The following is a 70,318-nucleotide window of genomic DNA, read 5'->3' as shown; positions in this document are numbered from 1 at the left end:
AAGCACAAGGTACAACACAACTTAAAGATTGACTAGTCAAATACTAGTCATTGAGTATTAAAAATCAGGATTTTAGGAATCAATTCCTCAAGAGAAATAGAATTAATTACCCAATTAATTCATGGATTGGAGTGTGGATTTTTGGGGTGTCACAGGGGTACAACGGGACACAACAGGACACGGGGAAACATTAAACGGGGGAAAACATCACGATACTTGACCGATTTCCAGCGGGTAGGTGGCGGGTGGAAAACCACCCGCCGCCGGCCACACGCTATTCCACCGGGTGGCCGGCGGGCAGACCACCGCCCGCCGGTTGCCCGCTGGAACAGTGACACGGGCAGTGGGTAGGTGCGGGTGGCCAGTCCCCCCACCTACCCCCCACTGATACATAGGCAACTTCGATCACGGGATCCCTCGTGGAACCCGAAACAATGTCCAAACACATTCAAACACATAATGACAACACCACGTATTCAATTAACGGGATTAAATCAAGAATCACACCAAATACGTCCTAACATGATTCCTAAACATACCAAGACCGAACATAAATTATATAACGGTTCAGGAACATCCGGAACCACAGGAATACCAAGAAATCTATATGCAAAGTCCAAAACACAAGTCCTAGGCTAAACTCAACACCCAATCATGCATAATCCCACCCAAATATACCAAGAACATCATAATACGAAATCCACGACATAAACCCTAGGGCTCTAGACATAATCAAAATACAAGATTGTTCATATAATCAATCATAATATCAAGAACATCAAGAATATCACATAAACACAATATAAACCCTAGGCAAAGCTCTATCAAGACTCAAACACAGAATCATATATCAAAGGAGCCAATGAATAAGATATAACAAGGAAAATATGTTTTGCCGAGACATGGGTTACCTCTTAGCCCTAATCGATATCCTTGGCTACTAAGGTTCTTCTTTCTAAGATTTCCCTCCAGTGGATTCCTCTACGTTTGGTGGCAGGGGATCCCTTTGTAGGTTTCCCTTCGGGAATATCTTGTGTGGTAGAATTAATTGTGGTAGTGTTTCTAAATGCTTCCTGCGTCTCTATATATAGGTTTAGGAGTCCCAACTAGAGTCTGAATGGTAAGGGTCCACTTATCCTATTTCTTATAGGATTAAGGATTTGGTTTAAGGATAAGGGTCCATGGTCCATTGTGGACCACACTAATTAATTGAAGGGAATCCTAACCAATTTTAAGCCCTTTTTAATTATTATTAACGGGATTGATTAAATGATAAGTCCGGGATTAAAGGCCGTAACACGGAGTGTTACAATTACAGTGAAAATTAGACAAGCGGTAGTTGAATTCATGATAGAATGTTAGAATGATTAAAGACTAAGTCTAGTAGTAATAAACCTAATGGATTAGTTCAATCGTTGAACTTCTTGAATAAGAATGAGACTTTGCATAGAAGAATTTTGAAGGGATGTATCGTTGGTTAAGGGGAGGAAGAAAATATTGCCAAGAGTTTCGTTTGAAGGAAAACGATGAAGATCAGTAAGAAGAACAAATCAAAACTCGGAGTGTTTGAAACACAAGAAATCTTGGAAAGATATGAGAAAATAAGAGACTTGTAGGTTTGCAATGCCAACTAAAGTGGGCAATTATTTCAAAGTGTACTGAAGGAGTATGAACATAATTATAGTGAGTGAATCCTCTTTAAGTAGAGAAAGTAAACAAAGATTATTAAGAAGTAAGCAACAAATTGGTAAAGTAGCAAGGATAGTTAAGACCTTACGTTAATGGAAGCACGAGACAGTATCATGAATCACTTGACGAGCGAAGTAACTGACAGTTTGTATTATCAAGAATTATTAGATAAAGTACTTGTTATATGTTCATAGAGTTAGCAAGGAAAACATAAAAGGAATAAACCCGTTCGGATGGAATGGGAGTTACTATGATTAACCTATGGTAAAAGAGAACTAAGATTGAGATGGACCATAATAAGTGGACAAATGATTGACCTACCTATAAGATGAGTATTCATGTATAGTGGGAAAGATGGAACTATGACATTATGTCTAGTGTGTTGATAGAGACCGAATGAAGAATATGATGAGCAAAGCAATAATGAGGGTTGATTTTGTCTATTATTGACAGTTAGAGGATTAAGCAACGATGAGAAGTTAATGACACTAAAATGTAAGGATTATAGTGGTTTAAGATTATTAACTATGATTGAAGTGAACTTGATAGTGTCATGAAAATTGGACCTTGATACATGTATCAGACCAATGATAAGTGAGAAAGGTAATTTGTCAATAAGAAAGTGCTTAGTACTTCAAGCAAGAGATGTTATGATCTGTACTAGGTTGAATTGAGGGTATCGAACCCTAGAGAAGAATAGCAAGATACTACTAAGTAAGAAAAAAGTGTTTACGAAATACTCTAAAGATTTCACGCAAGAAGCGTAGAAGTTCAAAGTGTTGGGATTGAAGGAGTGGTAAGACCGGTAAGAATAAGAGAAGTGACAAAGAAACTTTGAGTTAGTGAATTCTAGTAGTTATATTAAGCTTAGCGCCGTAGTTGTTTGGGTGCATGTTTGGAACTCAGAGATTCCATTTCTTCTTAGTATTCCAAGAAAACCTCCTAAGCCAATTCTTGAAATTCTTACCATCTTTTCGAAAGCTTCCGTTCTGAGAAAATCCGTCCGTTCCTTCTAAGTTTCGGGACGAAACTTCTTTTAAGGAGGGTAGAATGTGACAACCCAAAATTCTATTTTATAAATTCGGTTTTAAGAAATTCCAAAATAGCCATTTTTCACTCTATGAAAAATTTTTCGATGAAATCGGTGTTTGAATAAATTATTTTGAATCACTTTTAAATAAATTCAACACTGGGACTTCTTTTGAATCTAAAATCCTAAAATCTCGGGTACATTGCATACCTAGTTTTTTATACGAAAGTCAATCTGAGTGAAACCGGGAGAAATCTGAGACACATAAACTAAGTGGTTGTCTAGAAAGTATTTTTGAAAAAAATGTATTTTTGACCCCAAACTATTTAAAATCTCATTCCTAGACTATGGTCCATGTTGTAAGATAGACCACAAGCTTGCCTGATATTTTGTAGAACTCAACCAAATTACTATTTTGCCATCAACCAATCATTGGTGATCTACCTAGGGTTTTGCACCCATATAAATAGAACCATCTCATCTTGTTTCTCCTGATCCTCTTCATTTGCCTCTCCATTTTCTGAGCTCTGTAGAAGAAAGAAAGCAAAGGCAGTAAGATTTCATCTCATCCCTTCATCTCTCTTTCCTTAAGATTTCCATCCTAGCTTTCAATCTCTGAGATCTTTTCTTAGGCTTTGTGTGTTGTTTGTATTGGTTTGAGGTGTTTAAGAGGTGAAGGAAGTGGTGTTTAAGTAGAGTGGAGGCTGAGATCCACACAAGAAATTAAAAAGAAAAAGAAGAGGAAACAACAAAAGTATAACCCCATGAATTCCCAATCTCTTTTTGACTCTGTGAAGTCACTGCAATGTAGTTAGAAATGAGTAGAAATGCTAGAACATTATGTGTTTGAGCTATTAGATGACTTGTTGATATTGTATAATGTGTTGATTATGTTTTGGAAGTGGAAAATTGTCTGAAAATGCTTTACAGGTGAAGAAGAAGCCTCTGGGGCACAACACAGTGTCCACCAGATAGAAGTCACGGGCCTAGCCAACGGCCCACGAGGGGAGCCGCTGGCTAGAGCTTATATGAACCTAGTCCAAGGTTCAAATAAAGATGGAATATTGTCCCAAGAATACTCTAAGTTTCTAGGGGGGGTGTTGCTCGTCTACATCTATCCCAATGAGCCGTCTATCGAATCGTTGCAATTGATGTTCGATCCCGAAGAGAAGGAAAAGATCTTCGGAAATTGGGTTTTTATGATCCGATAAGGAATCAAACTTATTTAAATGTTCCGGCTATTCTATATTTCCTCGAAAAAGGTGCTCAACCTACAGGAAGGGGAAAAACCGAAGATTTCACATAGTACTTTTAGTACTTTTCTGATTTTTTTCGTACCTTTCGTTCAATGAGAAAATGGGTCAAATTCTACAGGATCAAACCTATGGGGCTTAAGGAATGATATAAAAAAAGAGAGGTGAAAGTATGAACACCAAAGCTACTTTGCCACCCACTGCTACAAAATCACCACCCCCCCAAGTTAAACTGGTGCTTGCTGTTGCACCAGGAGCTGTTGCACCTTCAATGCAAAGATAGAGATGGATCAAAATACCTTAAATCTCACGAGAAACCCTTTGTCTCGAATCCTCAAAGGCTTGGAAGAATCCCATTGTAGCTTCAAGTACCTCGATGATGCAATCTTCAATCAACTAGAGTCGGATCTAGTTTCCTTCGATTCAAGAACGAGTCCACGAACCTAAATCTAAAGTTGAAGAAAGTAAGATTGATTCGAGTCCACGAATCAATTTGCTAGTCGAGTCCACGACTAGCCACTAATTGAGTCCACAATTAGCGATAAGGTTTCTTACACAAGTGTAAAGAAAAACTTAAGAATTTTATTGAATTAAAGCCTGTGTCAAACTGATATGGATGTGCCGTATTTATAGGTATAGGGCAGCATTGTAATCTAAATACAATGGGAAAAAGAGTCCTAAACCTAATCTAGAAAACAACTAAATAAAGTTTTATTTAGAAAAGGATTTATGGAATCCTTTCTAAATACAACTAGTGTTTTCTCTTTTATGCCAAACAATTTAAATTAATGATGACCAAAAATAATAGGGCTGATTTGGGCCTAATTTAATCACCAAAATCAGCACTTAAACAATTACAAAAAGCGTTGAAATCTTCTTCATCTTTTGCAACTGGGCTTGACTTGGATTTCCACCATCTTTGAATATCACCAATGAAGAGTTGTCTTAATCGTTTGGACTTGGGCCTTGTGATTGGCCCAATTGGTACTCTTGATGGATCTTTATTATGTTGGGCCGCATCATCCTCACCTTCTTGAAAATGATTCGACCTCGAATCTTGTAAGCATTGTCTTCGATCCATGATATCACTTGAAATGGGCCACTATAATACTTTCCTCTATCGAATGGAATTATTATTGGACTTTCTTGTTTTTTCCACCAATGATTCTTTAAGGATGTAGTTATGGGCCTTGTGATGAGCCCACAATAGACCCTTATTGGATTCCATGTGTACTGGTTCTTATTAAGAGCCGTGACGGGATGGCCCTAAGGCACGGCCCTAGGTCGCCGCCGGGCGGTCCCAGGTGGCGAGGCTCCTCTAGTCCCGCCGCAAACTCCGTTGGTTTTTATCTGTGTAGTGGCCGGGCCCTTGTGGCTTGGTACCTTGGGGCCGTCATGACGCACGTTTGGACTTTGATTTCGTTTAGTTTGGATTAGAAATGAGCATTCTGTGATAGATTTTCTAAACAAATTGTGTTACAATAATGTTATTTGAGAACCATCAAACTTGGCTTTCCCTATGTGAACTGTAAGATGCTATTTGATTGTTAAATTGAGAAGCAGATCACTAATTGTTTAGGTTTTGTTAGACGAGCATGGAGATTATAGTCAGATTTCAATTGATGAAGTGTACAGCGCATGTTGTTTTGATTTCCAAGCATGATTAAGTGTTCTTTGAGAAATTCACAGTAATGTAGAATTGAAGTATGTTGTACAGTAAATTGCATTTCAAGCATGTCATGTTTTAAAAATGCATAAGTGGCCATCGTGAGCCTAAGTATTATTTTTCAAAACTCATGAGCATGTGGAAAGTCATTGAGAATTTGTTGAGAAGTGACATGCATAAGTGTGCTTAAGTAAAAGAGTTGCATGAGATATATATGCTATCTATATAAGTGAGGATTTGGAGGACCCGTTGGGACTATGTCCTTTCAGAGTAAAAGTGAAAGTAACAGACATTGCGATCCGGCAGATTTATCATGTAACGCGGTGTATTCCCACGTTACGAGGTTGGAGACTGCCCGCCAGGCTTGGAATCCCGCTTAGGGGGTGTGCACACTAAAAGTACGATACCTGATTCCACAGAGAAAGCAAGCAAAAAAGAAAGATAAAGAACCAAGAGAGTGGCTCTGTGGGCGAGTTGAGTATGTGGCCAGCTAGATTGCCGAGCCGGTTAGGTCCATTCACGATTCGTGAAGGCCTACCTCCCCATGAGTTAGAGGTTCCGTAGCTACGGATGTGGCGGAGGCACGAGATTGCACCGTACGCTAGGGCTTCGCTGCGGTGGAGTACCTGCCTCGCACAAGAAGAGAAACCAGAAGTATGAGAAAGTTTGAGCAAGAAAGAAATCGAGTCAAGAGACTCAAGAGAAAGAAAGTGAGTCATTGCGACTCTAAGAAAGTGAGTCATTGCGACTCTAAGAAAGAAAAAGCAAGCGAGTCCTTGTGGCTCAAAGAAACCTCCACAGAAAAGTATTCTATTTACAAACGAGTGTATAAGTATACTTATCCTTTAGCATCTTATTGCATTTGAGTATAGTATTGCACGAGATTGCATAATGAGAATGTTTGCATGAGATTGCATTTGAGTATAGTATTGCACGAGATTGCATAATGAGAATGTTTGCACGAGATTGTATTCGAGTATAGTATTGCACGAGATTGCATAATGAGAATGTTTGCACGAGATTGCATATCGAGAATGTTTGCACTAGATTGCATATTGAGAATGATTACCCGAGATTGTATATTGAGTATGATTGCTTTAGTTGCATATTGATGTATGATATTTCTAGTTTGCATGATGAGAACTTGAAAGCATGAGAATAATTTCTTATTGATTGATAGCACGAGATTGCTTGATAAGTTTATGTGTTAGCATGAGATTGTTATTGAAATGTTATACAGGATTGATATTTGCTATGTTAAGTATGCGATTGTATGAGCATGTTGTTAGGTTTGATATCATTGAAGTATGCCTGTTTGATATTTTAGGTTGTGAGCATATAGAAAACTTTGTGGTTTATATCAAGGTTTTGTCTAAGTGATTGAGATTGCTTGAATTGGAATGTGAGCAAAGGTTTTTCAAAGTATATACTGTAATATTTTACAGGGTTGAGTGGAGTTATACTTAGCTTTGTGCTAATGGGTGTTTTCTATTTGTCTATTTGCAAAACCCCTTTCAGGTGAGCCCAGCTCTTGAGAGTGCTCGAGTTAGACTAATGTAGTTAGTTGCCATGTAGTCTAAACTCTTGATCTATTATCGTTGTTTTAAGTTCATGGATGTAGACATCTTTCGTTTTGTTGGTGATAAACACCAGGGTATTTTTCCCCAAGTTACTTTAATATAGTAAGTTATGAATGGTTAGTTCCTTTTGAGCCTGTGTAGTCACCGTGTATGGTGATTGTGGCGGTAACACTCCTTATTCGATGATTAGTAAATTAATGTTAATGATTAGTTGCTTCATTTAAGTTAAGTATTTAATTATAAGGTTTTAGAAATTTGGGGTGTTACCTAGTGTCAGTGTCATGCCTCTTTCACTTTGTAAGAAGCCAAATTTGGGAGATCCTAAACCAATCAAACTCATATTGTTCATGGCGGATCAGTCTACTTCAATCGTTGTTGGTATACTTGAAGATGTTGCAGTTCGTGTGGACAAATATTGTCCCTGTTGATTTCATTGTAATAGATGCTCAAGAAAATCCAGATATTCCACTCATATTGGGGAGACCTTTCTTGGCCACAACTGGAGCATTAATTGATGAAAGGAAGGGAACAATGATTTTTGACTTTGGAGAAGAAAAAGTGCAATTCAATGCCTTCAAAGAGAAAAGTTCATGCAACATGGTTCGTCTAATGAAGTGGGATGAGGACAACCTCGCGAATCAACCATGATGAACATTAGGAAAATCTATTCGTTGTAATTCCAGTTTATGTTCAGCCTGTCAATTGGAAAAATCTGCACGTTCCCCTTTAGCACGTGTTGAGTCTAATAGTTCCGATGTTCTTGATTTGATATACACTAATATTTGGGGACCAGCTCATTTGCTATCCTCCAATAGTTATCGTTATTTCGCCATCTTTGTTGAAGATTATTCTCGTTACACCTGGTATTTCCCTATTAAGCAGAAATCTGATCTTTATGTCATATTTGATCAATTTCGTGCTTTAGTTGAGCGTTCATTTATTCGTAAAATCAAGTCCAATCAATCTAATCTAGGAGCTGAATATAAGAAATTACATTCTTTGTTTGTGCAACTAGGCATTAATCATAGGCAGTCATGTGCCTACACTCATGAACAAACCGGTCGTGTCGAACGAAAGCATAGACACATAGTTGAAACGGGTTTAGCTCTCCTAGCCCGTGCCTCTGTTCCATATAAATTCTGGGATTTTGCCTTTGAAATTGCAGTTTATTTAATCAACAAAATGTCATCTGTTGTATGAAATAACTCCAGTCCTCATTTAAAATTGCATAACTCCCACCCCTCATACTCTTTTCTTCGTGTCTTTGGGTGTCTCTGTTATCCATATCTCAGACTATACAATCGTCACAAAATGCCATATCGTTCCTCTTCATGTGTCTTCTTAGAATATCCTGAGTCATTCCGGGGGTATAGGTGCATGGACTTATAGACTAACAAGATTTATGTGTGCAGCCATGTGAGGTTTGATAAGACAGTCTATCCCTTTGCTACTAAAAAATATTTGCAGGCATCTCCTCCAGTATAGATCACTCCGTGGGCTGAATCAGTTTTTTACCCGGCCGCGATCATCACTGCCCTGCCTGGGCAGCCCCACGGCAGCATTGACACCGCCTCCAGCGACGATATCGCCGCATTGCCGTCGCAGCAACCACCCGCCACCCAGTCAGCCGGCCTATCCGAACACGAGCCTACGAATCACACCGTACCGCCGGCTGCCAGGCCCCGTGGTCGGCCTCGGGGTAAGACCATGAAATCCATCGTTTGGACTCACGTAATGAGTACTCGGAGTCGGTCTCAGGCTCCACCATCAGCTTTAACGGTTCAGGTTTCTCCTTCAGATCCCACTTGTTACACTTAGGCGGTGAAATACCCAAAATGGCGTGCAGCCATGGATCAAGAATTTATTGCCCTTCTTCAGAATCAAACATGGTCTCTCGTACCATCACAGGCAAGTATGAATATTATTGGGTGTAAGTGGGTCATTCGTACAAAAGGGAAGGCAGATGGCTCCATTGAGAGGCATAAGGCAAGATTAATAGCAAAAGGGTTCCATCAGGTGCCTGGAGAAGATTTTTTTGATACTTTCAGTCTAGTGGTCAAGCCAACTACAGTCAGGTTACTTCTTTCTTTGGCTTTATCATCAGGTATACTGTTAGGCAACTTGATGCTCATAATGCCTTTTTAAATTAAAATCTATCTCAGGTTGTGTACATGAAACAACCACCTGGTTATATTGATGCTCAGTACCCAAATCATATTTGCTTACTGAAAATGTCTCTTTATGGATTAAAATAAGCACCTAGGGCTTGGTTTAATCATTTGCACACCTTTTTACTATCCATTGGTTTTGAGGCATCAAAAACGGATGTATCCTTGTTTTACTACTCATAGGGATCTGCTTGTGTATATCTGTTAGTTTATGTGGATGATATACTTATGATGGGGAGTGATCAGGATCTAGTTACTCAGTTAGTGTCAAAACTTTCTACTATTTTTAAAATTAGAGATCTTGGTGAACCTGAATTTTTTCTTGGAATTGAGACAATTAAATACGATGATGGAATTTTGCTTTCACAACAAAGATACATGAATGACATTTTAAAACGTGCTGGAATGGCAGAGTATAAAGAAATATCTACTCCTATGTCCACTTCAAAAACCGTGGTCATTGATACAACCTTGTATGATGATCCTACACAGTACAAGAGTTTGGTTGGTGCATTACAGTATTTAACTATCACTCATCCTGATCTTTCCTTTGCAGTCAATTAACTATGTTAACACACACATGCTCCTACAGTTTCTCACTGGGAGCAATTAAAAAGAGTTTTGAGGCATGTTAAAGGAATTGTTACTTTTGGTTTACGAGTTAGGAAGTGATCTTCCAAGGAAATTCATGCCTTCTCTGATTCTGATTGGGCTGGCTGTCCGGAGGATAGAAAATTTACAAGTGGCTTTGCTGTGTTTCTTGGATCTAATCTCGTGTCCTGGTTCTGCAAGAAACAAAGAACTATTGCTATATCTTCTACTGAGGCTGAATATAAAGCTTTAGCAAATGTATGTGCTGAGGTAGTTTGGATTTTGTCACTTCTGCGAGAAATCAAGGTTACATGTATCTCTATCCCTAAATTATGGTGTGACATTCTTGGAGCTACGTATATGTGTGTTAATCCCATCTTTCATGCACGCACCAAGCACTTAGAGATAGATTATCATTTTGTGAGAGATAGAGTTACTGCTGGAGATATTCAAGACAATTTCATCTCAACAAAAGATCAACTTGCAGACATATTTATTAAAGCTTTGCCTAGTCCTAGGTTTTCTTTTCTTAGAGACAAGCTACAAGTTACTAGTATACCATGTGCTTGAGTGGGAGTATTAGGACTAGTATTATGACTTCCAGTCCTAGACTTCCTATAATTCCTCTTATATATATTCCCCCAGTCTGTATAGTTGTTATCACATTCATTCAATACAATTCTATTAGTTCTCATCCCCTTCATTTCCTGCCATAATATAAGCATACCTTGACTGCTTATTGTTCCATTCATGTAATAATATGTCAACTACAACAAAGGTCATGATTGGTAACATAGTTAGCTTATTAGTTAATTTTGACTTATTTGACCACTATTAGCTGTTTGATTTGGTTAAATAATTATTAATTATCTTTTTGTAACAACATATTATTCCAAAATGTTGAAATTTAAAAAGATTTTCAAATTAACTTTTTTAATTAGCTTTTTGAGAAGTCATTTTACATGTAATCAGTTATCAGTTAACAACTAATTTACCAAATATTTTTCTACAATCAGCTAATGATATCAACTTAGGGATGGCAATTTTCCCCATCCCCGACGGACAACCCTTATCCCTTATGCATACACGGGTTGCTTCTCACAACAAGTGCACACCCATGGAATCACTCCAGAACCTTTCGTGCCCTATATAGGATCTTACCTTGTAGACTCTTGGATTTTGAGATCCCGAATTCTACAATTGCCTCACCTAACTAACCAATGATCTTCTCAACCCTTAGATGATTAAGCAAGGCTAAGAACTAGACTCAGGAATCTAGCACTTGAGATAAGAAATAAGAACAAACTTAACTATGTAATATAAGTAGTAGTTCTATTCTTTTTGGGATTTGTGGGTATGTGTGAATATAAAGAACAAGATAGTGGGGTATGCCTTCTCAGCTTGTAAACTAGCTTCTCACTAGCTTACTTAGATTGAATGCTCCTCACAGACAACCTAAACACTCAATGCAATTCTCATACAAGGAAAAAGAAATAAAATCTCATTTCATTTCAAAAATTACAAGCTGCAAAATAAACTTCCCCTCCCCCTTTTTGCGTATGAAATCTGATTTTTGTAGGCTGATTTTTCTTTAAAACTTTGCTATCTTTCACATGGGTTTGTCATAAGCATTTAATGCTTTGTCTCCTTGAGTAAGCTAGTTGCTTGAGGTGCTTGCTTGAGGTACTTGCTTGATGACAAGCAAAGAGGTGAGTGAGCAGCTAGGTAGTAAAGAAGTTACACAAACAAGTAAGTGATTCATCAAGCTAGTAGGTGAAGCACACTCCTTAAGCTAGTAGCTCTCTTCAAAAAGTCTTGATGTGAAGGAAATTGAATAGAATTGTTTCTCTAGATTGATCTCCTTCTTCATAAATAGCTGTTGTACTCCAATTTGCTTGCACAAAAGTGTTAAAAGTCTCTTGAATCTTTTTTGACATGGATCTTGTTGTTAGGCCACTAGAGACTTTCATGGGATCATTTGCTCGTTATCTTTGGGTCTCATCATCCTCCCCCTCTTGAAAAAGATTCGTCCCCAAATCTGAAAATTCAAATGGAGATAAATCAGCAACATTGAAGGTAGAAGAAACATTATTCTCACCTAAAAGATCTAATTTGTATGCATTGTCATTGATTCTTTCAAGCACTTGGAAAGGTCCATCTCCTTGAGGCATCAACTTGGACTTGCGCTAGTTTGGAAACCTATTTTTTTTGTAGTGTATTCAAACCCAATCTCCGAGTTTAAAATTGTAGACTTGCGTCCTTTGTTGGCCTTTTGAGCGTATTGCTCATTTTTCTTTTCAATTTGAGCTCGAACCTTGGAGTGAAAGTCACGAACCCCTTGAGCTCTCTTAGCAACATCCACACATTCCCTATCATTCACATGTAAGGGAATCAAATCTAAGGGAGTTAATGGATTAAAACCATAAGCAACCTCAAATGGTGACATGTTTGTAGTGGAATGTATAGCTCGGTTATAAGCAAACTCCACATATGGTAAGCTTTCTTCCCATGACTTGAGGTTCTTTTTAATGACTACCCTTAGAAGTTGTGTTAGCGTTTTATTCACAACTTCGGTTTGGCCATCTGTCTGTGGATGACAAGCAGTAGAGTACAGAAGTTTTGTACCAAGCTTTCCCCAAAGTATTCGCCAAAATGGCTTAGAAACTTGGAATCGCGATCAGATACGATGGTACGCTGAATCCCATGTAAACACACTACCTCCTTGAAGAATAAATCTACAATATGAGAGGCATCGTTAGTTTTGTGACAACCAATAAAATGAGCCATTTTACTAAATCGATCAACAACAGCATAGATTGAGTCAAGGTCCCTTCTGCTTCTAGGTAACCCTGATATAAAACCCATAGATATATCAGTCCATGGTTCCTTCAGAACAGGTAATGATGTGTATAACCCTTGTGGCAGAGATCGTGATTTAGCTTGTTTGCAAGTAACACATTTGCTAACAAACATTTCCACATCCCTTCTCAGCTTGGGCCAAAAGAAGTGTTCACTTAGGATTACATAAGTTTTAGTCACACCAAAGTGACCCATTAATCCACCACTATGTGCTTGCTTAATGAACATTTCCCTTAAAGAACAATTTTGCACACACAATCTGTTTTCTGTGAACAAATATCCATCAAGTAGATAGTATTTGCCAATTGGACTTGTAGAGCATGCTGTGTATTTTTCTGCAAAATCAACATCATTACTATACAATCCTTTGAGATATTCAAAACTAAAGTAATTTGGCTTGTAATGATGAAAGTAAAACATACCTTCGAGGTAGAGCATCAGCCACTTGGTTTTCCTTACCTTTCTTATACTTGATAACATAGGGGAATGCTTCAATAAACTCAAGCCATTTTGCATGTCGCTTGTTTAACTTACCTTGCCCCCTAAGGTGTTTGAGTGCCTTCATGGTCGGAGTGTATAACAAACTCTTTAAACCACAGATAATGCTCCCAAGTTTCAAGAGTTCTTACAAGTGCATATAACTCCTTGTCATAAGTAGAGTAATTAAGTGTAGGACCACCTAATTTCTCACTAAAGTAGGCAATAGGGCGCCCTTCTTGCATAAGAACGGCTCCAATACCTATCCCAGATGCATCACACTCAATTTCAAAAGTTTTATCAATGTTAGGTAATGCAAGTACCTGAGCAGAACACAATTTTTCCTTAAGACTTTGAATGGTTTGTTCTTGTTTAGGACCCCATTCAAATTTAACATCATTTTTTACAAGTTCATTCAACGGGGCTGCAATTGAACTATAGTCCTTAACAAATCTTTGATAGAAACTAGCAAGGCCATAGAAACTACGGACTTCAGTTGCTGTTTTTGGTGTTGGCCAATCTCGAATTGCTTGTATCTTGGTCTCGTCCACTTCAATGCCTTTAGAACTTACTATAAAACCAAGAAAAACAACACATTCCACACCAAAATAGCATTTCTCAATGTTAGCATACAATTTTTCTCTTCTTAAAACAAGAAAGACTTCTTTAAGATGTATTATATACTCTTGAGGACCTCTACTTTTGATAATACTAATTGCCACGTAATGCGGTAATTAAATAAACACAAGACCAAATAAAGCAATTAAATGTCTTTTATTGATCGAGGTGAAGGCCCTAAGTACAATCTAAGTGGTTGCTCTGAGTACCGACTGACTGCGGTCGGGATTCTCTAACAACAACCTATCGATCGTCCAAAACTCCCCCACACTGTTGCTATCGCGGGTATTTATAGCCGCGGGGCCGGAGACACAAATCCGACCGTCCGGCATGTCGCTCACGTAGCAACCACGTGTCGTCCTCCCGGGTGCCCTGCCTGTCAACACATAGCGCTGCCACGTGTATCTTCTCAAATCTCTCGCTAAGGGCTACTGCTCGGTGGTCGACAACGCCGGTCGGGTGATGCCCGGTCAGGAACCGACCAGGTTCTTCGTGAGAAATCTGACCTGTAACCTACATAAACAAGAAGAAAAGGACGAAGGCACACCGGTCGGGGTATTCCCTACCAAGAGCCCCCCAACCCGTGCCTCTTTGACCGTCAGGGAAAAAACGGGACGGGATGAAGAAGCCCAACCATCCGCCGCCAAACCGACCGGCCAGCTGTCATTCCCACCCTTGCCACGTGTCAATGACTGCTGGCCTTTGCGACCGCAATGGTCACCTCGGAATCAGGAGCGGTCGCGTCACGCAAGTGGATTGGTTTCCCGCCCAAATGCTCTCCTATAAATAGGCCCTTGAGGCCCTCATTTGAACTTTCCTCAACCTTCTGAATCGATCGGCATACTCAGAGAGTCCCGAGCGAAGCACTTCAGCAGATCAGTCGAGCAAGCAACTCTCAAGCTTCTCAAAGTCTCCTCACTCGGTAAGTTCTTTAATCTTCAGCTTTACTATTTGCTTTACGTTTTCATATAGCGGTTGGTAGGGCAAAACTGACCTCGACCCAAATGTCCCGAATCCCACACTAATCCCGACCGGCCTTTAGGTAGAATGAATGTCAGATTCGGATAGCCAGAATGTGTCAGTCACGGACTACGATGATAAGGTCAAGCAAATCAGCGACAAAGTGGACATAATGTCCTACTCGCCGGAGGTCGTTCAACGACCACAGAAGACTCCCGAGCGAGCCCCCGAGCGACAAAGGTCATCGAGCTCGTCTGGGACGTCGGGGTCGAGCTCCAGCGGATCGGGTAGCTCGAGCGGTGAAAGTGGGGAAACGTCCACGAGCTGGCGAAATTCCCCGGCCGAAGGCATTCGGGAAAACCCTAAACCCTCAGGCCGAGCCCCAAGAAGTCGACCGGGAAAACGCTACGGAACCGAACGAGGAAGACCCGACCGAGCCGGCAGCACCGGCCGTGGACGGGTTCGAGTTCCTGAATAGCGAGAGCGTCGAAGGCCAGATGAGCAAGCTGACCCGATCTAACAGTCTTCCTTTTTCTTGCAGAGATGGCAGGTTTTGGTGATAATGACGCCCCTTTGCCCCCGGTGGCTAAGATTGTTCTTGGGAAGAAGAAGCCCAAGACTAAACCAACCGGGGAGAAGGAGATCCCGATCGCCCGACCAATGGGCGCCTCGACCGTCACTACGCCGGAAGGCTATGTAGTTGACGCGGTCGATGTCCTGGTTGCCCGGGTGGCTGTTGCCAAGGGCAAGGAGAAGGTGCCCGAGAAGGGCGTGGCTGAGAGTGGCGCCCTGAAGCGCCGACGGGAGCAACGCAGCCCGAGCCCCTCGGACGGGGGTAGCAAGGGCGGCTCGTCCATTCTTGCTCGGATCGGCAACGCCGGGCCAGCTAAGGAAGACCTGAGTAAGCTGACCCCGACTCAGGTGGCCCAGAAGATCGGCTACGACTTGGCCGAGGTAAAGCGCTTTTTTCCTCTGTTCTTTATATGAAGTAACCCCACTCGGGCTAACCCCGATCGTATGTTTGCATTTGCAGATTTCCCGAGCAGCCCAACTTCTACAGCGACGGGCTCTGCAAGCCAATGAGGCCGCCGCCCTGAAGAAGGTCGCCGACCGGCGACTACAAGACGTCAAGGACCTCCAGGCGGAGCTGACGAAAGCCCAGGAGGACCTGAAGAAAAGCCGGGAGGACCGGGACCTATCCGAGACGGTCGCTCAACAGGCGATCGGAGAGGTCGCCGAACTGAAGATGGTCGCTAAACAGGGGAGGTTGCCGAACTGAAGGCCCGATTGAACAATCTGGGCGAGCTAGCCCGGTTCCTCTTTCGGGACAATGAATCGGGCACGCAGTTCCTCTGCGCGGTCCGAGATACGACAGTTGGGGACGAACTGATCTGGTCGTTCGGGCGGTGGGCCTTTAAAACCGGCCAGAGGAAGATGCGCGAGAAGACCCAGAAGATCATGGAGCAAGCGCTCGAAGGAAAAGATCTTCAACTGGTCCTGACCACACTTCCTCCGGATCTTCCCGACCCCGGGCCAGCACCGTTCGATCCAAAGGAGAAGACGGTCGAGCCAAGTGGGACTGCTGCAGCCACCCCGAGCGAGGCGGAGCCTTCGAAGAAGTAGATTTAACTTCTTCGTTTTTGTAATGAACTTGATCGGGAGCCCGGTCCCGAGTTTGTACCGGGCATCTTTTGGATTAATAAAAAATTTTTTTGCTCAACTTGTGTGGCTCGTATTTGCACTCTACTTTTACTTGCATGCATATTAATAGTCTAATGCCTGACCTCGTGGCCTTATGGCCTGATCGTGCACCTTCTGACCAGAACATCGACGTTCTTAATGGCCTACCCGTTCGGGGTTTACCCGACCTTCTGGCCTTGTCGATTTTTGAAAACTATTAAGCCTCTTCGCTCGGGGTATTCCCGAGTGACGGACCTATAGCACTTCCTTCATCCTAGCCCCCACACTATTGTGCGCCCAAGGCACGAGTGGGTGCAATAGTGGAAAGAAGTTGGACGGATCGGGCATCTTTTGGCGATTGAGTTAAGTTTAGCTATTGGAGCCAAAATATTGACGGCTATTAGAGCCTGATTGCACACCCCTATCGATAAGAACCGATGGAGAGGTGTTTGTGGAGCGTAATGTTGAGCCTCGATCGAGTAGGTTTCGAGCGAGGTCTAGATTACCCTACTATTAATCAAGGTAATGAAAAAACCGATCGGGCCACCGTGTGCAAACGGTTGAGCAATCACCGATCGTATATACATTAAATATTCCCGCTCGCAGGCGGTTAAGCAAATATTTACAACAATAATGTACAATTAGACGACGAACGAAGCCGACTCGCAGGTCGAGCCCCCACTTCGCCTAATATTACAAAAAATAGGCTAATGCCTAAACATAACGAGGTGCTCAGAATTCCAAGTCCCCTCGATCACCCGACCGGTTGTCGTCTCCAGTCAGTACGTTCCCGGCCGCACTACAGCGTTGATGATGTACGGCCCTTCCCAATTCTGAGCTAGCTTCCCGTGTTCCAAAGGTTTACTGGCTTCCCGTCGACGTAGAACGTAATCTCCCACCTGAAAATATCGAGGGTTGACCCGAACATCCTTTGAACTCTTGACTCTGTTTTGATACTCGGCCATCCGCCGAGCGGCTAGCTCTCGCTTTTCCTCGACGCCATCGAGATCCACGACCATCGAGTGTTCGTTCTCCTCCGCATTGTACGTTCGTTCTCGGGTGGTCGGGATCCATGCCTCGATCGGGAGTCGGGCTTCAGCTCCGTAGACAAGGGCAAACGGGGTCTCCAAAGTCGCTTCTCTCGGGGTCGTCCGATAAGTCCACAAAACATAGGGCAACTCATTGGCCCAACTACGACCAGCCGAGTGCAGCTTCTTTTTCAGACCTTCGAGAATGGTCCGATTGGCATTTTCCACTTGTCCATTTCCTTGCGGGTAAGCCACCGACGACCGGACGTGGGTTGTCCCGATCGTGGCCAAGAAATTCTGGAAGTACTGGCTTACAAATTGGCGACCGTTGTCGCTGATGAGATGCACGGGCACACCAAAACGGGAAATCACATTGCGCCACAAAAACCGAGCACATTGTTGAGATGTGATCGTAGCCAGCGGCTCGGCTTCGATCCATTTGGAGAAGTAATCGATGGCGACAATGACGAACTTTCTCCGGCCCGCAAGCTGAGGGAACGGTCCCAAAATGTCCACCCCCCACCTTGCGAAGGGAATTATAGTCGTGACCGGCTGGTAGAAGGTGGCCAGTCGTCCGGGCATCCGAGCAAATAACTGGCACGTCTCACATTCCCGAGCGAGCTTCTCACAGTCCAGCTGGAGGGACGGCTAATAATACCCGACCAGCATGATTCGACGAGCTAACGATCGGCCTCCTTGATGTGACGAACAGATGCCCGAGTGCAATTCCTTCATTACGAGATCGGCCTCAAATGTGGTCAAGCAACGCATAAGAGGACCTCTATACGATCGTCTATAGAGACGACGACCATCCAAGACTTGGAACCTCGGGGCTCTAAGCTTGGCCTTTCGAGCACGCTGAGGGTCGTCTGGGAGTCGACCGTGCTCGAGGTACTCTTTCAGATTGGTGATCCAATTGTCTTCTGCCGGTTGGATAGGATTGACCGGCAACCGGTGGATACTGTGTCTCGGAATCACCAAAATCCGAGCGATCTTTGACATATGTTCCGGGGCGTCTTGGGCCAATTTGGACAAGATGTCCGCATCGGCATTATCCAATCGGGATATGTGCCGAACGGTGTACCCCCGGAACGACGCAAGCTTCTCCATTGCAAGGTCTCGGTATAGCTGCAATCGTTCTCCATTAGCTGCGGAGTCCGTTTGAGCCCGAATATATTCAGTCCCCAAGTCCCGAGCACACTGCAAGCCATTGACAAAGGCTTCGTACTCGGCTTCATTGTTGGTCGGATGAAACTGATACATAAGGGCGAAGTAAACCTTAAATCCCTCCGGGCTCGTGACTACCACTCCTCCTCCTGCCCCTTTCTTACTGCTCGACCAATCAGTAGCCAACGTCCACCACTCGGCCTCAGGGTCCGCGACCTCAGGGGGGTCGGGTATCCCGAGCGGTGCATTCGACCAAGAAATCTGCAAGGGCTTGACCTTTGATGGCTGGTCTTGGTCAGTATTCAATCGCATATTGGGTCAGCATCAACGCCCACTTGACTAGGCGACCAGATGATGAAGCGGTTCGGAGGACTGGCCCGATCGGTTGATCGGTCAAAACGCGAATTGCTCGACCTTGGAAGTAGGGAGCCAATTTCTTCGTAGCGATATACAATGCATAGACGACCTTCTCAAGCCAGGAGTACTGGAGCTCGAGACCATGTAGCGCGTGGCTTACATAGTACACCGGTCGCTGGACCCCTTCCGGATCGGTTCGGCACAATACTGCGCTTACTGCTCGATCGGACACGGCGAGGTACACGTCTAGCTCTTCCCCGAGCTCAGGCTTTGACAACACAATTGGTGACATGAGATACTCCTTTAGCTCGTCGAAAGCCGCTCGGCACTCGTCGTCCCAGACGAACCCATTGACTTTACGCAATACCTTGAAGAAAGGTAAAGCGCGCTCGGCTAATTTGAAGAGGAACCTGCTGAGTGCAGCCAACCGACCGGTCAATTGCTGGACCTCCCGAACGGTTGAAGGTGGTTGCATGTCCAAAATTGCCTTAACTTTGGCCGGGTTGGGCTCGATTTCCCTCTTGGTCATCATGTAGCCGAGGAATTTTCCTGTCTGAACCGCAAATGTGCACTTGGTTGGGTTCAGCCTCAACTGGTACTTCCTCATGATTTGGAAGCATTCTCAGAGGTCCCGAGTGTGGTCGGATCGGTCCCGACTCTTGACAGCATATCGTCAATATACGCCTCCATCGTTCGGCCTATCAGGTCGGCGAAAAGCATATTGACCATCCTCTGATAGGTCGCTCCCGCGTTGCGGAGGCCGAACGGCATCACTCGGTAGCAATACAGCCCGTCCGGGGTTACGAAGGCTGTTTTGCTCTCGTCTTCATGGTGCATCATTATTTGATGATATCCTTTGAATGCATCCATGAAGCTCATCAACTCGGCCCCGACCGTCTCGTCGACCATCTGGTGGATACTCGGCAGCGGATATGGGTCGAGCGGACAGGCCTTGTTGAGTTCGGTAAAATCAATACACATCCTCCAAGCTGGGGGCTTAGGGACAAGAACAATATTGGCCACCCATTCGGGATAGATCACCGGTCGGATGTGCTCGATCGCCGCCATTTTCTTGACCTCTTCTCTGACGAACTCGCGGCGATCGGATGAAAGGTGCCGGGTCTTCTGCACGACCGGCTTAGCTGCGGGATCGACGGCTAGCTTGTGACAAATGACCATCTGGTCGATCCCGGGCATGTCTTCGGGCCCCCATGCAAAGATATCGGCAAACTCTCGGAGTATTGCCAAGACTTCCGCTCGGAGCTCGGGGGTGAGGGCCCGGCCAATCTTTATCTTCCTGTCCGGTCGGTCCTCAGACAGGGCAACTTCCTCTACTTCCTCGAAAGGCTCGGGTTGTTCCTTCCGGTCTTTGGATTCCTCCTTGGCGATCGTGTTCACCTGGGAAGACGGACCGGAGTCACGCCTATTGACCGCTCGGGTGTAACACTTCCGGGCGAATTGGACATCGCCACGGACCACTCCGACCCCATTGGGGGTGGGGAATTTCATGCACAGGTGGGGCATCGAAATTATCCCACCGATCTTCATGATTGCGGGTCGGCCCAAGATGATGTTGTGGAGACAATGCAAGTTAACCACAACGAACTCCATCTCGGTCTTGATCGACTTCAGTGGTGTGCCGATCTCAACTGGAAGCGTTATTTTTCCCTCGGGGTAGATGAGAGCCCTGGTGAATCCCGACAAGGGTACGCCGACCGGAGTCAGTTTGCGCTTGTCAAGGTTGAGCTTTTCGAACACGTCCAAATAAAGGACGTTGACACTGCTCCCAGTGTCCACCATAACCCTTTGGACATCCGTCCCTTTCACGTCGATAGTGACCACGAGAGCCTCCATGCCGTGGTCACCACTGCTGGGCTGATCTTCAAGGGAGAAGGTTATGGGTTCCACTTTCTGCCTCTTCCCGGTGTCCCGGGAATCTACAATGGCGACCGGGCAGTTATCCCTCGGTCGGGAAGCATCATCCAATCCACCAAAAATCACGTGGATGGTCGGCTACTTGATCGGGGGTCAGAATCTCGTCGGTCGTCTCGACGATCGTCTCTTCGGTCATCTCTACGGTTCTGACCCGACCGATCGGAACGTCCATCACGATCAGAACGATCGGAGCGGTGGTGGGATCGCCGATGATCTCTCCGATCGGTATTCTTTTTTGTTTCTGCTCTCTTCCCCACACACTTGTCCAACTTCCCACGGTTGAGAAGATCTTCCAAGAGTTGGCGCAAGTGGGTACACTCCTCAGTGTCATGCCCGGCACATCGATGGTAAGCACAGTGCTTACTCTTGTCAGGGCCATCTTGGTCGGGATGGGGGAGTTTGATGAGATTGCAGGACTGTGCGTACTGCATGGCCTCCGCCGCGGATCGGTTCAGGGCCGTAAACTCACCAGGCCTGGTGCGGGATCGGGGATGGTCGTCACCCGATCGATGTTCTGCCCGGCCGACCGGTTTACGGGACGAGGACCCGACCTCCTGCGAGCATTTCACAGCGTTCGCCTCGCCGGCATTGGCATAATCTGTGACCCTTCGAAGGGCCTCTTCATACGTGGCCAAGGGGTGGAGGATGAAATCCTAATAGAGGTAACCCGCCCGGAGAGAAATGTGGAGCATGTGGGGGGTGGTGGCGTCGTCCATTGGCTCGACTTCCCCGACCGCTGCCTTCCACTTGATAAGGAAATCGGTCAAGCTCTCCCCTTCGAGCTGCTTGGCCTTTTCCAGCTACATGTACGGCTTCCTCACCACCTTGGAGGTGATGAACTTCCTCACGAACTTGATCACCAGGACGTTGAAATCAACAATGGAGCCCGGCTGCAACGTTCGGAACCATCCCGCCGCCCGACCGGTGAGCGTGGAATAGAAGGCCCTACACATCACGGCGTCTAACACGCCCTTCATCATCATGTTGCCGTAAAAGTCATTGACGTGGACCTCAGGGTCCGTACGGCCATCATAACTCTTCTCCCTGAAGACCTTCAAGTCGAGCGGGTATGGCTGAGCCATTACCTCCGCTGTGAAGGGCGTTCTCAGTAAGGATGATTGGTCGATCGGGGGTGTCACGGGGTGCTCGTTCCGGAACCGAGCGAATTCCGCCTGGAGGTTGTAAAGCAATCCTCGGGTCTCGTTGAGCTCGGTCGTCTGGGCTTGGGTTGACTCCCGAGCGCGTCGTCGACGGTGAGATCTCGACCCACTATGCCCGGATGAGGCCTCCTGGCTGGCTTCCTGCATCTGCACGTCTCCCGGTTGACTTCTTCGAGGTTGACTTCTTCGGGGTTGACTTCTTCGGGGTCTTCCGCTTGGGCTGGAACCTCCGGTGCTTGCGGGGCCTGCCGTGGTACCTCTATCGCATCAGCACCCCCCGACCCCAACCGCGAACGAGCCGAGCGTCGAGCCCGAGAAATGGGCTGATGCTGCGGCTCTACATGAGCAGTCGGGTATACCGGAAGGGCGGTGGCTGGAGCCGTGTACGCAGGCGTATAAGGTGGATAGCCAACCGGTGGTGTATAATACATCGGTTGACTGAGCCAGTACCCGTACGGTTGAGGTGGGGCCGGGTATGCGTACTGACCGGGATACTGGAGCTGCTGCTGGTATTGCTGACCGGGTGTCAGATATCCCGGTTGAATGTAGTTCACCAGCTGTTGGGCGGCCGGGTATGGTAGTAGATGGATGTGGTGGTGAAAGATTCAGATTGAGGTCCATATTCTGACCTTGCTGCTGGGTCGGTTGATGGTCGGATGAACTGGCCGCATCTGCTTGATTGTCGCCGAGGAGATTGTACGCCCACGGATACATGATTGAAAAGAGACCGAGTGCTCGTCAAACGTTGTCTTGGTTGCACGGGTCCCCACAGACGGCGCCAAAATGATAATACTAATTGTCACGTAATGTGGTAATTAAATAAACACAAGACCAAATAAAGCAATTAAATGTCTTTTATTGATCGAGGTGAAGGCCCTAAGTACAATCTAAGTGGTTGCTCTGAGTACCGACTGACTGCGGTCGGGATTCTCTAACAACAACCTATCGATCGTCGAAAAGTCCCCCACACTGTTGCTATCGCAGGTATTTATAGCCGTGGGGCCGGAGACACAAATCCGGTCGTCCGGCATGTCGCCCACGTAGCAACCACGTGTCGTCCTCCCGGGTGCCCTGCCTGTCAACACATAGCGCTGCCACGTGTATCTTCTCAGCTCTCTCGCTAAGGGCTACCGCTCGGTGGTCGACAACGCCGGTCAGGTGATGCCTAGTCGGGAACCGACCGGGTTCTTCGTGAGAAATCCGACCTGTAACCTGCATAAACAAGAAGAAAAGGACGAAGGCACACCGGTCGGGGTATTCCCTACCAACTGTAAATGAGAATATCATCAAAATATACAACAAAAAATTTCCCAATAAAATTCCTAATGGCATAAGTAACCATTCGTAGAGACCATTTTTCGTCTTGAAGGAAATTTTCCATTCATCACCCTTTTGCATTCTGATTTGATGATAACCTATTCTTAGATCTATTTTATTGAAAATTTTAGCTCCATGCAATTCATCAAGCATATCATCTAACTTAGGAAGAGGATAGTGATACTTTACTGTGATGTTATTGATTGCGCTACAATCAACACACATTCGCCACGTGCCATCTTTCTTTGGTACAAGTAGTACGGGCACAACACATGGGCTTAGACTTTCTTGGATGAATCCAACTTGCAATAACTCATCAACTTGACGTTGAATCTCCATAGCCTTATCAGGATTGGTACAATAGGCCGGTCTATTAGGCAAACTTGCTCCAAGTATGAGATCAATTTGATGTTCAATCCCACGAATTGGAGGTAACCCCTTTGGTAATTCTTCAGGAAAGACATCTGCAAGTTCAGAAAGCAGGATAGAAACATCAGAAGGGATAGTTTCATTTTTAATAACATTTAGACAAAACTCAATAGGGTAAAGCAAGAAAACTCCCTCTTCCCCTCTTAAGGCTTGCTACACGTCTCTTTTTGTCATGAGCAAGTTACGAGATGATTGCGTAGTGTCCTTTTTCATCCCTTCTTTCTTTTCCTTCTTCTCATGAGCTAAGGCCTTTTGTTTTCCACTAGTGGTTTCCTTCCTGGACATAGCCTCTTTTGCCTTCTAGGTAAGTTCTTCTCTCAATTTCTTGGATTGCACTTGGATGTTGTACACTTCCTTTGGTGCTCGTGGCGCCAAAGTGTACTTCTTACTTCCCTTATGAATGGTGTACTTGTTTGTCTTACCATGGTGTAAGGTGTCTCAATCGTATTGCCATGGTCGACCTAGTAAGATGTGACAAGCATGCGTTGGGATTATATCACACAACACATCATCTTGATATTTTCCAATGGAAATAGAAATGAGGGCTTGCTTGTCTACCTTGAGTTCACCATCATCATTAAGCCATTGCAGCTTATATGGTTGAGGATGTTTGACTGTTGGTATTTTCATTGCATTAACTACATCCTCGCTGACCACATTGGTACAACTCCCCCCATCAATGATGAAACTACATGTAACACCAGGAATCTTGCATTTGCCATAAAAGATGTTCTCTCGTTGTTCTTCTTGATCTAGGACAACAAGAGTGCTCAAGGCTTTGTGGACTACACAGTTGAAATGTAGAGTATCATCTTCTTGCACTTCTTCTTTAGAATGTTCAACTTTTTGTCTTTCTTCTATTGGCTCCAACTCTTCGTCTTCATATTCACTTGTGGACATGTATTCTCGCTCATCTTTGCCAATGGTGAGAATTTGTTTTGGTGTTGCGGCATTCTCGATCATAATGTCCTCGACCTTGACACCTATAACATGTCACACTACTAACCTTTTTCTTTTGACACCCTTCTTGGAACTTCCCCTTATCTCTTGGGTCATTTTTCTTTTCCTCTCGAGTGTGGGATGGTCGAGAGTACTCCTTTTGTGTCCTCGGTTGATAAGAGTTGTTTGTGGCTCTCCTTGGTTGATCCCATCGAGAAGACATAGATGATTTGCTTCCCCTTTCGGATCTTAGTTCCTCTTCAACTTTTGAAGCAACTCGAACCAACTTGTCTACATCATCAAATTCTTAGTTGCGGAGTTATCTTCGAATATCACGGTTGAGCCCTTCAAGAATACGAGCTATGGTGGTCTCGTCATCTTCTTGGATGTTTGCTCGTGCCTTTAATCCCTCCATCTCCTTGTAGAACTCACGAACAAGCTTGTTGCCTTTTTTGAGTTCTTGTAATTTCCTACGCATATCACGATAGAAATTACTAGGCACAAACTTCCTCCTCATCTCCCTCTTAAGCTCTGCCCATGTCTCTATAGGGTCATCATGGTCTTCTAGGCGCCTACGACTAAGTTGTTTCCAACACAATTTTGCAAAATCTTTTAGGGATGCTACGGCTATCTTAAACTTCTTTTCCTCCCAAAAGTTATGTAGTCCAAAAATATCCTCCACTTCATCTACCCAATTTAAGAAAACTTCTGGTTCATCATCTCTATTAAAAGCAGACATTTGCATTTTTAAAGAGCTAAGATTATTATCTACCCTTTCTTCAACATATCTCCTAGGGAGCATGCGGGGTAAACTATTATGTCTAGCTACTTCCCAACCCCTCCTTTCTTCTTGGTTTCTTCCCTCATGATTTTGTACTCCCTCATTTTCAACTCTCACCCTTTGATTTTCATTTTCAATGTTTTGCAGCCTATTACTAAGGTCTCTCATCATGTTCATCATTGCTTCTATTTGGGCACAAATATTGCTTTGTTCACTAGTACTAGCCATACCTGCAATTCTTTAAAGTATAAAACACTAAAATAAGGTGTTAGTAAATTAAAAAAAAAAAAAAAAAAAAGAAATATTCACACCCTCACAATTTTCTTTATTTTTTTTTTCACTCCCCTCGTGTGGCACTCGTTGGCAACCTCACTAGCCTTTTTCCAGAAGTGCTAGTTCTTGTCGTCTTGGTCCTTAACAAAGCTTAGAACTTGCAAGGGTTGTATCTACCACAAATAGCAAACCCAACAGTTGTAGAGTTTGAGTCTAGTAAGCACGAAGGTGGGAAATAATATCTATGGAGTGATGTAGAAACTAACACAGAGTGTGTTTGAAACTGATACATGAGGCTTTTTGTGAATTAGAAGAAAGATAATAGAAAGAAACAATGCATAAAAGATTTCAAGTAATGCAATTTAAACTAAAATATCAAACCAACCTCATCCTCCTTTTTTTTTTTTTTTTTTTGTTCTCTTTTTTTTTTAGTTTGTTTTTTCTTTTTCTTTTTTAATTCCCCTTTAAATAAGGAAAATTAGTGGTAAAGTAAAAACACAATAGTAGAAGATAAAAGAAGCCTGATGGTATCTACCTTTTATATGGTCACCAAATCAAAGGCTATAAGTAATACATATAATATGCCTGATGGTATCTACCTTTTATAAGGTCACCAAATCAAAGGCTATAAATAGGAGCTGATGGTTTAACCAAAATCAGAATTGTTTAAGAGTCGACGGTAATCCAATCAATACTCTTAACAAAATCGATGGTGTAACCGAAACAAGACTCCTTATAAGAAAACAACAAACCAAAAAAAAAAAAATGCAAGGAACAAGGAAAAGGAAATAGAACAACAGTAAAGATAGTAAGGATAGAATTAAGGCTAAACATGAATAAGGGAAAAGAAATATAAACAACGGTAAATATGAATTTTAAGATAGAAATGATAGAATGATGCAAAAGGAAGTTGGCTCTGATACCAATCTGACGCGTACACGGGTTGCTTCTCACAACAAGTGCACACCCATGGAATCACTCCAGAACCTTTCGTGCCCTATATAGGATCTTACCTTGTAGACTCTTGGCACTACAAGAAAAATGCACATAGACAACACTAGAAAGACAACAGTTTTTAAGAAAAGTGTTGTCTTTTGTATAAAAGACAACAGTTTGGTCCAAAACCGTTGTCTTTGATGCAGCACTTTTGTCAAAGACAACGGTTTTTACTTAACCGTTGTTATAAGTCTGTTGTCTTTGTGCATTTTGTGAAAAGACAACACCACAACAACAACGGTTTTTTAAAACCGTTGTCTATGTGCGTTTTTTTTTTTTAAAAAGACAACGGTTTTTTTAACCGTTGTCGTTGGTGTGTTGTCTTTAAGCTCACTAGAATACACAACACTAGAAAGACAACGGTTATTTAAAACCGTTGTCTTTGTGCGTTCTTATTTTTTTTTTTTTAAAGACAACGGTTTTATTTAACCGTTGTCGTTGGTGTGTTGTCTTTAAGCGCACTAGAATACACAACACTACAAAGACAACGGTTTTTTAAAACCGTTGTCTTTGCGGATTATTATTTTATAAAAGACAACGGTTTTATTTAACCGTTATCATTTATGTGTTGTCTTTAATAGCACTTGAATACACGACACTACAATGATAACCGTTGTCGTTGCGCGTTCTTTATTTGTTTAAGGCAACGGTTTTATTTAACCGTTGTTATTGGTATGTTGTCTTTAAGCGTATTTGAATACACAACACTACAAAGACAACGGTTATAAAATGAAAACAAGGATGTTAACAACAAGAGTTGAACCTATGACCTCAAACAAAACAAATAAGGTTTAACCAACTAAGCAACACAAACTTTTATGTACCAAAGTGCAACATCTGATATATAACTGGGTTGCTTCTGTGTAAACCAAGACAACAATTTTATAAAGTAAGTTAAAGATGCCTCTAGGAAGAATTAAACACAAGACTTTTAACATAATTTAACATAACAAACAAAGCTAAACCCACCAAGCCACACCAACCCTTATTTATTCAAGTGCAACATTTAAGATATAACGAGTTTGGTTCTGTGTTGTCTCTGAGAACCAAGACAACGATTGTATAAAATATAGGTTAAAATGCCACCAAGAAAGATAAAACCCAAAACCTCTAACATATCAAACAAAGCTAAACCCACGAAGGCACACTTACTTTTGATTACTAAAGTGTTACACCCTATCTTTTACCTATAATTTGGACCTTCATTGTTTTTGTTACGAGATGAAAATAGATGTTTAGAAGATCTAGAACAAAAATAAAAATGTAATTAAATTTTTTTTGTCCAAATATAATGATATACTACTACATAAATGATATACTACGTCATTTAATAGAAGACGGTTTTTTAAATAACCGACTTATGTTATATGTTGTTATACTACGGCACATAATAGATAACGGTTTTCTAAATAACCGTCTTCTATTATATACTATGTCACTTAATACACATCGATTTTTATATAACCGCCTTCTGTTATTATTTACGACGTTATATTAAATAACGTCACTATATATTTTGGTACAGACAATAATTTTTTTTTTTGTAATATTTGCTGACGAAATATAATTTTTTGGTCAGTAAAGATATAGAATCAATAAAGTTTTATAATAAACGTCCCTAAATGTTTTATTTTAAAATTTAATTTTAACATAAAACGTCAGAAAAGTAAAAATATTTTACAAGAAAGATTTTTATCATTTGGCACTATTAAAAAGTAATATCTTCATAAAATAAAAAATATATCCCTAAGATGGCGCCATACCCAAATTTTGGCCTCAAAATTTTCACTAAGTGGCGCCTTCTCCCTAAATCTCCTCCCTCCTTAGTCCTTACTACTTATTCCTTCATCGGAGATTCAAGCTTATAGCCGGCAAGCATCACCTCAAACAGACGACGTTCCTCCTTTCTTCAGCCAAATTTATAGATCTGCTGGCAGCCTCTCTTCAAATCTGAGACCTTAGCCATTTCCGCCCGCCACCAATAGATCTGAAACCACAGCCGACACCGACGCCCTTCCTCCGCCGTAGCTGCCATCCGACGCCACCGCTGCCTTTCCTCCACCGACGCTGCCTCACTCGCGACCGCTACGTACCGACGCCAAACGCCACAACCATCCCCGAAGCCGCCATCCTTCACAACTGGTAAGTTTATTTATTTATTTTATATTTAATTTATTTCAATTTTTTGTTGATTTATTTCAAATATTATTGTTATTGTGATATTTTAAGAAATTTATTTTGAATTTTTGGATATATGTTTTGTACTGCATCAGTGCGTGCGCCTATGTGTTTGTATTTGAGTTTTTGGAGAAGGGATTGTCATTAGATACAAGGCCATATATTCTGTGTGTATCCTTGAATGCATGTTTTATTTATGTATGTGTATATGGTGGTGGTTTTGTTTTGTAATCTTAACTGTAGAAGTAAATTGTATTTGTTGCATACTTGTAGTGGCTACTTGTGGTTTCCAATAGATTTTTTTTAGTAAAATTTGTTAAATGCTGCAGATATATGATTGTTTTTCATATTTAATACTTTTTAGGTGGAAAACAATCCATATGACCCAAAGTTCACTCTTTAGAAGCAGAATTTCCAACCTTTCTTTAAGCAATGCCCATGTCTGATACACTTGCTTAATTCTAACCAAGTGTTCACCTCTGCTTTCAGTATTTCCACAACAGGCATAGAAAGGCATATATCTCTTTGAGAATGTGTAAGTATTCAGTGGTAGAGTGCCAAACTTTTTCGACAGAGGTTATGGTAACAGTGTGCAATCTTTACTAGCTGTTATCAAACTCAGACCTTTGATAACTGTGCATTCCTCCGGACATCCACATTCCTGCTTTCATATTTTGTATTTCATATTAGTTCAAAAGAGTGCATATGAACTTTTAAATGAAAATTATGATCAAATGAATGACCTTGTGATCTTACTAATAAATTGCATGCCTTTTCTTTGCTCGTAATTTTGAATAGATAGAACAGAGTTACATCAACAGCATAGTTCACATTTTTGCAGAGAATTGACGGGAACAATTCTGTTGAGAAGAGCTTTATTTCTTCAAAACTAATCACATTCATTAATGTTGTGTGCTTAGCTTTCTTGTGGAACTGCAGAAAGAACTGCTTCTCTCATATTGATGCCATAACAATTCAATCTCTCCTTTTGTGTTACAGCGTTAATGTGTTTGAAGGGGAAAGGGAAGAGCGGATGATGATGACAGGAATGCACACTGTTGTTGACATCTGTTGTGTGGGCTGCTGCAGTTGGCTTGGCTGGAAATATGTGAGTTTCTCATTCGTCACGTGACACACTTGAATCACCTATTGTTACACATGCTTCTGACATGGTTTCTCCAATAGTTTGTGGTGATAAGTTTGTGTTAATAACTCTAGGAATCTGCTGAGGACAAAAGCCAGAAATACAAGGAAGGGAAATTCATCCTGGAAAGGTATGTATTGCACTGATCGATACCTTTGGAATTCTCCTTTCCTTGTGCTTATATACCATACCAGATCAAGCTCTTTCTCCCACAATATGCTAGTTTCAATGCTCAATGGAACTCAATGCCCATTCTTTTCCTTAATCACCTAAGAGATATTTCAGGCTCAACTGGATCAGAAAACTTCAAATAAGAACTTCAATGAAGTGTTATACATGTTCATCACTAGTCCAAACTATTTATACGTTAGCAACTTAAAGAATGTCAAGTGATTGTAATGTTTTATTTCCACTCGATATTTCATATTTAGGTAATTGTGCCCATGAAATCATCATGGTGAGTTCTGAATGGTGTGGGATAAATGCTTTTTTTTTTTTTTAAAGGCAGTGTGCCAGAGTGGTCCAACTGAATATTTCATTAGTATTGATAACTAACATGCATAACCAGGAGAATTCCCTTAGCACACTGCTTTAGAAATGTGAAATGTGATAGTTGGATAAATCATTTTCTTTTGTTTTCTACTCAGTGTGGTCCAGCTGAATCTTTTATTAGTAGTGGTAACTAACATGCATAACCAAGAGGCATCCCTTAATAAAAATGTGATAGTTTATGATGGTGAAAAATTATCTTGATTATTACCATATGGATGGACACCGTAATTCAAGCTAAGCAGATGAATTTTATACACACATTGTTGAGAGTGTGACCATTGTTCAGAGAAGATTTACTATTATGTTTTAATGTGGCATTGCATATAGTCTATCTTCTTCTTATAAAAAAAAAAACAATAGACTATCCTTTCTAAGACTTCTACAAATTAGAAAATATGAAGTACTATTAAACACAACAATTATTGGCTGTTTACATCTCAATTAATATACTTTGTTTTAGCATAAACATTGTTTACAACATTTCTAAAAATTTTTGTTCTAGTACTGTTAATTGGATTTACCTTTTTATGGTTCCATACACTCACTCATTTGATCACAATGTTGCTTTTTGTTAGCTGAGAGATGTTTAACAAATGGCAAGCACAAAGATGGTGGGCAGATTGTCACTACCATATATGGGTGTAACATCTTGGAAGTTCAATGCTCGTTCGTGCAAATTCGAAGGAGTTGGGATAGCGTAACCGCGGCCAAGTTGGTCTGAGAGCAATGTTAAGTGTGACTGCAATGTTGGGAATATCACTGTGTGTCGTCACATTGTTGGAATGTAAGCCTTCTTGATCTTAATTCTTTGTGTAAACTAAGTTTCATGTTTATGACCATTGAGCTTGCATGTGCGATATAGTTTTAATATGGGAAGAATTACATAACTACATTGCACTAGCAGTAATGATTTTCATGTTTCAAATCAAACAATCACCTAACTTAAAATGGTTTCTTGGGGTGATGGGTGATTATATGATCTTACTGTTGAATTGTGTGCCCTACCTCAACTAAAAGCTTTAAATTGTTAGAGAATTGAGATATTTTTTGCTTTATTTATTATATTTGTTACTGAAGTTCATAAATTTCCAGGAGAGAGAGGGACAACTCTGAAGCTGAAAGAGCTCAGCATATTAAGCAACTTCATGAACTTCAGGAACATATTCAAGAGAAAGAACATCAGTTTATGGAATTGCAGGAACAGGTCAATTCATATGTACCATAATTTCTGAAAATACTTTCACTGCTTTGTAGTATGGTAACATGGAGAAACTGCATTATGGAATGCATTTGATACTTTTATAATTTAAAATATTTAAGTACTTGTGCAACATTAGCTGCTGATTAGAATTTTGCAGTTTGACAAATTGAATATTCTTCAATCTTCAGAACAGAATTGCAAAGGAAACCATTCTTTACAAAGACGAATAGATGAGGGAGGCCCATGCTTGGATGACTCGTCCTCAGGAGATCGATGCCTTGCAACAAGTTGAACAACGTGAACAAGCTGAACAATATAATCAGCTTTGGCTTGGTTGTCAGAGACAGGTTGCTTAGCATTTTTTTTAAAGTTTTATTTTGAATGACTTAGATTTTTAATGCATCAATAGGGAGTAGGTATGATTTGATCATTAGAATGTTGTGATCATTTAGATTTGGTTTGTGGAATTGTTTTTTGTAGTATTATGACTTGGATGATATATGATTCAATTTGAATTGGTCATGGAAGTATTTAGACTTGTTAATTAGTTTTTTTGTATTTTGAACCATAGCTTGTGCAAAATTATGTAACTACACTTGGCTATGGTGAATGGATAAATTGATTTTTTATACGATTAAAATTTAAGCAGGTTAAAAACGGTTAAAAACCGTTGAGACAACACCGGTTTCAACAACATTGAATAGACAACGAGTCAAAAACCGTTGTCTTTGAAACAAACGACAACAGTTTAAAACCGTTGTCTATGTTCGTGACTTTTAACAACACCGGTTTCAACAACACTTAATAGACAACGGTTAAAAACCCGTTGTCGTTTATAGAAAAAACAACGGTTAAAAACCGTTGTCTATGTGCGTGACTTTTAACAACACCGGTTTCAACAACACTTAATAGACAACGGTTAAAAAACCGTTGTCTTTTCGAGAAAAGACAACGGTTTAAAACCGTTGTCTATGTGAGTGACTTTTAACAACACCGGTTTCAACAACACTTAATAGACAACAGTTAAAAAACCGTTGTCGTTTCTAGAAAAGACAACAGTTTAAAACCGTTGTCTATGTGCGTGACTTACAACAACACCAGCTTCAACAACACTTAATAGACAACGGTTAAAAAACCGTTGTTGTTTCTAGAAAAGACAACGGTTAAAAACCGTTGTCTATGCGCGGGACTTACAACAACACCGGCTTCAACAACAGAAATTTTACCCCTACGACAACGGTTATTAACCGTTGTCTATGTGCATTTTTCTTGTAGTGTGGATTTTGAGATCCCGAACTCTACAATTGCCTCGCCTAACTAACCAATGATCTTCTCAATCCTTAGATGATTAAGCAAGGCTAAGAACTAGACTCGGGAATCTAGCACTTGAGATAAGAAATAAGAACAAACTTAACTATGTAATATAAGTAGTAGTTCTATTCTTTTTGGGATTTTTGGGTATGTGTATGAATATAAAGAACAAGATACTGAGGTATGCCTTCTCGGCTTGTAAACTAGCTTCTCACTAGCTTACTTAGATTGAATGCTTCTCACAAACAACCTAAACACTCAATGCAATTCTCATGCAAGGAAAAAGAGAGAAAATCTCATTTCATTTCAAAAATTACAAGCTGCAAAATAAACCTCCCCTCCCCCTTTTAGAGTATGAAATATGATTTTTGTAGTTTGATTTTTCTTCAAAACTTTGCTATCTTTCACATGAGTTTGCCATAGGCATTTAATGCTTTGTCTCCTTGAGTAAGCTAATTGCTTGAGGTGCTTGCTTGAGCTACTTGGTTGATGACAAGCAAGGAGGTGAGTGAGCAGCTAGGTAGTGAAGAAGTTGCACAAACAAGTAGGTGAATCACTAAGCAAGTAGGTGATTCATCAAGCTAGTAGGTGAAGCACACTCCTTAAGCTAGTAGCTCTCTTCAAAAGTCTTGATGTGAAGGCAATTGAATACAATTGTTTCTCTAGATTGATCTCCTTCTTCATAAATAGCTGTTGTATTCCAATTTGCTTGCAAAAAAATGTTAAAATCCTCTTGAATCTTTTTTGACATGGATCTTGTTGTTGGGCCACTAGAGACTTTCATGGGATCATTTGCTTGTTGTCTTTGGGTCTCATCAATCTCCGCCCCAACCGAGACGGGGATGTTGAAAATTTTTGGAGAACGGGGACGGGGATACTCCTCCCCACTCCACCCCGTCCTCGAGTAATTATTATAATTAAAAAAATTAAATAAACATATATATATATATATATATATATATATATATATATATATTAAAAGTTATATTTTTAGTTTTTAAAATTAAAAATTACACTAATTTAACATTTTTACTGAATATTGATCGGGGATGGGGATTCCCCATCCCAGCCTAATTCTCCGCAGGGAAGGGGATGCGAACTATTTTTAACTCCTCGCCGGGGATGGAAACGGGGATGGGGTCGGAGTTTCAGGGACGGGGGCGGCAAGTACACCCCCCGCTCTGTTGTCATCCCTATATCAACAAGTTAAACCCTCTAACACAATCAGCTAATAACTATTTACCAAGCACCCCCAAAATAAAACATGTACTAACACACAACCACCAGCAACGAGCATATATGTATGGACAGTTATGCCATGGCCCATGGACCCGCGTCAAAATACACAATTTATATACTGAATGTTCACAATTTACATACGAATGTTCACAATTTGAATTGTGAACATTCGTATGTAAATTGTGAACATTCAATATATAAAATTGTGAACATTCAATATGTAAATTGTGAACAGTCAGTATGTAAATTGTGAACATTCAGGTTGTAAATTGTGAACATTCAGGTATTTAAATTGAGAACATTCAGTATGTAAATTCTGAATATTTAGTATATAAAATTGTGAACATCCAATATGTAAATTGTGAACGTTCAGTATATAAATTGTATATTGTTGGACCCGAATTCACCTTGCAAAGTGGATCCGAGTCCACAGAATAATTTGCCCTATATGTATCCCAACGGGCCATAGGCACCAACACTTTTGACAATATAATCGCTATACAATGTTCCACATTATAATTAGGCCATGTCACTTACAAAGGGAGCGTTATAATGTGCAACCGTGTGCACCATGCAAGGTGCACACGGAATTGGATTCATAATTTCAATACTATAGATTCATAATTTCTATACTATAGATACATAATTTTTATACTATAGATTCATAATTTCTATACCATAGATTCATAATTTTTAAACTGTAGATTCATAATTTCTATACTGTATAGCTATCAAATTATGAACATATAGTTCAGTGATTTGTGAATACAAAGTTCAACAATTGGGAATATGAACATTTAAAATTAGAAAGAGTTTTGTAATTGTGAATATAGAGTTCAATAATTATGAATCTATAGTATAGAAATTATGAATCAAATTTCGTGTACACCATGCATGATACACCCGGTTGCATAGCATAATTGGCCCTTACAAAGTAGACCAAACCCATAAAGTGAAGATTAGGATTTTATGAGTTCAAAATTAGCACAACACTTCCGTATTGGGCCACATCTGCTTAAGTAGGCCCAAGCTCTTGGTAAAGGTAAATTATGGTCCACACAATGTTATGTGGACCATAATAAAAATTTAAAAAGTACATTTTTAATATACTAAATGTACATTATTTTTGTATTGTATGTACATTATACAATATAATATACACTCAGTACAAAAATAATGTACTTCCCCTGAATACAATGTATATTATTTTTATATTGAAAGTACATTATTTTTGTATTGAATGTACATTATTTTACAGTATACAAAATATGGTCCATACAACTTGTGTGGACTATGGTCCACACAATAATGATTGCTTGGTAAACAATTGTTATACCATAGACCTAGGGGGGAATTATGTTGTGCAACTGTGTGCACCATGTATAGTGCACACGATTGCAAAAACGGCGTCATTTTACTTGAAAATAAAAAAAATTGTTTTTTTTTTTATCAAAAAAGAGGGGGTTACACAAGAACACAAAAGGGATCAAAACAAGTCCCAAAACACTCTGTCAATCCCTTCTCAAGAAGCCAGTTGATCATGCTCTGCAATATTCTGTATCTCTATGGAAGGCACACTAATAATTCGAAGACTAACCGGGTGGGCAAGAGTCATGTTCGCGAGGGCATCCACTAACTTGTTCTGCTCCCGGTGAACGTGCACAACCTTGAACTCCGGAAAGTGTGCGGCCTCCTGTACGCAGCGGCGGAGAATGTTGCATGTTGGGGTCAGACCATCCAGCGCCGAATTCATCCTCTCCGCGATCAGCTTAGAATCACACTCCATGACAACCTGGTAGGCGCCGAAAAATAAAAAAAATAAAAAAAAAAAAATTGTTTCTGATTGCCGTTAGTTACGTAAACATATGTTCATAATTTTATAATTTCACATTCTGAATGTATAGTTATGAAGTTATGGATGTGTAGTTATGCATGCAATTCTGAATGTATAGTTATGAAGTTATAATTTCACATTCTGAATGTATAGTTATGAAGTCATGGATGTGTAGTTATGCAATTCTAAATGTATAGTTATGAAGTTATGGATGTGTAGTTATGCAATTTTGAATGTATAGTTATGAAGTTAATGGATGTGTAGTTATGCAATTCTGAATGTATAGTTATAAAGTTATGGATGTGTAGTTATGCAATTCTGAATGTATATTTATGAAGTTATGGATGTATAGTTCAAATTATGCACAACATAACGCCGTTAACGACAACCGAAACTGAACTTTTTTAAAGTCGGACGTCAAAACGATGTCGTTTTTGCAATCGTGTGCACCATGCATGGTGCACACGGTTGCACAGCATAACGCTCCAGACCTAGGTCCCAATTGTTATGCCGTGGAACCATGTCCACCTTGCAAGGTGGACACAGTTCTATGTTCATAATTACTAAATTCTGTGTTCATAATTATAAAATTCTATGTTCATAATTTTTGAACTTCATATTCACAATTATTGAACTTTATATTCACAATTACTGAACTCTATGTTCATAATTATAAAACTTTATGTTCATAATTTTTGAACTTCATATTCACAATTATTGGACTCTATATTCACAATTACAAAACTCTATGTTCATAACTCTACGTTCATAATTACAGAACTCTATGTTCATAATTTTTAAACTCTATATTCGCAATTATGACAATTTTGGAACCGTGTCCACCTTGCAAGGTGGACACGTTCCATAGCATAATTTGCCCCTAGGTCCATCTTGCATTGCGAATGCTGGTCCAAAAAGTATGTATTTACAGTTAACATATTATATGCATGTAATTAATAGATTATGTGTCAGTAAATAAATTGATGACACATAATATATTAACTACAAAGACATAATACGTTAACTATAGGTACATAATATGCGACTAACATATTATGTGTCTGTAATTACAATATTATGTGTCTAAAGTTAACATATTATGTATTTTTAATTTATTTATAAACACATAATCTGTTTAATGGATGTACATAATATGTTAACTGCAAATACATAATCTAAATATTATTTTAGATCAGAATCCACAGATCACAATACAAAATGGACTCTGTGGTATAATTTTTCCTTGGCATATATATTTTATTGTTTGTTCAAGTGATGGTGATGGTGATGGTGATTATTATTATTATTATTATTATTATTATTATTATTATTATTATTATTATAATAGTATTTTCTTTACTAAAATTATTCTCTAATATTTCATATTCGAGTAAAAAGAGCCATTAAAACAAAACAAATCAAAAATTAAGACAAAATAATAAAAAGTGATTGTGGTAAGATTTCAAGTACTGGATCATCTACTATAAAATAATTAAAAAATTAAAAATAAAGTCACTGTTTGAGGGTGTAATATATTATATTTTAATAATGGAATGTATGTAGTATGATTTGAAAATAATGTAGTTAATAATAATACTCCACCGAATAGATCAGAGGAAAATTGATGGCGGTGAGTTAGTCTAATACGCTATGATGTTGTCGTCCACAAAAACAGTTTCATAATTGCAATGTTCCCCTGCCATGCCATCTTACCCTATTTTCCTCAGCTCTTCCAAATTATTCTTTCCTCCCTTCATCGCATATTCAATTGCCTTCCTTATTATCAACCTTCGACTACTACACTTCCATGCCCTCACTACTTTTTCCCTTTTCATTTTATCCAAAAGTCTACACCCATCCAACCAACCATTATATTGCAAAAATGGCCTCGCCGAAACACCATTCATATTTGTATATGTTCTCAATGTTAATTGCGTACAAATATAGATATATAGTTGACGTGTGTATTTGTTTATAATATTTTTTATTTTCTAATTGTGATTGACGGAGTGATTAGACGTGACCTAATTATATATGATGGATTCGGGCTAAACCACGTATGAATTGTGTATTTTTAATATTGAAATTGGAATTATGAAAATGTAGAACATAAATTGTGTTTCTAAGTCAAAATGCATAACAACTGTAAATGAGAATTAGTGAATACAATACATGACCATCAAATCTTAATATGTTAATATTGTGTGATTGCAGTATTTGAAAGGAACATGTCAATTAAAAACAAGGTAATCCTGTTGAGTGTCAATATATGTGTGATTGCAGTATTTGAAAGGAACATGTCAATATATTAAATATATGTTAATATTGTGTGTTCGTAGTATACAAATTATGATTTTTTTTTAAAGTTAAATTGTAAATATTTAGTATATAAGTTGTGAAAATTTAGACCCGAGTTCAAAGAATAATTTGCGCCCAGCTCGATTTGAAGACTTAATTGAAATATTTTGTAACGTTTATTCCTCAAATCATACGATATTCTTAAACTCAATATATGGTAAACCTGTTGAGTTTTGGACACGAGGTGCTTGAATTAAGCACTCAATTAATAACGAGATTAAGGATAAACATTTTTTTTCAATGGTAAAGATGGGTAGGCTAATCAGAGGGCCTGTTCTTTAGCTACTAGTTTTACACGCGTATTGTGCGAATTAGTTAATGTCTAATATTTATAATTAAATAAATATTTGGAAGTATATCAATACAAGATTATATATGAGAAATTCATACATAAGTAATTTAATGTCGAATTTGTTTATTTAAATATATAACTCATAGTATATGAATACAATGTATAATAGAAAATTCATTATAATTGTTACTAAATTTTTTTTAAATAGTAACCAAGTATTTTTGTTGCAAAGGGTTCTAATATATTTAATGAATGTATATATATATATATATATATATATATATATATATATATATATATATATATATATATACAAGACCAATTAATGAATCAACGGTACCCGTCCTTTAGGTGTATTGCTCAGTGTTCATTTAGTTCAATCATTATTGTTGAATAAATTATTATGGATAAAGAAATTCCTAATTTAAGGAATTTAGATATAGTAAAAATTTCAAATTTTTAATTATAATGTAACCCAAAGATATTGGACGATTGGTAAATATGATGTAACCCATAGATCAAAATGCTAAAGCAAGTGTTTGGTTACTCAACAGTTTGAAACAACAATTTGTTTCAAACCACTGAAAATACAAACATTGCAATTTACGATATTTTCACTTAGTATTTTTAGAATGATTTTTCCAAAACACATCTATATTTAAAAAAAAAAATAAAAAAAAAAATTACTGTAGAGCCATTTCGACTCATTGAATAACAAGAGCTAGTTTCGCTGGCTCATCAACGGATGGGCAAGCTTAATTTTTAAATTGAAGCCTTAAAGGCTACTTTTATAGGAGCCTTAAGGCTCCCTCTTTTTCCACCGATGTGGGAAAAGTGGCAAAACTAAGGGGAGCCGAACGTTCGGCTCCCCATATGTTTTATTTATTTCTTTTTTAATTTTATTTTTTATTAAATTATTGTTTTTATTTTTTAAAAAACAATTATTATTATTATTATTATTATTATTATTATTATTATTATTATTATTATTATTATTATTATTAAATATATGTATACCCTTAGGCCATTTTACATGTTAATCTAAACAGCTAATTTTTTCAAATATCTTTTTACCAATCGTTGATATAATTCGTTGGTCAAACAAGGACATTGCGTTGTAGTTTCTCACTTCAATTTGTTGTGTATTTTGAATACTCTCTTTGTCAACAAATCCCTCAAGTAGTTAATATGATTGACTTTATTAATTATATTTATTTTTTAAATTTTTCATGGTATTAATAAAATACTTGGTAAATAATTATATAGCATTATTTTGTATTATAACTTTGATATTTAATTAAAAAAATAGTGCACAAAAAAAAAAGATAATAGACAATGTAGTGAATATAATCAATTGATGAATTTGAATGTAAAGAATTTTTGCATTGGAGAAAAATAAAGACAATATAACTAATGAAATTATTTCTCTTAATTAATTTATTGATGATGAATAATTTTTTTTTTGAATAAAGACATTGTAGGAACAATGTAGCGAATATAATCAATTAATGAATTTGAATATAAAGAATTTTTATATTGGAAAAAAATAAAGACAATATAACTAATGAAATTATTTCTCTTATTTAATTTATTGATAATGAATAATTTTTTTTTGAATAAAGGCGTTGTAGACATATAATTCTAAATTAAAGAAATGCATATGTATTATTTTTTATTGTAGCTACTAAATTATTATTTAATTTAATAAGAGTAAAATGGAGTACTAATTATGCCAACTTTGATTGGGATGAGGTTCGAACCTAAGACCTTTATTATTATTGAAATCAATGAGTAAGTTAACGGTGAACTAGCAGAAATTGAAGGAAAAGATAGTATCTAACGGAAAAGTTAACGGATAATCATATAATTAAGGATAAATTAGAAAATCTAAAGGAAAAAATAAAATCTGATCAATCTGAGCTATTCATTTGATTAAAAAATATGACCATCATTTTTTCTACCCATTATAGACCTAATAACTCTCTTTGGCTCTTATTAGTATATAGTAGATAGATAGATAATAGATATTGCTTATCAAAGAGAGGGAAATCCAAATATTTACAAGCATTATAACGCTAAATAGGAATCATTATAGTGCAAAAATGCGGCTCACTTTTCCTAGTCCTTTTTTTGAAAGCAACCAAAACCATGATGTATTAAAAATAATGAAAAATAGTGTCAGGAGGGATAGAATCCCAGTACATCGAACTAGACTGAGCAAAAGCTTAAGATACAAGAGTATGAGTTATTAAATTAGCTGATTTAGGAAAAAAATTAATATGACATTGACTAAGAGTAGACATAATATTTCTGCAATCATCGATGACGTAACCAATGTAAGACCGAAGAGTAACACCACCCGCTGACAAATAACGTTGTAAAGTTAAACAGTCCGTGAAGAGATCTACCAACCGCACCCCACAATCTTTGAGCCACGACAATACCTCATTGCACGCCATAGACTCCGCCATAAGAGGGGATAGGCAATCCGGGAGGGTGCTGCTGAAGGCCGCCGTGAAGCTTCAGTCGGAACTGAGGAGAACATCGCCTACTGAAGCCTTGTGCGTTGAGGAGTGATAGACGGCATCGAAGAAACAGCGCTGCAAGGCTGTTTTCGCACGAATAGGGGCAGTAACTCCAGTGGCAACTGACTGAGTGGTTCGTAGATGGACCTGTCGCCAAGCCCGAAGAGCAGCAGACGTAGCCAAGCACATCCTCCTCGGCAACAGCAGTGACACTTCTCAAACCGCCTTGTTTCTTGCATTCCAGATGTAGTACAGAGTGGTAGCAGTTAACATAAGATAATCAGTAGACAAATCATTCATAGCTCCTTCAAACCACATAGAGAATGTATTGTGAACTAAAAGCGGCGCTAGTAGGGATGCTTCACGCCATACAGCTTGGCCAAAATCACATAAAACTAATACATGCATTGTATCTTCATGAAATAAAGCACACATAGCACATGTAGGATGATCAACATTCACCCCTCTTTATAAGCAAATTTCTTGTGGTGGGTAAGATATCATTTATAGCTCTCCATAGGAAAATCTTCCACTTGTGAGGGATTTTTAAGTTCCACAAAGGAAGCCATTTATTAAAAATGTTTCCTGTAACGACATAATTTCCCACGATGAGCCTAGCCACTCTTAACAGAATAATGTCCCCTGGGGTCTCTTAACCAATACCAAGTGTCATCATAATCTGGGCAGATGGGGATTCTTGAGATACGATCCACATCACTAGGAATAAAAATGTCTGTTAGTATAGAAAGGTCCCATGAGTTAGTAGTCTGATCAATTAAGCCCATAACCTTAGAACCTGCTAAATGGGGTGGCATAACCGTTTGAACCACTGGTTCTTGGTCATCGGGGAGCCATGGATGCCCCCAAATTAAAGTAGATTCCCCATTCCCAATCCTCCATCTAATACCGCTGCAAATTAAATCATGTGCTTCCAGAATACTACGCCAACAATAACTATGGCGACTACCCAGAGTAGCATCAACACAATCACACTTGGGATAGTACCTGGCCTTGTAGACTCTAGCCACTAAAGAATCTAGCTTAGTTAGAAAGCGCCAAGCCTGCTTACCTAACATGGCTAAATTAAAAGCACCGCAGCTCCTTAAAGCCCAGGCCCCCAAACGTTTTAGGCACACACAAATGGTCCCAAGCTTTCCAATTAATTCCTCGTTCATTACCTGAACCCCACCAGTAACGATTCATGGTTCTCTTGTAGAAAACGTAGGCATAGATTAAGCTACACTTTTCAGGAGAATTTCCTTACCCGCCTGTGATAGGAGCTTTTTATTCCAAGAACCAATTCTTAGCCTAATCTTATCCTTAATATAAGATAAGGCTGCCCTTTTATTCCTCCCCACAAACGAAGGTAGCCCCAGATACTTGCCAAAGTTTGGAGCCTGAAGAACACCCAAAACCTGCGCTACCTCCTGCCTGCTTGCTTCACTAGTATTCCTGCTAAAGCAGACACTAGATTTGGGATAGTTAACTGCCTGCCCAGACAAACTTTCATACTCATATAAACATCTTTTAATCTCCCCAACTTCCTGCACATTTACTTTAAAAAACAGAAGGCTATCATCTGCAAAGAACAAATGAGAAATAGGGGGCCCCTCTGGTTACCCTGCAACCATGTATAGAACCCCTAATATGAGACTGCTGCAATAACAAAGAAAGTTGTAACACCCCACTTTTCTAACTCTTAATTACATCTCTAAACAATCATTAACATAAACTAAGCAGCGAAAATCTAGATGATAAGTAGTGGGAGTGTCACCGCCACAACCACCACTCTTGGGTGATTGCACAGGCAAAAGGGGTAAAACTACAAATACGATTAAGTCTGGGAACTAAAAGTAATAACTGGAAAAGTAAGGGGGAAATACGTCACCCCAAAATAGTCTACAAACATTCTCCAACATGAAAACGTAATTCTAAATCCATAGTGTCATTATAATTAAGACTAGAGTTTAGACAGCTCGAACTAAGAGACTAATCTAACTCGATCTCCTCTCACTGCTAGGCCCACCTGAAAGGGGTTTTGCAAGCAACACATATATACAAACAGGAAAAACACTCGTTAGCACGAAGCTAAGTATAACCACACTCAACCCTGTAAAGCATTCTAGCATATACTTGGAAAACATTTGATATCTTTATATCAATAAGCTAATCTCAAATAATCTTTAGATTATCGTATTCTTTCTAGATGCTTACACCCTATAATAACAGCTGGCATGCTTATATATGTAAAAGACTGATCACGTAGTTTCCTCAACATATAGACTTCTCAAATAGCTTATCAAGCAATTCATGCTTACAGATAGGGTCATGCTAAAAGACCATATAAATCAGGTGTTCACATGCTTCCACACTTTTATCACATAACTTATTAAGTAGAACTTCTACTACATCACAATAATCATGCTCAAGGGAATATCTCAAGTTAAACTTCTCAAATAACAATCTTTTACGAAGATCTATTCGTATACAAACATGTATAGCATTATGATCATGCTTCTTATGCAATCAAGTGCAACAATATACTCTTACTCGTATGCAATCTCGTGCAACAATATAATCATACTCTTATGCAATCTAGTGCAACATTATACTCATATACAATCTCGTGCAACAATATAATCAGACTCTTATGCAATCTGGTGCAACATTATACTCATACTCATATGCAATCTCGTGCAACAATATAATCATACTCTTATGCAATCTAGTGCAACATTATACTCATACTCATATGCAATCTAGTGCAACATTATACTCATACTCATATGCAATCTAGTGCAACATTATACTCATACTCATATGCAATCTAGTGCATTTAAATATCCATGTTCTTATGCAATCTAGTACAACATTATACTCATACTCATATGCAATCTCGTGCAACAATATAATCATACTCTTATGCAATCTAGTGCAACATTATACTCATACTCATATGCAATCTAGTGCAACATTATACTCATACTCATATGCAATCTAGTGCAACATTATACTCATACTCATATGCAATCTAGTGCATTTAAGTATCCATGTTCTTATGCAATCTAGTACAATAATATAACCATACACCCAGTTATATATATTAGAGTACTTTCTGTGGAGGTTCTTTTGTTACTTTCTCGAGTCTCTCTTGACTCTCTTTCTTTCTATCGAGTCTATATTGAGTCTCTTTCTCGAGTCTCTGTTGACTCTCTTTCTCGAGTCTCTGTTGACTCTCTTTCTTTCTCTTATACTCGTAGACGGCTTAGGGTTTCACAGAAGTGTGACTTACCCCATTGGGAACGACATAATTCCGACCCAATATCTCCTACCATCTACGGAACCAATCTTGTGGTTCAAACTCTGTGGAATCAGGTATCGAACTATTAGTGTGCACACCCCCTAACCAGGATTCCAAGCCCGGCGGGAAGTTTCCAACCTCGTAACGTGAGAATACGCCGCGTTACATATACTGGGACCGCAATGTCTATAATAATCTCCCGAGAGGAACATAGTCCAAACGGTATCCTCCAAAACCACACCGATATAGATAATACATAAATATATCTCTCATGCATGCAACAATTCTATTATTTCTCAATGCATCAAAGAATGATATACCACATGCTTATGGTTTTTGAAAGTATTCTTGGACTCACGTTGCATCCCTTATGCATTTTCGAAATATGCATCATGTGAAATGTCAAAATGCTCTATAACATGCTTTTAAATCATGTATACACTAACATGAAGTATTCAAAAATGTATCAACATGCTCGGTTTGCAAAATAGCAATTTCTACACATTTCACTCAACAAGTATGCTTCTATTCTCATTGATCAAATAATACAATTTAATCATGTTTTCATAATAAATCCTATTCTCAAAGGATCATGCTTCTTTACTCAATAAGATCATTATTTGATCACAAAATCAACAATTTCTCAAACACAGAGAGTTTAGCAAAATATGCACTGTGTAACATTTCTTCACAAAATCCTTCTTAACATACTTGTTTTTAATCCAAATTCGACGAAATCAAAGCCAAAACGTGCGTCAAGACGATCCCGAAGAGCCGAGCCACAAGGGCCCGTAACACTCGATCTGAAACGACACGTAGCTGAGCCACAAGGGCCCGACGCACAAAAATCTCATCAATACAAAACTCAGGGACCTGGGGCGGGACTCTTCATGGTCCGCCCCTGGAGTCCCGTTAAGAAGCCGGGACTAGGCGACGGCCCTCTTCTAGGGCCGTGCCCTAGTCCCGTGGTGGCACGGCTCTAGCCGGCGGCCCTTCTGATGGGCCGCGGCTAGGGCCGCCACTCTGGTCTGGTGCATACTGTGTTGTGCACCAGATAGCATTTCTCCTGCAAAAACTTATCCAAACATGTCCAAAACAATCTCAACAACTCATAAACACATACCAAAGCATTTCTAATCATAAACACATCAAAAATTCATAGTTTCTACTCATTTCTACTCAAAACTAGGCTTCACAGAGCCAAATCTAAAGAGGAATCCATGGGGTTATACCGCTTGTAGTCTAGTCTTCTTGCTTGGATCTCTTCTTTCTCTTGGCCTAGCTTGAGCCTCCTTCACCACCTACACTTCCCAACACACCTTCTATCCTTAGCCTATAATCTCAAAGACTAAAGAAAACTAGAAGAAAAAAGATGCTAGGATGAAAGATGAACAAGCTTACTAGGTTGATGTTTCTCTCCTTTGATGTTGGCAGACAAAATGTGAAGAAGAGGCAAAGAAATGAGATCAGGAAAATGTGATGGAATGAAGGGTTTATATAGGGTTCAAAACCCTAGGAGTATTCACAATGATTGGTTATGGGCAAAGGGGTAATTTCCCCAAGCTAAAACATGACTTTATAAGGGATTTTTTGATGTCTTGTGGTCCACCATGTATCATGAACCATAGACTAAAAATGATATTTCTTTATTACTTTGGGGTGGAAAGTGAATTTTCCCAAAAGCTAAATGGATGAACACTTGTTCAAAATTCCCTTTTTAATTCTCCCGGTCTCACTCGAGTAAAATTCTCGATTTAAATCTTGGTACGCAAAGTACCCGAAAACTTTGAAATTTTCGAATGAAATTCATTTCTTTGGTGTCGAATTAACTTTAAAATGGAACAAAATTATTTTATTCAAACACCGATTGCTCGCAAAAAATTTTTAATGGAGTGAAAAAGCTACTTTGGGATTTCTTAACACTGGATTTATAAAATGAAATTTTGGGTTGTTACACTCTATCCCCCTTAAAGGAAGTTTCGTCCCGAAACTTAGAAGAAATGGGTGGATCAAGTTCTTGAAGAGAAAAGATAATATAACCAAAAGGTTAGAATTTTCTGCTGGAAGACTTGGGAAAGATTTAGGAATCTTTGAGTTCTTATCTATCTTATCTAAAATCTAACAACTGCACCAACTAATCTATAACTAAACTTAAGAGCTTAACTAGTTACCTTGATTAAAGCCTCCCGAGGTGTCGCCTGGTGGCATGTAACTTGGATCCCAACCATAGGGAGTCCATCTTTGCACATTCTCGATCCCCATCCTTTGCTCCATGACTGCAGCCCTTTGATCAAAGTTGGCAAAACCATAGCTCACTTGAGCACTCAGATTGTCGAAACGATTGTTGATCATAGCATAAAGGTCCCCATAAGTAGGTCCTTGAGGACCACTCATGTACTCCTGTGGTGCTCCCTACTGGGTGGCTGTATATGGTCTTCCTTCATGGCTCATGCCAATTCCCGTATCGGTTCCCATTGCAACCCCTTCTCCACTAGCCTCAGCTATGTGTCCTGATTCGATCCCAACACTCGACCACTTCCTTTGTGGTACATTCAAACTAACCACAAGTGCCATCTTCTCGTCTAAGGGCTTCTTAGCAATGTCAGCTAGAGTTAAATACTTGTTCTCCTCAACTTGGTACAACTCGTAATATCTCAAATTGACGGCATTCAGGGCCGACCTAGAAGTCCTTTGGATTCTTTCTCCCATCTCAGTTATAGATTAGTTGGTGCAGTTGTTAGATTTTAGATAAGATAGATAAGAACTCAAAGATTCCTAAATCTTTCCCAAGTCTTCCAGCAGAAAATTCTAACCTTTTGGTTATATTATCTTTTCTCTTCAAGAACTTGATCCACCCGTTTCTTCTAAGTTTCGGGACGAAACTTCCTTTAAGGGGGATAGAGTGTAACTGTGACACCCCGAAATCCAAATTCGGTTAAGGGATTAATTAAGTAATTAATCCTATTTCAATTTGTAATTTAATTCCTGAAATTTAATAGTCGGGGACTAGTAATTGACTAGTCAACCCCATAGTCAAAGTTGTACCTTGAGCTTTGTAAGGAGTTCCCTTGTTCCTTACACCTTTCCATGTTAGTAAGGGTATTCTTGACCTTTCACCTTGTGTTAGTATTGTAACCTAACCTAGTGAAAACACCTCATTTCTATCCTTACACTTTCCAAAATCCTAGCTCCATCTTCTCTCTAAAAAGGTGGATAGCTTTTCTTCCAAGACAATTTGAAGCTTTGTCAAGACTTCAAGAGTTGTCTCCAAAATTCTACCTTTCATACATTTGGGCATCTAGGAGGGTAAGATCCATGTTCATCTTGTGTTTTTAGTGTTCTCTTAGGTGTCTTTTCTTAAAGATAGGATCTTTATGATCTTTTGGTGTGTTCTTGAAGTGGGTTTGGAAGGTGAGCCTTGATAGGAGCTTGGTGTGGTGTTAAATGAAGGTTTTTGGTCTACAAGAGGTAACTCATGCTCTACAAAATCTATTTTGCTTACCTATATGAATATTTCTTGGATTCTACATGTGTTTTGCTATGAAATGTGAGTGTTAATGCATTGTCTTGTGAAAATGCATATCTAGAGCTTGTGTTTAGGGTTCTTGTATGCCATTGCTTGGCTATTCCTTTGATTCAAGTCATTTTGTTGTATTTAGTGAGTTTTGGCATGTTTTGGACTTGAATTTGAGCTTGGAGTTGAAAATTCGCGAAGGGATTTATTGTGGTACAGGAGTGTACCCGCGGGCGGAACGGCGGGTAGGGGTCCAACCCGCCGTCCACCCGCGGGGTACATATTGTGGAAGGGCTTGTACCCGCGGGCAGGACCACGGGTAGGGGCCTACCCGTGGGCCCACCCGCAGGGTACGTGTTGTGGTTGTTGGGGGATTTGTTCCCCGTGATTCTTTTGACTCAGTATTTGGTCTTTTGACTTCCCGATGTTCTTTTGTGGAACTATTTGAGTGTCTTATTGATGTTTCGTATGTCTAGAACTATATGGTAGGAATCCATGTAGGTTTTGGTGTCGTGAATCGTGCTAAGTGTTCAACATTGTGATTCGTTGAACCGTGATGAGTCTGGTGTGTTCTTCGGAACTACGTTTGGTTTGCCCGTTTGATAAGCATGCTAGTTCGGTGTTTAAATGCTAGCGTGTGTGTTGTTTGTACAATCCTATTGGTTGATGATAACTTGTGTTATTCATCGTTGTTGTTGTGGACTGTGATCCATTCCTTGATCGAGTATGGTTTCATATCTTCGTTGTGATCCGTTGATTGATTCCTGTTGTGGTGTGACGTGTGTGTGGCTTTACCTAGATTGCACGATTAGTGGTATGAGACACTAGTCACCAAGGTATTGCAGTGGTCCTCGTGGTGGCCATGACGTGATTATGGAGCTGTGGCCTTTGTGTAAGGTTCACGTGTTTATTTCTGGGATAACATGTGTTATCCAGGGCATGTGTTGCCATGTGTGAACGGTACCCTCGTGTACTATGAAATCGGCGGTTTTGTTGGAGGTCTGTTGTAGGGGGAACGACGATTCCCGGGGGAATAAGGTTGGACTTGGTGTACAGGGGTCCTGGAGGTAATGGTTGGAAGAAGATATAAGGTTGGGGGTAGCCATAAGGTTAGAACCAGGCATAAGGAAGGCATATCAACTCGTGATGGGTGATGTCACGAGGGTTTGTGTAGCCGTTGTTGTGAGTTCTCTTCTTGTGACGTGTGTAGTCACAAAGGCATGTGTTGCCGTGTGTTGTGTCTTTATTCCTTTGAGTTATGCATGTCGGGTGTTGGTCTATTGTGTGATGATAGACCATACCTTGAGCCTCCTTGTGAGTTGTTGTTGTTCTTTGTAGTCTTGGGATGTGTTCCCATGTTCTTATTGAGAGTGTTTGAATCTTGTGTTGACTATTACTCTTGGTTTTTCACTTATATATATGTATTCCGTTTCGAAAATGGCTTTACAAACTTATATCTTATCTATGTATGATATTTCACATGTATTGGTGGGTTACTAGCATTATTCGTTGACCGGGCGTCGTCCCATGTTTTATATGCTTCTTTCAGGTGATGCATAGACGAGTGCGAGGTCTAGTGCCTGCTAGCATAGTTTCCCCTTTTTATTTTGTGGCCTGTGAGCCAATATAGACGTAGAACTCTGTTGGATGGTTGTAGATTTAAACAATGCAGATTTAGCCTGTGCGTTCACCCTTGGGTGAGCGTGGCATAGCACCCCGTTTCCTTGTTTTATATATATCTTATCTTTCAGTCTTCCGCTGTGTTTGGTGTTTTGGTTTAAGTTATCTGCATGTTTTAAGGCTTTAAATAGCTTGGTTTTAGGGGGTATTACAGTAACAATCCAAAATTTCATTTTATAAATCCAGTGTTAAGAAATCCAAAAGTAGCTTTTTCACTCCATTAAAAAATTTTTGCGAGCAATCGGTGTTTGAATAAAATAATTTTGTTCCATTTTAAAGTTAATTCGACACCAAAGAAATGAATTTCATTGGTAATCGAGCAATCGGGGTAGCGCGCGCTGTAGCTCCGGTGTCCGGATACCACCCGTCTGTCGGAGGGGTCGTTGTTGCCTCCAGAGGTTCGCCGGACAACTCCACATGGGCTTGCGCCGGTGGTTGCGTGGTGTACCTTTTGTAGCAGTAAACCGCGGTGTGGCCGTGAGACCGGCATATCTGACACCGCGGTGCCCCTCGTCCGCCACGGCCACCTCTGTTCTGGCTACCACGGCCTTGTCGTCCGCCGCGGCTTGGAGTCGACTGCATTTTCCGTCCGCCACCATGGTTATTGCCACGACTGGGACCGACGTACAAAGCCGTATGCGAAGCAGTTCTGTCGATCGCCGGATAGTCGTCAACGAGGATGAACTCGTGAGCCTGCAAAAAATCCGATAAGTGAGAGAGGGTGAACGGATTCCCTGAGGCGGTGAGAGAAGCCGCGAGCGTCTTGAGTTCTGGTCGGAGTCCACGGAAAACATAAAGATTCTGCTCCATGAGCGAGAGTGGACGGCCGGCTTGAACCAAAGATTCGACGAGAACCCCTGCCCGCCCTAGGTAGTCGGCGGTGGTGGAGTTCCCTTGGCGGAGCATCTGGATATGCCCCAACAGATTCAGGCATCTAGCTTGACTAGAGGAGCCGAGGGCGTTTGTGACGGAGGTCCAGACCTCGGCGGCGGTGTTCTGGCCGAGCGCCAAGTGCAGTACTTCATCCGACATGGATGAAACAAGAAGCGATAGGATCGACTGATCCTGCTTCACTCATGCGCTATACGCCGGATTCGGAATGGGTGTCGTCGCCGTTGCACTGGAGGAGTCCCCGGAGGATGGGGTGGCGATGATGGCTTCCGGTGGACACAGAAAGCTACCATCGACAAAGCCGAGAAGTTCTTGGCCTCGGAGGAAAGGTATCAACTGCATACACCAAATAAGAAAGTTTCTGGACGTAAGCTTCATTGATACGTAGTGGTGTGCTCCGGCGAGTGAGCTACCACTGGCCGGCGAGGGAGACCCGGCGGCAAACACGGTGTGCTCCGATGAATTGATCGACATGGTTGGAGAGTGGATGGTGAGAGGGGGTAAGATTCTGTGGTAGAGGTAGAGAGAGAATCGAAACCCGACTGATACCAGATTAGAGAAGTCGATTCAATCATTAACTGAACAATAGGGATTACAGAGATATATCAGATATCAAACTCTAACCTACACCTGACTAATAGCATCACAGTATAACTACTGAAGACTATTCTAACACCACATAAATACAACCATATAATATACAATAATAATGTGGAAAATAATAACTATACTAACACCCGTCCGTCTTTTATACGCCACCGTTCACATGCGGGTTCGGATAATATCCGAAGTTCTCAAATATCCTCACCGTTCGGTGATTCGCAGTTCGGGTCGGGCGGATATTTCGAGTATTTCTTCGCCATAATCTTATAAACAACATTACACAGGGCAATAGGCCTAAGATCAGACACCAACTCAGGGACCTCTTTTTTAGGGATGAGCAAAACATTTGTTTCATTCAGACCCACCGGGAAAGCGCGAGAATTAAGGCAATTAATCACAAAAGACAAAACATCACCACCTACCACATCCCAAAAGTGATGATAAAACCTCAGATTCATCCTATCAAGGCCAAGAGCTTTATTAGGGAACATAGAAAACAGGGCAGATTTAACTTCCTCTAACTCAAACAGCCAGAGAAGGGCCACATTATGACTCTGTGTAACGCGGGGGTAACACTACTAAAAAATAAAATAAAATAAAATAAAAAAGCATCCCCATCAGAGGGACTACAAGCATGGAATATATCATTAAAGTAACCCAAGATAGCATTCTTCATAGCATCCCCCACCGCCCAGTCCCCCACAGTCATTCTTAAGCCTAGACAGATTATTTTTCTTCCTACGATGAGAGGCATACCTGTGGAAGAATTTAGTGTTGGCATCTGCATCCTTAAGCCAATGTTGCTTGGTTCTCTGTCTCTAGTAGGCATCCTCCTAGGCTTCAATACGGCACAACAGAACCTCGATAGTTGGAACTCGGCCAAAGAAGTTGGGTCCCTACGGCCTATGAGATAAGATTGATCTTTACGGAGGTTCTTAATCTGTTCACCAAACTTGTGAAAATGATCAACCCCCCCCCCCCCCCCCAATCGTACCAGGCGATCCCCACACAACTTAATACAATCTTGTAAGCCCATAACCTTCCCTTCCTCCCAAACCTCCTCCACCACACAATTGCACCCCACATCATGTAGCCAAGCCATCTCAAAAAGGAATCCCTTCCTGGCACTTCCACTACTCACACGAGGATCAAAGATCCCTAAATAAAGAGCAGAATGATCAGACGAACGAGTCAACAAATTCACCACATTTACTCCTACCACATTGCTCCGCCAATCCTTAAAATCCAGTACTTTATCCAATCTTTCCTCAATCCAATCTACCGTGCCCATCCCCCTTTCCCAGGTAAACGGGTACCCCTCCATAGGTAACTGAGATAGACCGCAATCATCCATGACATCCCCAAAACCGCGTAGGAGGCCATCTGGATGGGGATTACCACCTGTTTCTCGTGTTGAAATAGGAGATCATTAAAATCACCTAAAACAACCCGTGGAAGATCAGACCTACTAGCAAGAATTCTGAGCATCTCCCAAGACTCACTTCGTCTACTACGTTTCGGGAAACCATAAAAATCATCCATACGCCAACTAGGGAAGCCCGGAATACTTACCTCCACATCAACATGGTTCTTCGAATAACTCAAAAAGCCTGGCTATGTTATTCTTTCTCCACAGCAAAGCTAAACCACCACTCAGACCAGTACTATTAACATAGAAAAGACCATCAAAACCAAGTTTGACACGAAGACGCTCAGCATGAATTCGTCCCACCTTGGTTTCCCTAAGAAAAAACAAAATCGGGCTTCTTACGGGACACAAGGTCCACAACTTCTCAAACTGTGCGTGGATTTTCCAACCCACGACAGTTCCAACTTATCGTACTCATTGGGACGGGCGGGTTTGGGAACCAGAGCCCCTCCCCCCCCCCCCCCCCCCCTGAAAACAAGTTTTTTGGAAACCTCCGTCATAGTCACATCACCACCACCACCACCTACCGTTTTCATCATCCTCTTAGACACGGAAGTCACCGCTGCCTCTGTCACCCGTTCACTGCCCATCATCACCACACCGCCTCCGCCGTGCGAAACGGCATTGGGGCTCAGCCTCTCCTCCTCCCGATGAGGCTTCCCTCCTAACGGCACAAGCCACGGCTCTCCAACCGCCCTAGGACCACGGTTACCACCAACCCTGAGATCATCATTATACGGAAACTGCTCCACCGGGACGGCTGCCTCCCTAGCTCTCAAACAAAACTTGTAGTTATGACCCAATAAACCACAGAAGAAACAAAAGGTATGAAGCCTCTCGTACTTGAATGTTACCCAGCAAGTTGTTTTGTCACGCTTCAATAGCTTCATCCGCCGCTTAATTGGTTGCGCCACCGAAATAGAGACACGAATTCGATAGAAAGTCCCCTAGGGTGAATCCGCCAACCTATCATCCGACTTTACAAAGGTGCCGATGAAGTTCCTTATCTACTCCAAGATTAAACTCGAGGTATAGCCAAGGGGTGAATCATGCAATTGTACCCACAGATCAACCGAGTCAAGCACAACTTCTGCTGGAAGAACCCCCTTCAGCAACCTGCCTGCATACTAGCGTCTTACTTTCGAAAGACCACAGGCCCTCCTCAAGAACATACTCTATGTCTGTTTTGTGATAGAAAATGAACATGAAGAGATTCGGTTGTACCTCAGTAATCTGAACACCCCTAACCGGTTGCCACGCCGAAGCCTTGACCTACCGCATATACTCCACTTTCACCAACTTAGTAGTTAAGAAATGCCCTACAACCACCCACGTCTCCTCCACCCCCTCCTGGACTACACCTACCGCCTCCCCCGCTGGTTCGAAGGCATGCGCCTTTTCCTCCTCCAACACCAAATCAGCCCACCGAGCTGTCAAAGCCGCGACCCCATCGTTCGTCCTAGTCGTAGCCATGTAGACGTCGGCAGCAAGAAAAGCGACATGGACAAGGTAATCCGTAAAGAAAACAGCCGTAAATTGACCGAAGAAAAGCAAAAAAAAAAAAAAAAAAAACGCCAGAAAACCTAGGAAACCCTAGGAGGGGAAAAACCCTAGACTTAGGCTATAGAGAGAATCATTCCAACTTAATTAAATTGACCTATTTTCCTAGTCCTTAATTAGCCTATTTATACACATTGGTAGTTATTATCCTTTAGCTCCAGCCAATGAGGATAAAGTATTATATTGTGACTCTAACTCCTTTGTGCTACTAAACTACAAGTTGTGCCTTTTACCTCCTAGCTATGCGATTGAAATGTGATTCAACAACATATACCAATCAAGCCTCACTTGTCTTATCCTCCTCGGCTCAAGCCTCAATTTTGGATTGAGCAAAATCATCCTCCATCTCGAATCCAACACTGAGCTCCTAGGATATGAGTCATTTCACATAAGTTTAATAGGTTCAAGGTTCTATTTATAAGGATTTCTCTAAACGCATACTAGGTAAGCTTATTTCGGGTGGAAAGAGCTTACCGGTCTGTTCGAAGGGAACTACTCTATTTACAAAATTCAAATTCAGATCAAAATCTTACTTAAAGGGAACTAAACTATTTTTACTAAAATAACAATTGAAATGAAATTCATTCTTATTAAGGAAATACACTATAAAACGTGTATATGTATGGTAAGGATATTATAGCATGTGAATTTATATATAAATAAGAAGAAATTAAATATATTTCTCTAGACTAAAATAATCATCAATGAAGATGCATTGAACTTTTATTAACATTCTCAAAGTAACATTTATCTAATTCGGATTCTGTTGCAAATATTTTATTTCTCTATTGTGTTTTACATATCGTGTTTACTTCATCAAACTAAATATTCTTTATTTTTTTTATCTGTTCTTTTACATTTTCTTATAACTTTGATTTATTTTGTTTATTAAACATTTTAATTAATATCATTTCTAAATGTGTACATAGTAAACGTTATTCACTAACATCATTCTATTGTCAATGACCTTTGGTTTAGTAGCATGAAATGACTTTTCTAATTGAGAGGTTATGGGTTCAAGCCCTAATGAGGATAATATTGACTCTTTATGCTTCAGTATGGGTTTGAGCCCTAGTGATGATAATATTGACTCTTTATGCTTCAGTAGGTTGAGAAAAATGTTAATTCACTAATATTAAATTAATTAATATAAAAGTTAGCCAGAAAATATCCCCCTCTCACCATTCTCTCTCTCCTAGCGTCGATCATGTCGCACTCCAGTTCCGAGCGCACCCTCACGGCCACCACTGTTTCTTCCGGCAACTCTGGTCCTAACACCCTCACAAGCGCACACCATTTTGTGTCGCTAAAATTGACGCACCGAAACTATCTATACTGGAGGACACAGGTGGTTCCATTTCTCCGCGGTCAAGGCCTTCTTGGCTTTGTTGATGGTACGCGGCCATGTCCCTCATCACACCTGGAGATTCCGACCGGCAGTGGTCCTGATGATGCCGCTTCTTCCACGGAGAACCCGGCGTATGGTGTATGGGTGCAGCAAGACGCTTCGATCCTGTCTCTATTGATTTCCTCCCTCTCGGAGGAAGTCATGTATCTCGCTCTTGGCCGGAAAACCTCGCGCGGCGTGTGGCTGGCGGCGAAGACGGCTCTCGGGTCATCGACGGAGGTCCGAAGCTTGAATCTGCTCGGGCAAATTCAGACGTTGCGGCAAGGCGACAGTTCCACGGAGGAATATTTGGGCCGTGCGCAACATCTGGTTGAAGATCTTGCGCTTGCCGGCCGGACCCTGACGCCAACTGAACAGAACCTGTACATCTTCCGGGGGTTGCGGCCGGAGTTCCGAGCTGTCGCATCCTCACTGGCGATCGCGGGCAGGTCCGTCTCCATCCCACAGCTTGCCGATTACCTCCAGGCACAACAATTTATACACGCCGACGATTACCCCGCTTATCCACCGGCGGCATCGCATCCTCACGGCGGTGTTCCAGCAGCGATGTACGCTGGGCGAGGCAGACGGCAGAACGGAGACGGTGGTGGCAGGCAATCCCGCGGTGCTGGTGGACGCGGAGGCAACCAACGCGGCGGCCGCGGCGGACGTGGCCGGAACGGCGGGTTGCGTTGTCAGATTTGCCGCTCTCAAGGCCATTCGGCCGCTTTTTGTTACCGCCGGTACACGGAGCCGCCGCCGTCGCAGGCTCACGTTGCCGTTGCAGGAGACGGAGCAGCGCCACCATCGTCGGTCACCACGTGGCTGCCGGACACCGGAGCCTCAACCCACGCCACCCCCGACTCCGGTGTGATTATCAATCCCGAGGATTACCACGGAGATGACGTCTTACGAGTAGGCAACGGCACAGGTTTGGTGATCTCGAGTGTGGGTCATGCAGTAATTCCTACGATCAAAAAGTCGTTAAAAATGTCTAATTTGTTACATGTTCCTAAGTTGTCAGTATCTTTGATGTCTGTTAACCGGTTTACCCGGGACAATAATTGCTATTTTGAATTTCACCCCTCTTACTTTGTTGTGAAGGACTCAGTCACTCAGGCGGTGCTTCTTAAAGGTCCGAGTTCGGGAGGACTCTATTCGTTGTCGCTACCAAATAATCACTTCGCGTTCGTCTCGGCTCGTGCCTCTTCCACGGTCTGGCACCAGCGTCTCGGTCACCCACACAGCCAAGCCTTGCGTCGTGTTTTACAAAATTGTCCAGTCGAGTCAAATAAAAGTGTAACACCCAAATTATGTACCCCGTGCCAACTTGGAAAATCGGCACGTTTTCCATTAGATAGGGTAGTTACATCTAGTGCAAATGTACTCGACCTCGTTTTTACCGATATATGGGGGCCCGCACCGGTTCTTTCAGCGGACGGGTCCCGTTACTTTGTATTATTCGTAGACGACTGTACTCGCTATTGTTGGTACTATCCTCTACGTCTAAAAACAGATATATATAAAATCTTTGATATTTGGCGGGCGATGGTAGAACGTACATTTTCACGTTCTATCAAGTCCGTACAGTCTGATTTGGGGGGGGGGGGGGGGGGGGGGAATACCAAAAGCTACATAAAACACTCATATCCTTAGGAATAGTACATCGGCAATCATGTGCCTACACACACGAGCAAAATGGCCGTGTGGAGCGTCGAAATCGCCATATAGTCGAAACTGGCTTGGCGTTAATGGCCCAAGCGTCTGTCCCACAGCGCTATTGGGATCATGCCTTTGAAACGGCAACTTATCTTATAAATCGGTTACCGTCCGCCTCACTAAAGTTTGATACACCCTTTTTCCGCCTATATAAGACTCCGCCCACGTACACTTACTTACGTGTGTTTGGATGTCTGTGTTATCCATACTTACGCCCGTATAACCGTCACAAAATCGAGTATCGGTCGAGTCCATGTGTATTCTTAGGTTACCCATCGTCTTTTAGGGGTTACCGCTGCATGTGCCTTAACACCGGGAAAACCTATATCTGTCGTCATGTCCGCTTTGACGAGACTAATTTTCCTTTTACAGGTTCTTTGAAACAGAATGATACACCGCCTGAAGTGCATGACTCTCCGTGGGGGTCAAGCCCTGTTTTATTGACTTACGACAATAGTGCTGTCCCAGCTCCATCACCTCCTGTTCCTCCTCGGGCACCTGTTCGTGCACCCAGGAAACGGAGACAACGGGCTCAACCAGGTGAATGGGCCCACGTTATGCGGCTTCGGTGTATGACACGAGGCACTGGAGAGCCGTTACACGCTCTCACCGCCACTACGACCGATCCAACCTGTTACTCGCAGGCTGTTGGGCATCCACAATGGCGGGATGCCATGGATCAAGAGTTCAACGCCTTGCTCCACAATAACACTTGGCAGCTAGTTCCAGCCACACCGAACATGAATATTGTGGGCTGCAAGTGGGTCTTTCGCACTAAGCGTAAGGCTGATGGGACGGTAGAACGCTACAAGGCCAGGTTAGTAGCCAAGGGCTTTAACCAGGTCGCCAGCGAGGATTTCTTCGAGACATTTAGTCCGGTGGTTAAGCCGACCACAGTACGGTTATTGCTCTCTTTTGCCGTATCCCGTGGGTGGACCCTACGTCAGTTGGATGTCCATAACGCATTTTTAAATGGCCATCTATCCGAGACTGTCTACATGCGGCAGCCTCCAGGCTACGAGGATCCGGATCATCCTAATTATGTGTGCCACTTACAGCGCTCACTCTATGGGTTGAAGCAGGCTCCACGGGCCTGGTTCAATCGTTTTCATGATTTTTTGCTTGTGACAGGATTTGTTGCCTCCAAAACAGATGTGTCCCTTTTTCACTACTCTGCAGGGGATTCCCGTGTGTTCCTACTCGTCTACGTTGACGACATTATCATGATGGGTGATAACACTACCTTAATTGATTCTCTCTTGCATCGGCTGTCCACGGCGTTCAAAATCCGGGACTTGGGAAAGCCGGCCTTCTTCCTTGGCATAGAGACAGTTACCACCTCAGATGGCATGATTCTGACTCAGCGTCGATACATGCGGGACATTCTTCAACGAGCAGGCATGTCCGAGTGCAAGTCACTAGCCACTCCCGCAGCTGTGACACAGCCTGTTAGTCAATCCACTGATCCGTTTCACAACCCGACTCATTACCGGCGTCTCACCGGGGCGCTGCAGTATCTCACCATCACTCGGCCAGACTTGTCCTATGCGGTCAATCGTCTGTGCCAATTTATGCATACTCCTACGGAAGATCATTGGGGGCTACTCAAGCGTGTGCTCCGCTATATTAAGGGCACCCTCGACTACGGTCTCCGCGTTTCACCTTCCGCGTCGTCTGATATTCATGCTTACTCGGATTCAGACTGGGCTGGGTGCCCTGTAGATCGGAAGTCTACAAGCGGGTACGCTGTGTTTTTAGGGACCAATCTGGTCTCGTGGGTCTCGCGGAAGCAACGGACTGTGGCTCGCTCGTCTACTGAAGCTGAATACAAGGGGTTAGCCGATATCTGTGCTGAGGTCACCTGGATTGTGTCCTTGTTACGGGAGCTTCATCTGTGTTCTTCCACGCCACCAGCACTGTGGTGTGATAATCTCGGAGCAACGTACCTCTGTGCAAACCCTGTGTTCCATGCTCGCACCAAGCATGTTGAGGTGGATTACCACTTTGTTCGGGATAAAGTCTCTTCCGGCGAGTTCCAGGTTCACTTTGTCTCGACTAAAGATCAGCTTGCGGACATCTTCACTAAACCGCTTCCAGCAGCCCGGTTTGGTACTTTACGTAGCAAGCTCAATGTCGTCTGCCACCAACCTTGCGCTTGAGGGGGAGTGTTAGACTATGTTTATTAATTATATTTATTCTATTGTATATTATAGCATAGAATAATTGTTCTAGTCTTAAGCCTATTATTTAGGTCTCTCTCTCTAAGAGAGTATATTTGTATTCTGATTCTGTTATTGATCTAATCTATCGCTTCCACTCTCATCATCTCTTAACACTATTTTTTTTTTTTATTCTTTGCATTTAAAGTTCATGCCCTATTACCAGGTTGATTCAAAATTGCTTTAATCCCCAATTGAACCGTGACCACCTCATTAGTTGATAAACATCAAATCTAGTCAATTTTAAACTTGATTTTTAAAAAACACAATAATTAAGGAACTCGAAGTTGGTTTTCAAAAAAAGGAACTCGAAGTTCATGCCCTATTACCAGGTCGATTCAAATTTGGTTTAATCCCCAATTGAACCGTGATAACCATCTTATTAGTTGATGAACATCAAATCTAGTCAATTTTAAACTTGATTTAGAAAAAAAAAAAAAAAAAAAAAAAAAAAAAAAAAAAAAAAAAACACACAATAATTAAGGAATCAAAAATTGAAATTAACTTATAAATATATAGTTTTGATTAACTTTTTTTTTAGTACTACTGGCTCTGTTACAATGTAGGACTGGGGCTCAAACCTATGACCTCTCATTTGGGATAGTCACTTCATGCCACTAGATCACAAGGTCACTGACAACCTTATTTGATTAATTGTGGGTGTGCATTATATAGTGTAAATAGTAGGGTAACACTTCTGTGAGAACGTCTCACGGGTCTCAATCCGTGAGACGGGTAAGATCTTTGATTAATGGGTCGGATCTTTGACCTCATTAATCAAAGATCTGACCCGTCTCACGAATTAAAACCCTTAAGCCTCACACAAGTTTTTGCCTAAATAGTATATTTGATAAAATAACAGGGCGTTTGGTTGGAGGGGGGAATTACGTGGGAAAGAAATTGCAATTCCATGGGAGATGAATTATTGAGAATAAAGTGGGAATTTAAATTCCAGTGTTTGGTTTACAGGAATAGAGTTACTGATAATTTCAATTCTAATGTTTGGTATACATGGGAATTGAAAGGGAATAAGTATTATAAAATCCAAAATGCCCATTGTTGTTGTGATATTAATTTTAGATTAAAAAATGAAGGATAATTTTATCTCATCACTAGCTTTTTTTATTCCTAAAATTCTAGGAATTAAAATTCCAGGGGAAGACATGAGATTTTAATTCCATGAATTTTATAGCTTTGAAATTAGGTAGGAAAAGTAATAATGGAATTTAAATTTCCTCCAACCAAACACCCTGTAAGAGTTGAGGAAAATATGCATGAAATGTGGGAAGTGAATATATAAGGAGATGAAAGGTTGAGAAAGCGTAGGGTTGTCATGAGTGAAACAAAGGGTGGACTTGCAGTGACATCATTAAATTTTGAAAAAGCTTCTGTGACATGTGAAGGTCACTCTCATAGTCTCACTTCAATAATCAAATTGAATTAGAATACTACAACCACTAGCTAGTAACAAATTTATGTTTAAATTTATAATAATGTTATTGTTTGTATACATTCTTAAAAAAGAAAGAAAGAAAACACACAATATGTTACATATCAAGATTCCTAACAAATATTAGACATTAACAATGACTTATTAGAAATAATGAATATATTTCCAAAAAAAAATGACCAAAAAAATCAAAATTTCATGAAAAAAAAAAAAAACTTATATATATAGTTTTCAAACTTAAGCTAAATTAATCCTAAACTCCCACAACCTCTGCCGAAAAGTGTTGGATGAGGTAAATAGCAAATTATCCAATTGGTCCTCAAAATGTGATTTTTTTATTTTTTTTTTTACAAGATGATCGATGGAATAAAATTGAAGTAATTCAAAAACAAATAAAAAAAAAGAAAAACAAAAACAAAACTAACAAACTACACAAGTTTAGGCAAAGTAATGCATATTAATCAGACATCATATACAAGCAAGCGAATGCCCTCTATGGATTCTCTAAAAGGTGCAAATCAATTAAGGAGATGGGAATAATACAGTCATGATGGGTTACCAATTTATTCGCCTCTCAAAAAATATGACCAATAGAACAAACGCAATCTCTATTGAAGTGCTCACAAATTGTCTCCGTGATATGTAGAGCTAGTAATTTTTGACACAACTTGATAACACAATATAAAATCAAACACGAAAATAACAGGTTAGTGTTTAGGCTTAACGTGTCATGTGTGGTCTCGTTAAATTTTGTGTCTTAACATATCAACCCACTTAACGTAACCCTTTAAGTTTAGCTTTAATTATGATTTTTAGATGTTATTTTTAGCATTTTATAAATATTAAGAAAAAGAGTTAAATAGGTCCTCCGATTTTTGACAAAAAAGTAAATAAACCTTCGAACTTTAAAAAGTTGCAATTAACTACCGCAATTAGTCATTTTGATGGATCAAAGACTATATGCCAATCGGTAATCTTACCGATTATACCGGTTAAATTATTTTTAAAATCTTAATTTCTTATTTAATTTTCGAGTCCACTGTCAAACCTCGACTGATTGTCGTTAGAACGCTATTGGCCGCCACCATAATGCCATTAGCTTCGCTAAAACGTCATTGACCATGTACTACTGACTGCCTTCTTCAATCGAGTCATGCCTTCTTCCATTGAGGATGGCGACACTCGCATTGCCTCCCTTTGGTCTGATCTAAGGACGACAACCGTTACCTTCATCATATATATATGATGAAGGCGAATTTCGCCTTCCTCATATTTAAGTAAAGTGATCGTGGCCTTCCTCAAATATGAAGAAGACAACGTGGTAGTCAAATAAGGTGGTCCGATGAAGGTTAGTGGTGGTCCAACGATAGTCAATGGAGGTCTAGAGGCAATCAACGAAAGTTCAGCGGTCAAGTAAAAAAAGCATGTCACATCATCATAATTTTATCGATAAATAGGATTTATATGAATAATTTTACTAAGCTTGAGTGCTTAATTGCAACTTTTTAAAATTCAAGGATTTAATTATTTTTTTTGAAAACAGGATTTAATTTAATTTTTTTTTTTTGTCAAAAGTTTGAGATATATTTGACCATTTTCAAATTTTATATCAAATCTTTATATCGTATTTTATGAAGAAAAAAAATAGTAATAAATTATCAAAATTTAAGGATTTAAATATAATTGTTACAAAATATTTTTTACCAATAATTTTATGGTAAAATGATAGATTTTTCTATGGTGTTGATCATACTTGATACAATAATCTATATCGTATATTATTATACAAGTATTATTGATAATGGTTTTTAATAGTATTCGGTGAACTATATATAATATACATAATTGTATCAATTATGGAATATGATTAATACTCTAGAAATTTTCTAATTAAAATGATTTTAAAAAACTAATGTAGGAGAAGGAATTGAAGAAAACAAAATAATTGAATAATTATAGAAAGCTCCCGTGAAGTTAGATAGTTAGGACTTAGGGAACACAACAAAAAACAAACCATCCCCGCAAAGCAACACAAAGAAAGCAAAGTGTAAAGCAAAGAAACTACACACACATTAAAATATGGTGCAATAAAAAAATAAATAAATAAATAAATAAATAAATAAATAAAATGACATCATAGCTTAAAACGTATGACATCTCATAAAATTAGGACTAAATATCGGAAAAAAATGGAATATGTAATGTATGGATTGTTGTCTAATTCAAGGAATATATATACATACATATATATATATATATATATATATATATATATATATATATATATATAATTAAATTATACAATAAATTTTTATTTAAAAAAAAAAGAGTATATAATGCGGTTATACGTATAACCGCAGTATATATTGTAGTTTAAAAAATTAAAAAATTAAATTAAGTGAAGTAAGTATATATTAAAAGGCGATTATTTAAAAACCGTCGTATATTAAGTGACGTAAGTATATAGTAAAAGGCGGTTATTTAAAAATTCTCATCTATTAAGTGACGTAAGTATATAATAGAAGGTGGTTATTTAAAAAACGACGTCTATTAAGTGGCGTAAGTATATAATAGAATACGGTTATTTAAAAATCGTCGTCTATAAAGTGACATAAGTATATAATAGAAGGCGGTTATTTAAAAACCGTCGTCTATTAAGTGGCGTAAGTATATAATAGAAGGCGGTTATTTAAAAACCGACATCTATTAAGTGACGTAAGTATATAATATAATGCGGTTATTTAAAAATCACCGTCTATTAAGTGACGTAAGTATATAATAGAAGGCGGTTATTTAAACGCCGCCGTCTATTAAGTGACGTAGTATATAATAAAAGACGGTTATTTTAAAACCGTCATCTATTAAGTGACGTAGTATATAATAAAAGGCAGTTATTTAAAAACCGTCGTCTATTAAGTGACAAAGTATATAATAGAATGCGGTTATCTACAAATTAAAATTGCCGTCTATTATGTGTCGTAGTATAACAACATATGTTTGAAGATAGTTATTTAAAAAACCGCATTATATTAAGTGACGTAGTATATCATTTTTGTAGTAGTGTAAGTTCCAGTGCGGGTGAATGTTTCCCGTGCGGTTGTGCGGTTTTAATGTGCGTAAGTTTTGTACTTAAGGTGCGTGAGTTTGTGCTTAAGGTGCGTGAGTTTTGTAATTAAGGTGTGTGGGTGTGTACTTAATGTAAATAGTGTTGAAACTTAAAGTGCCTGAGTTTTGTGCTTAAGGTGCCTGAGTTTTGTACTTGAGGTGCGTGAGTTAGTGCTTAAGGTGCGCGCGTGTGTTTTGTACTTAATGTGCGTGAGATTTGTGTTCTTAATGTGAGTAGTTATTGAAACTTAATGTGCATGAGTTTTATGCTTAAGGTGCGTGAGTTTTTGTGCTTAAGGTGTGTGAATTTTGTGTTTAAGATGCGTGAGGTTTGTGCTTAAGGTGCGTGGATTTGTTTTCTGGAGGGTTTTATTTGTGTGCTTAATGTGCGTGTATTGTGTACTTAAAGTGAGTCAGTTTAATGCTTAATGTGCGTCTACCCGCACAACCGCACGAGAAGCATCCCCGCACCTAATCGGCTAATCCCTTCCACACACACACACACACACACACACACACACACACACACACACACACACACACACATATATATATATATATATATATATCGGTTCCAGATTAGGTGAGGACTAATTCAGATCATCCATTTTGAGTGATCTAAAGGCTACGACAAAACAAAAACGCGTTGCCCACTAAGTGAGATGGATGCACAACAATCACACTATGAATGCACAAAAAGCTGGGACAGAATGCACAACAAACTAACACAGAATGCACAACAAACTGAGTACGAATGCACAACAAACTGAGTACGAAAAATTAAATTCATTGCATATAATCAAATCACATCCGTTGGCTTAATTAAATGAAAGGATCAGATTAGTCCTCACGTCCTCACCTAAGGATAGGTCCTCACCTGATCCTGATTATATATATATATATATATATATATATATATATATATATATATATATATATATATATATATATATATATATATATATATATATATGACATGATAATGGTGCTGGCACCCGACCTGGATCATAAGCAGCATCTGACCCGATACCACATGGAAACCCAACGGGCAAAACTCATACGGGCAGAATTCCAACGGCTGTCACCTTTACTGTCATTGAAGCCACCATTGATGTCAACATTGATGAGAGAGAATTAAAGGCTTAGCTCCCCATTTATGCTTAATGTTGTTACCATTAGCAGCTTTTGTATAAGTAGGGGCTCCCCTCAGCTTGGAGGGGGACGTTCAATACTCTGGACAAAGATACACTGTATTTTCTATACTAAGACAAAAGCAATACAACTATTGTTACTCTCTCTCATAGCGTTATTATAATATTATTATTACCGGTAACATTATTACCGTCATTGGTGCTCTCGTTGAGAGCCTGAGTCCAATACTCATGCAGGCTACGACACACACAACTCATTCTTCTTTCAACAGTAAGCTTGAAAGAATGGTGTCCCGCAGCTCCCATGGTTCCCGCAACGTGAACAATGGCAATGCCTCAGGTGACCTCCGGGACCAACTCACCAACAATCGCGGAGGGGACCTCCGAGAACAGCTTAACAACGGGAGGCCCGGGACCTTCGAGACCAACTCAACAATGGAGGGGACCTCCGAGACCAACTCCACAATGGAGGGGCGAACCAAGTCGTGAACCTCCAGGCGACCATTCAGCAAGCAGTGACGGCGGCACTAAACCAAATGGCGGTGGGACTACAAGGCCAAGTGCCCCCGCCGCGGCCTCAGGAAATAGAGGTAGAATCACGGAGGGTGGATGCCCAGGACGCAACCCGTGCCACGAGGGTCGCAGGGCGACGCACTAGGACCGGGGATCCGGGAGAGGGCACCCAAAGAAGCGGACCGGCCGGACGGCAACCTAGGCCCTCCCGCTCTGCCTTAGAACGGTTGGGACACGGGGCGCCCGCTCGGCAAAGGCTGGAGTCGCGTGCCGAGGGGTCCTCCGCTAGAGGCCCTCGCCGACACGAGGAAAGAGGAGCGGAAAGATCGCCCACAGAAAGGATGGGCGAGTCTCGTGGGCCGGTCCCGCGCCGGCACGGTGACGAGTCGGCCCTGCGTCGACACTCGGATGAGCGACGCTTCGATGAACTGGCCCCGCGTTGGCACTCGGCGGAGCGACGCGTCGATGAGCCGGCTCCGCGTCGGCAGTCAGCGGGCGAACGACGCGTTGGTGAGCGGGTTCTACACCGACACTTGGATGGACGAAACGTCGAGGAACCAGCTCCGCGTCGACACTCAGATGGACGACACGTCGATGAACTAGCCCCACACATGGAGGAGCGGCAGCCGGCCCCGTGCCGGCACCCTGACGAGTCGGCCCTGGTCGAAAGGCTGCAGAGAAGGATCGAGGAGTGAGCAAGAAGGGTGGAGGCATGGGAGCAGTCGCCGAAACCCGAGGTACAAATAGCAGCACTGTTCTCCCCAAGCATCATGGACGTACCTCTGCCGAGGGACTTCAGGTTATTACCCGCCATCAAGGCGTACACGGGAGCCACTGACCCACGTGTCCACATGACGAGGTACAAGGCTGCTATGGTAATGATCAGGGCAAGGGACGCCATCATGTGCCGAGCGTTCTTGTCCACCCTGGATGGAGCGGCCCAAGACTGGTTCAACACCATCCCGGATGGGTCGATCCAAAACTTTTGGGAGTTTTCCAAGAGCTTCCTGACATACTTCTCCGGTAGCATACAGCGTAAGAAACCCTTCTCTCACCTCTGTGTAGTGAAGAAAGATAGAGGCGAGAGCCTCAAAGACTTCCTGATAAAATGGAAAAAGGAAGTTAATAATGTCTACGACTTCGACTCCAAGGCGGCGATCCCGATATTTATCCATGCCTTAAGATCAGGGTATTTCCACAAGCAGCTGAACGCCCACCACCCCTACTCTTACGAAGATCTGATAAGGACGGCTAGCCGCTATGCCGAAGCTGAGGACGTCGACAGGAAGAAGAAGGACGAAGAGGATGATAGGAAAGGTGGGAAGCCTGGAAAGCGGGTCCGCCCAGCCAGGCACCACTCTCGAACCACCCGACCACAGGGAAAGGCCGAGACCACGAACGACCTTGCCTGGTTCCCTTGCATAATTTAACTCCTCTTACCCATCTCGTCAGTGTCATTCTAAAGCAAGCTGAGGAGATGGGAATGGTAGAATTTCCCGAGGAGTGCATGAAGGTCTCCCCGAAGGCGGACCAAACAAAGTACTGCAGGTTTCATAGGCAAACCGACCACGATACGGATAAGTGTCACGTTTTGAAGAGACAAATAGAAGAACTCATCCAGCAGGGCTACTTCCGAAATTTTATCAAGCGATCCAAGCAGCAGCAACAGCCGCAACACAATCCACTAAAAAATGTCTGGAGGAATGAGGATGGCACCGACCCGTCCACCTCGAACGCCAAAAAAAAAAAAGAACACGACCAAATATCTGAGCAGAATGATAGCGAGAAAGAAATCGAGGTGGCGCCCATACGACAAAAGAAGCACACCATACACTTTATCTATGGTGGACCCGCAGGGGGTGACACGCCTGCGGAAAGAAAGAAGTGGAGCCGGCAGCTATACGTGGGAGAAGTGGTGAGTCTTCCTAGTGAAGGGAAACAGAGACAGGAGGCCATCAAATTCTCTAATGATGACCTCCCAGATGGCCCGTTACCCCATCATGACGCCCTGGTGATTGAGATGGACGTCAACAATGTCATTGTCCGCCGCATCTTAGTCGACACAGGAAGCTCAGTCAATGTGATGTATTACGATGCCTTCACCAAGTTAGGGATACCTAGGAACTAGCTCAAAGAAGTACGTACCTCACTCTCTGGATTTACGGGTGATTCAGTGGAGACGGAGGGGTTAGTGGTCTTACCAGTGGAGATAGGCACGAGCCCTAACATTCGCAAACTTGACGTGGAATTCATCGTGGTAAGACTCACTTGTGTGCATAACATCATTTTGGGGAGACCGGCACTGGAGGACCTCAAGGCCATAGTGTCGGTGGAACACTTGTGTATGAAGTTCCCTACTCCGAGTGGGATAGGTGTCGTCAGAGGAGACCAGCGAGCAGCATGCAGTTGTTACGTAAAAGCATGCAAAAAGATTGGCGCAAAGGACCTACAAGTCCACACCATCTGCAAGGATGATCGATCGGGTATGGAACTCAGAACATTTAATTAGATATTATAAGTAATATTATGTAGTCGTGGTCCGCCCAGACCTATAAACAATATTTTGTAATCATTGTCTGCCCAGGTTACTTTGTTCAAATAAAAGGTTCTCAACACCACCTTCGATCAACCAAAAGCCGGCTGACGCCGCATTGTAAAAAAAATAAAAATAAAAATAAAAATAAAAATAAAAAAACCAAGGCCGAGGCGCACGCCTCGACCCAAGGCATGACAGAGGCGGCGTCTCAAGCCGAGCCGCAAAAAGGCCTGAGGCGCGCGCCTCGGTCAATGGCTGAGGCACGCGCCTCGACCAGCGTCCACGGCTGAGGCGACGCCTCGGCCAAACCCGGCTAAGGCGACGCCTCAGCCGAAAAAAAAAAAAAAAAAAAAAAAAAAAAAAAAAAAAAAAAAAAAAAAAAAAAACCGCTAGGCGCACGCCTCGGCCAGGCCGAGGCATGCGTCTCGACCATTGGCCGAGGCGCAGCACCTCTGCCTAGGGCCTGAAGCGCACGCCTTGGCCAGGCCGAGGCACGCGTCTCGACCATTAGCCGAGGAGGCGCCTCAGCCTGTCCGAAAAAAAAAAAAAAGGCCGGAGCTCGCCTCGGCCACGATCGGTCGAGGCGACGCCTCAACCACGATCGGCCAAGGCGCACGCCTGAGCTACGATCGGCCGAGGCGCACGCCTCGGCCACGGTTGGTCGAGGTGACGCCTCAACCACGATCGGCCAAGGCGACGCCTCGGCCACGATCGACCGAGGCGCACGCCTCGGCCACGATCGGTCGAGGCGACGCCTCGACCACGATCGGCCAAGGCGCACGCCTCAGCTACGATCGGCCGAGGCGCACGCCTCGGCCACGGTTGGTCGAGGCGACGCCTCAACCACGATCGGCCAAGGCGACGCCTCGGCCACGATCGACCGAGGCGCACGCCTCAGCCACGAGAGGTCGAGGCGACGTCTCGGCCACAAACGATCGGCCGGGGTGCACGCCTCAGCCACGATCGGTCGAGGCGACGCTTCAGCCGTGATCTGTCGGAGGCTCGCACCTCGGCCAGCCTAAGCCGCAGCCCGTCTCGGCCAGCATAAAAAAAAAAATTCATGTGTGATTTGGAAAATAAAATCGCATACTCGGGATCAACCGGGATTCTGCACGATATCAAGCAAATTCAGTCTTACTCCCTAGTCAACTCAAACACATCCGTAGACTCAGGAGTTGGGGGGACTGGTGACAGGATAATGGTGCTGGCACCCGACCTGGATCATAAGCAGCATCTGACCCGACACCACATGGAAACCCAACGGGCAAAACTCCTACGGGCAGAATTCCAACGGCTGTCACCTTTACTGTCATTGAAGCCACCATTGATGTCACCATTGATGAGAGAGAATTAAAGGCTTAGCTCCCCATTTATGCTTAATGTTGTTACCGTTAGCAGCTTTTGTATAAGTAGGGGCTCCCCTCAGCTTGGAGGGGGACGTTCAATACTCTGGACAAAGATACACTGTATTTTCTATACTAAGACAAAAGCAATACAACTATTGTTACTCTCTCTCATAGCGTTATTATAATATTATTATTACCGGTAACATTTTTACTGTCAATATATATATATATATATATATATATATATATATATATATATATATATATATATATATACTTGCGTTCAAATGAGGACAAGTATATTATAGAGGACTGTAAGGACAGATG

The 70,318-nt window shown here is 41.1% G+C and overlaps 1 long non-coding RNA gene across 1 annotated transcript; it reads left to right on the top strand.

The window, feature by feature from the left end:
* Window positions 1-31,916: 31,916 nt before the first annotated feature.
* On the top strand, window positions 31,917-32,251 carry LOC109156553. Its single transcript, XR_002050046.1, has 2 exons — window positions 31,917-32,031; window positions 32,217-32,251. It is a non-coding gene; the product is annotated as an uncharacterized LOC109156553 (long non-coding RNA).
* Window positions 32,252-70,318: the final 38,067 nt, after the last annotated feature.

Source organism: Ipomoea nil, unplaced genomic scaffold, assembly GCF_001879475.1.
Source record: "Ipomoea nil cultivar Tokyo-kokei standard unplaced genomic scaffold, Asagao_1.1 scaffold2735, whole genome shotgun sequence".
Classification (NCBI taxonomy): Eukaryota; Viridiplantae; Streptophyta; class Magnoliopsida; order Solanales; family Convolvulaceae; genus Ipomoea; species Ipomoea nil.
The sequence above is the reverse complement of the archived record's forward strand: the minus strand, read 5'-3'. Positions and strand labels throughout refer to the sequence as shown.